This window comes from Pelophylax lessonae (assembly GCF_965119305.1).
Source record: "Pelophylax lessonae genome assembly, chromosome: 5".
NCBI classification, from domain to species: Eukaryota; Metazoa; Chordata; class Amphibia; order Anura; family Ranidae; genus Pelophylax; species Pelophylax lessonae.
The window spans coordinates 350,729,513-350,801,601 of NC_138772.1; positions in this window are offsets into that span (position 1 = coordinate 350,729,513).

The window sequence follows — 72,089 nt, forward strand, 5'->3', positions numbered from 1 at the left end:
TGGCAGCCCCTGCAGCATTAAAAAATGCTTGCTGGTGAGAAGCCACATGCCTGTGCCAAAGCAACACAGAGAAATGATCATTTCTCTATAGCGGTCACCCTGCTATGGAAGGGTTTTGTCACCCTGCCATAGCAGTCACTGTCAGTTAACCCTACACTACACTACGGTCCCCTGACACTTAACACTTTCCCTACAGAAACTAAATTTTTGAAGCTAACTTAAGTGTAAAGGAGCACTCTAACTACACTAGAAATCCCTTTCCTCACACTAAAAATAGCTAAATGACACTTTTAAAGTAAAATTAACAGAACTGCTTCCACTCTCTTCCATGTCCAGTATAACAATGCTGGGAATATGGCGGGGGCGATCTTATATACTGGGGGGCGTATTCACTAATGATTGGTCTAGGGACCCCCTAGTCACTCCAATCACATTCCTAGCATTCTCCTGCCCCCTCAATTGGCTTTTGCTAATGGTTCTGGTCCAATCACGGGCTTTTAAAGCCCATTTCCTGAAGCATTGCATTTTGGGCGGTTCTGGTTGCCGAATTCCGAACTTTTTGGGCAAAAAGTTCTAAATTCGGCCGAACCTCGAACACCCAATGTTCGGGCCGAACCGATGGTGGAGCCGAACCGTTCGATCATCCCTAGTCAAAACACGCTTGAGCTCACCCCTAGTATTCATATAACAGGATACAACTGTTCAGAACATTAGACTAAATCAAAGAGGCACAAAAGAGTGAAGTGCAAAGAAGTGAGCCATTAAAAATTCACTCATGAGCATGAGAAGGTGTATTAAAGAACATATCCACTGTACATAATTGGGTGTTTGTGTTCACTCAACTGCACTTCACATCATTCCACAAATTGCTAAATCCACTACAATGACTTTTATTTGGATACAATATATAAAATAAGTTTAAATCAAATGAAAAGTTTTACCAATTATTCTCACAATTAAAGTAAACTGTGGGCACTTTAAACATGCATTTTATTGATATACATTTTCTGTCCAGTATTGCCATTTATTGTTTCCTCATTTAAAACATCTACAGGGATAGTGAACCTCCTCTTCTCCTAGCAGCTGCCATGACTAAATGTTGAGGTCTTTAACCTCCCCTGTCTTACTGAGTATATTCGTCTAATGAGCTGTCTTCTACTTGCTCCAGAGTTCTCCAGGACAAATTTGACAATCCTGCAGTTCCAGAAAGAGCAACCAGGGAAATAAAAATAACTTATAGTTTATCTTTAAACCGCATGTTAGTATGAATGAGTATTATTCACCATTTGCTGTTCTCGACCAGTTGAGAAACACAAATGGGAAGAGTAAAAAGGAAAGCCTAAAATCTATAACTTTATATTTCATTATCAGTAACTTATTAGGAAAGCTTTTGTTTCTGGATAATTACTTATAGTAATAGTATGAGAACATGACTGTCTACAATGCACACTGAAAATAAATGTATTTTAGCTTAACAAAATCATATTTAATTTTGAGTCATCTATTAAGTATAATAATTAATTTTACAGAATGATTTTTCCTCAATAGATTGCAAAATATTTTTTGTTTTACATTTTTAACAAAAAGCAAAAAAAGGATACACATGGATTAGCATGAAGCAGAAATTAAATATTAAGTAATAGATTTTAGTACTCCTGAGTCCTGACATCTATTCTGTATTTTACATTAAATGTAAGAATTTTTTACTTGGGAATGTAAAAAAATATCTTTTTTTTTGCTGTTTATGTTTTAATTTCTTTTTTTGTTTTGTTTTGTTTTGTCTTCTTTCTCTATTAAGAATGTGTTAATTGCTCATCAGGGGAGATGGAAATAACATAGTAGATTGTCCCATTTACTCTTCCTTTAATATATTTTTGTCATGTTTTAACAAAGATTTATAGCATAGCTCTTGATTAAAGCCCGGGGGTTGAAAGAATACAAGGGTACCAGCATTGCCAATAGAAATGTAGCATTGCATTATGTTAATTGGAATTAAATGCATTAGAAATGCAAGGGGTTTATAAATTACATATCCAATTTAATTATTCCTGAGAACCTAGCATTATTAATGCACAAATAAGGTTTTTATTATGGGGAAATGTGAGACAGTTACAAATGTATTATACCTTATTTGTCTATTTAAACTGTCTCAATGTGATTAAATATAATATGTTCTAAATAATTTTATATTATTTTATTTAGTTACCAAATATTATTGGACTAGGGTGTGGCATAAGAGATATATTAAATTTGTTATGCCATACACTTTCATCTGTAATGCTTATTATTTATAGGTCTGTTTTATTTTTAATATATGGTTACTGGAACATGTTCTTTTGTGATAATGTTCATAAGTTTTTTATTCATAAATTTTGTATTGAGTCATGTCATGACTCATGAAGCTATGTTTTCATCATAGAGAAATAATCACAATTATTCTGAAAAATACGTTCATCCACTTTAAGGAATGATGGCTAATAAAGTAGATCTCTTGCATGTCTTGTCTTATGTTGTGATTTCAAAGTACCCGCTTTGCTCTCATTTACTGACTAAAAAACACTTGTTACAACAGGGCTTGTTATAACTGGGATCTGACCAAGATGGAAATAGAATGGTCACAATATAGAGATAAGGAAAAGTGATGTGGTATCCCAGGGGTATATCATGACCGGCTTTACCCATCACTGAAGGGGACACATTGACGCCATTCTCACCCAAGGCCCGGTCTCCTATGTGGCATCACCATTCAGAGCATGCCTAATTCGAGTAAGTTCCTCTTCAACAGCTGCTAGTATACAGGGCTTTCACAGGAAATAAATAGCCAAGTAATAATGATGAATTTAAAGGAGCTACCAAAGGAATAAAACTGCCAGGTAAATGCCTATAGAGACCAATAGTGCATCATGTTAAAGGAACAATAAATAATCATACTTAACTTGCACAACTAGATAAAAAGGCTCTCTAATGAAAGAGATAGATAGATAGATAGATAGATAGATAGATAGATAGATAGATAGATAGATAGATAGATAGATAGATAGATAGATAGATAGATAGATAGATAGATAGATAGATAGATAGATAGATAGATAGATAGATAGATAGATAGATAGATAGATAGATAGATAGATAGATAGATAGATAGATAGATAGATAGATAGATAGATAGATAGACCGATTTAAATTAATTGTGCAAAGATCAATGCTGCTTATTATAACAAGATTGAATACTCATCTATAAAATAAACTAATGAACATTAATCATGATAATAAATAAACTCTCAAAGGGTACCATAAGTATATGAAAACATGTGAATAGAAAATGATATATAGATGAAATATATGAGTTAAAGTAAAATAAAAATAAAATAAAAATAAAAAAATAGTTAGATTAGTAGACAGTGACAAATGTTATAGATACATTCTTAAAATCACCCACATGCATTTGAGCTAGCTACCACCTACCCATGCCAACACACCCCCATACACACATGTACACCCCCAAACCTAGCACAATCATTTAGCAAAGTCAATGTGAAGTTAGAAATACTGATATGCATACTTGTTGCAGGTTAGTGACTGAAAATACTGATCAGCACCACAGCTAGGCAACTAGCGTTTTCACATTAAAAATATAGTAATTAAAGTCCAGACATTATCTAGACCAGCCTTTTTCAACCAGGGTGCCTCAAGGTTTCTTCAGAAGAGCCTTGGCAAAATGCCTAAAATTTGTTTTTAGAAAAGTTTTTTTTTTATTGTACACCATTACAACCTTCTAGCTGCCAACCTCCTAACAACCAATGACATCATCAGTTGATAGAGGATGTCAGTTGCCTGCATATCATCCTTGTTTGACCATCCGTTGCCTCTCCATCACTTTTGGGGTTTCATTAGCTAAGTGATGGAGAAAAACTAAGGGAGAAGCTAAACGTTGGAATACTAGTCAGTATTAGTTTCCAAAAGTGTTTTTGCTTTGGAAGAATAAATTATCTTTAACGTTGGGTGTCCTACGTTTATTGATGTTGCTGCATTATGTAAAATTATCAGAATAGTTTTGGATGGGGCACCTCAAGTCCATAATTTTAGAGGCTGCCTTGAGATTGTCCAAAATTTTAAAGGGTGCCTTGACTGAAAAAAAGTTGAAAAACTCTGATTAAGACAATAAGGTCATCTAAAAAAAAATTATATACAGTGTATATACAGTATCTCACGAAAGTGAGTACACCCCTCACATTTATGTGAATATTGTATTATATCTTTTCATGTGACAACACGAGAAATTAAACTTTGCTACAATGTAAAGTAGTGAGTGTACAGCTTGTATAGACATTAATGGCTGTGTGTTGAGTTATTTTGAGGGGACAGAAAATTTACACTGTTATACAAGCGGTACACTCACTACTTTACATTGTAGCAAAGTGTCATTTCTTCAGTGTTGTCACATGAAAAGATAGAATAAAATATTTACAAAAATGTGAAGGGTGTACTCACTTTTGTGAGATACTGTGTATATATATATATATATATATATATATATATATATATATATATACTGTATATATATATATATATATATATATATATATATATTATCATCATTTGATTTTCTGTATTTTGAAATTATTATGTTGAGAAAAGATAAAAAGAAATAAAATAAATTGTGACCATGGAAATCTCAGATAATATTGTTTCTTGTTCAGGTTTACTACATGAATCCCCTGCCATGCTGGTGCAAAAACAACATTCTCATTGTTATTTAAATAACACGGCTAATACATGTCCTTCATTTCCTGAACAAGGGCATTGTCTTCAATGACAACTTTACTTTAATGTTTGACAGTTTAGAAGTAAGCAACATTATGAGCTTTTCAGATATGTTGTTACAGTCGCTTGATTTCTAGCCTCCATTTGACAAGAATTCCCATGGACCTTGTATAGCTTATAAAATAATGTGGGAATAAGTGATACATTTGCCCGTGCAAAAATAGTGTATTCACTCACTTAGATAATAGAAAGTAAATTTATGGCATGATCAGATGTAAAGAAATATAAAATTCAAGGACAAGCAATGACATGCCATGTATAAAATGGTTCAGTAATCATCCCTTTATAATATACAATGTACAATGCACAAACATGTGTAAGATAGATATTACACATCAAACAATAACATTGTTTTGCAACCATGAAAAACAGCATTTTAAAATTGCAAGAAAAATATTGAATTTCATTTTCATTTATGTTTGAGCAAACCTTTACAGGCTTGCATAGTTTCCGGAGCTTGTAGGTAATCAATTTTAGCACCTCATATTGCATCACTATGCGGAGATCACTCATTATACCCCCCCCCCCCCAAAAAATAAAAACATCAATGTATTTCTGGTTCTGAGTCAGCTTGTGATAGTGTCCAAATAATCTTATACGAGATAACTCTGCTTTCTAATATTTGAAAAAATATAGGGAAACTGACTGTGCCCGCTATGACGTATTGTACATTGCAAATTTGGCCCCGCTAAAAAGTATACAACTGAAATGAAGCTATGTAATAATAATATACATAAATGAAAAAAAGAAAATGAGGTTATGATGCAGCTAACTAACCTGTTGGATTTGTTGTTACATGTATCACTTTGTACTACCGATTGTTTCTCTTCAACTTGCACAGCAAAGTCACCTAAGACAAAGACTCTCAATGCAAAAGACTCATATTTGTATATAAAACTGCATCAAGTGACCACAGGAGTAAGGAAGGTACTAATTCATTGCAATGTTAAACTCATATAATAACAAAACATCCAGGAAAAGAATTGTTGTAAGGGCAGGTTAGTGACCTGGAGGCCATACTTGTCTCTGAATGTGGGCGTTTACTAAAGCTGGATACACACTATCCAACTTTTATGGTTAGATTTCCTTCAGATTTACCTTTTCTTTGTAGTGCAAGGGCCTGCCAGATTGCATACAAATTGAAAGTGTTTAGGTTTGACCTCATATTATATGGTTTTGGTAAGTCTAAAGGAAAAAGTCTTCAGAAAATCTTATAGTGTGTATGGCCCATTAGGCTATAGGTTTCTGCACTGAAAGGAGTTCTTAACTACCAAGATTGATGGGAAGATACACAGTAATTTACATTTAACTCAGTGCCTATTCTGTTTTCAAAATGAACACCCTCTATTTCTTCATTGAATCAATTCTACAGCCTTTTTTGAAGAACTGAATACTATTCACTATGAAATCTGGTAGTTTGACTTTAGAGCACAGTAATTCCATGAATCTAGTTTATGTTTAACGAAAGGTAATCTGATCCCTTGAAATTTTAACTGACTATCTTACAATAATATCTATAACACTAGATTTTACTAAAACAATCCACAACAAGGTCAAAAAAGGTTTCTCCAGGTTGACTTTCCTCTGAATATTATGATATTGTCTTTATGAGTTCATATTCATGCTTTTTACATTCTTTTATACTGCCAAAAGATGGTTTCCTATTGTTTAATAGACTTGTTTTCTTGCATCAACATTCTTTGAACAACATTCAAGGGATGTAAACAACTCAACATTAAAACAATTGTCAAGCTTCTCTAGATTCATTCAGGTAAGGCTCATGTTTTCTTTGACATGTAATTGAGTGAAATGCCCTGTGCAGCACATATCATTCTATGTTCACAATTTCATGTCTGTTTTGTTGAATTTTGTATATGTACGACTATGTGACATTATACCTTTTGCTGGTGTTAAGGTCAAGCATGAAAAACACGCAAGTGCTGGTCTATAGGAAAATGGAAACACAAATTAGCAAGGCAGGCCACGTACAAATGCAAGATCTTTTCTCCAGTGACCCTTAGTCAAGGAAACTCAGAAAGTCATAAAGGAAAATATACATTGTGCAAGTTGTGACTACAGTATATCAATGCATTTCGTATTACAAGAGTATATGTATACAACTCACCATGGAAAAAAATCCAAAGACATACCTTTACAGTATGCTGGACAATTGTTCAAAAGCCAATGAAATATAAAGCAATAGAGCAAGAATTTGACTATTTGTCCAACATGGGGGACAGATCAGATGAGCATCAATGACTGGGACCTCAGTGAGGCAGGTTAGAAACTTGAGGTTGATTCCCAGAGAAAAATGAAATACAGGGAAGTTAATAACACAGTATTTGACCATTCCTTGGTGTTTATTCTATTCCTCATGACAATGAAGGCTTCATTTACTTGTGGAGGATTCATGTTGATTTGAGTGAACACAAAGAAAAAAGTCAAATACTATGTATATGCAGGAGAGGAGTGTAGAGTGTATAGCGGTGGGTAATATGTGCAGAAGAGGCATGCACTCCACCTCCACATGCCTCTGCTCATCTTTGCACCCAGACCCCCCCCCCCATTTGATCATTTTGAACTCCAAACTGTAATCCCTTCTCTGCTACCTCTGGATCCCCCCCACCTCCCGCCTATTGACCTGCTCACTTTTGAAGTACAGGTGGGTGGCAGACTCGAGGCAGGCAGGGTGTCTACATCCCCACTGTTGGCAGCTATCAGCAGAGGTGATGTTGGACCGAGGTTCAGGGAAGTTTGATATACCTATGAATGCGCAAAAATTTACAAATCAATGCAACCAACATTGACATATTAATGTTGCATGCCACCCAACATTTACATATAAATTTCAGCCACAATTTATATATCAATGCTGCCTGCCTTCAGCAATTTACATATCAATGGTGCCTGCTGCTTCACGATTTATATAGCAATGCAGCCCATGATTTACATATCAATCATGCGTACACTCGCAGAGCAGGGCTGTGCAACATTAATAACTCATTGGGCTGGGCCTATCTTAAGGTAGGGGCCTGAGGCTACAGCTCCAATAGCCCCTATGTTAATCTGGCCATGGGTAGACACACTAATAAATACCAACTCTGCTCACTCTTTTCTCTCCTTCTGTCACTATGTTCGATAGCAGTATACTGTATATCCATGTAATTGAGCCTAATTTGTTCCTAGCAGTCTCCCTCTCCCAGAAAGAGTGCTGCAATGTAGATAATGACAGGCGGTTGACATTAAGCCACATAGTTGTACTTATCGCAATTGTATGTAAAATATGTATAGTAATGTTTAAAGGAACTCGTAAAATATGTTTTTATATACAGTAGTTAACAAAAGTGAGTACATTGCTGCAGAGGTTGAAGGGGTGGAGGGTCAGCTTGTCAATGCTCAGAACGTATGCCGCACACTGCATCAAAATGGTCTGCATGGTAGTCGTCCCAGAAGGAAGCCTCTTCTCAAGATGATGCACAAGAAAGCCTGCAAACAGTTTGCTGAAGACAAGCAGACTAAGGACATGGATTACTGGAACCATGCCCTGTGATCTGATGAGACCAAGATAAACTTATTTGGTTCAGATGGTGTTTCAGCGTGTGTGGCGGCAACCAGGTGAGGAGTACAAAGACAAGTGTGTCTTGCCTACAGTCAAGCATGGTGGTGGGAGTGTCATGGGGGTGTACTTACTTTTATGAGATACTGTATTTACTGAAATTCAGTCTCAAGTCTACCTAAAACTATATTTAAGTTTTGGATAAATGCAATAGGTTCTCCCCAACTTCTTATGTCTCTCAATGACACGAAAAACAAGACTTCTACACCTGCATTCTCAGATCTGATGTCCTATTTTGCTTAATAGGAGGAAATTACTCTACGAGGTGGATTTTTAATGTATTATACATTGCAACAGAGGGAAATGTGATTCCCTGATGTTGCAGGAGGACTGCAGGGCTAGGTAAGGAGACCTCATCAACGCAGCCCCAAACAGATAGAAGGACCTAATAGGTGATTCAACCCACTAATTCTACATGTTAAAAAGTCACCATCAAAAACACTTGTTCTTTTCCAATAAGTTATTTCAAAGCAGCTAAAACATTTTTATACATTTTAATCAGCATTTTATATGTTTTTATACTATTTTATTTCAGCTAATTATTTCTTACAACATATTATTATTAGTAGTATTATTATTATTATCACTAACTATACATGGTATTAAGTTTTTTGCTTCTTAAAAATATTTAACATTTTCTTTCATTTTCTTTCATTTCGTTTTTATTAAGGCACAAGTTTGAACAAAACATTGCATAGCATCCGAATACACATATTCAAGCTATCGTTAACAAACGTACTAAACAAAATTCAAATTTCTCACAGTCTGAATGCTGGAGTCAAATATAATATGCTGTAATCACACTATGAGCCTCATCTCCACTAAGGAGGTGTAATGAAATTAAGGTACAAAGTATAACTATCTAAAAAAGGACAGACAAACAAGCAAAAAAACTAAAAGAAAAAGAGAAAAGAAAAAAAAAAGGAATTTTGACACCACTATACAATAGCATTCCTGAAAACATAGAAACATCACATCATCATTACAAGGCCTAGAGACCTATAATCTCCAGTTAGGGAATATTTGAATCCAGCAGCTCCATTTATCCTTGAAACATTGTACCGAGTGTAGACTATAAGCAAAAAACCTTTCATGTTGAGCAGAATCATGTATCCTGTTGATAACATCCGTCACATTAGGAGCTGTGTTAATTTTCCAATAGGAGGTAATGGTCACGCAAGCTGGCGTGAAAATTTGGGAAATCAGTGTATGAAATTGTTTAGGGATCTTATATATAGGTTGGAGTAAGAGAGCTAATTCAGGTGATGGATATATAAAAAAATCCTGTGATGTTAGAGATTAGGGAAATTATTCCATTCCAGAAGCTCCTAAAGCTTTTACAATCCCAGAGCACAAATTCCCCACCTTACCACATTGTCACCAGCAACATGGTGAGGTATAAGGAAATATTTAGGATAATTTATAGGGAGTAAGGTAGCTTCTATGAAAAGTTTTTTAAATAATTGTCCCAATGATTTACGCATCTGGAAGTTTTAAAATTGAGGGATAATGCTCTGCTCCATTTTAAAACATCAAAGGTTTTAAGTAAATCTTTCTCCCATGCTAACATAGAAGAGGTTTTAGAAGAGCTATTATAGCTTTGTAGATGAGTGTAAAATTTAGAGATACCACCTTTTTTAAATGGGCATTCTTGAAGTGCTTGCCGTATTTTAGTGTCTACGTCAATTCAATACAATCTATGTTTGGAAAGTAAATGACGGATTTGTAGGTGAGAAAATGAGCAGCTACTCATAGTTCCCAAAGAGAGTTCCTTAATGAATTGTACACCCTGGTAAGTCCAAGGTTGCACTTTTACAGATGGAAGTAAATACTCTAACATATAATGGGGTAAGGATCAAGGATTTCATGTGTTTTTTCGTAGGACTCTGAAGAAGAGACTTTCATGCCTGTATCGATGCTTGAATTGAAGGAATAATGGACAAATCTATAGGCAAGCCCGTCAAGGAGGCCAGGAGTAAGGAAGGTAAATCCCTATTTGCAACTATAGCCCTTTCCAAAGATAACCAAAGGCATTTGGAAGGCATGTAAAACCATGCATGCAGCTGTTCCGGCAAAACAGCTTTTATGGTATTGTTTTAAAACTGGTAAGTTAACTCCTCCATGCTGTTTCTGTTTGATTAGTGTAGAGAATGGTATTTTAGCCATTTCCCCCTGCCAAATGAAATGTCTCAATAAAGAATTTACTGTATGAAAAAATCTATGTGGGAGAAAAATAGGAATGGTTCTAAAAACAATAAAGATTTTTAGAGAGTACTAACATTTTTAAAGTTAGCCTCATAAATGTTCTTAGTAGGAGCACACAAGGTTATACCCAAATATAATGGTGTGTGTTGTACCCACTTGTATGAAAATCTTGATTTTAAAGATATTAGAAGGGACCTGGAGATGTCCAGAGGTAAGAAATAAGACTTAGTCACGTTTAGTTTGTATTATGATGCATTACCAAAATCGAATCCCCTGGACAGCTGTCAGGGAAGACGCTGGATTCTTAAGAGTCAGAACTACGTCGTCAGCAAATAGTCTAATTTTATGCTGATTACTTGCTACAGTAATACCCAACACATTTGGTCTCATTCTGATTGCCTCTGCCCATGGTTCCAGGATTAACATAATAATCAAAGGGGAAAGGGGGCACCCCTACCTTGTACCATTCATAATTTGGAATGTGTCTGAAAGGATATTGGAAGTAAAGACAAATGCTGTGGGATTAGAATAGGGTGCTGAGATGGCTGATAGGACAAATTCCTTGAACCCAAATTTGCCCAAAGTAGCCTGCAGGTATCCCCAATGCACCCTGTCAAAGGCTTTCTTGGCATCTAGGGTAAGTAACACTGCAGGTACCCTACGCAATTCGATGAAGGTTGAGGATATGACAAGTGCCGTCTGGAGCTTGTCTGCCTTGCACAATTCCGACATGATCCACTTTGATGAGGGCTTTGATCAATTTGGCATCGATTTTTAAAGTTAGAATTTAAAAGTGATATCGGAAGGAAATTTTGTGGGCAATCCAGCATTTTGCCAGGTTTGGGTTAAGTTATTATGGTGGCTTGCAGCATTTCTTGGGGAAAGGACGCTAAAGAAGCAGCTTGATTAAATAATCTAGTCAGGTGTGGTGTAAGTACATCTTGGTATGTTTTATATTATTCGGCTGTAAAGCCGTCAGCCCCTGGAGACTTATTATTAGGCATATATTTTATAACAGCTTGAATCTCAGCATCTGTAATAGGAGAGTTAAGATCTCTCAAAGTTTCCTCCGAGACCGTCGGAAGAGGCACATCATTTAAAAAGGAGGTAATTAAGAGCACATGGTTCACCAACACCAGGTCTGTACCTAGCACCTTATTCAACTGAAAATTAGTTACTTTAATCAGGAGCATTTTACCACAGGGGCTCAACTCTGGGAGGTGAAGCTATGGCAGTAAATCCTCTTTTGTCCGCTGGTAGTACCATGTTTACCCAAAAATAAGACCGGGTCTTATATTAATTTTGGCTACAAAAACACACTAGGGTTTATTTTCAGGGGATGTCTTATTTGTTTACTGTATGTACAATGACAATCTTAAAGTGGTTGTAACCCTAAAAAACCAAACAAACAAAAAAAAAAAAACATCTTGATCCTTTAAAGCAGGGATGGGGAACCTACGGCCCGCGGGCTGTGTGCGGCCCCCTGTGCCACTGAGTCTGTGTCACTCACCTGAGCTGTCAGAATGGAGCCGATGTTTTCTGTATAGTTCTGGCTCCGTTCTGACAGTCTGAGTAGGTCACAGGCGGAGTGATATCAAATGCACTCCACCTGTGACCAATACAGGAAGCATCGCCTCTTCCTCCAGCGTTCCTAGCCAGTATTTCCCGCCAGCAAAACCTATAGCAGTAGCAGCCAGAGCCAACAGTACCAGCCAGAGCCAGCAGTACCCATAGCAGTACCAGCCAGAGCCAGAAGTACCCACAGCAGTACCAGCCAGAGCCAGCAGTACCCACAGCAGTACCAGCCAGAGCCAGCAGTACCAGCCAGAGCCAGCAGTACCCATAGCAGTACCAGCCAGAGCCAGCAGTACCCACAGCAGTATCAGCCAGCAGTACCCACAGCAGGACCAGCCTGCTGTACCAGCCTGAGCCAGCAGTACCAGCCAGCAGTACCTACAGCACAGTACCAGCCTGAGCCAGCAGTACCCACAGCAGTACTATCCAGGAGTACCAGCCAGAGCCAGCAGTACCAGCCAGCAGTACCCACAGCAGTACCAGCCAGCAGTACCCACAGCATAGCACACTACAAGCCAGCAGTACCAGCCTGAGCCAGCAGTACCCACAGCAGTACCAGACAGCAGTACCTACAGCACAGTACCAGCCAGAAGTACCAGCCTGAGCCAGCAGTACCCACAGCAGTACCAGACAGCAGTACCAGTCTTAGCCAGCAGTACAGACAGCAGTACAGACAGCAGTACCAGCCTGAGCCAGCAGTACCCACAGCAGTACCAACCAGCAGTACCCACAGCAGTACCAGCCACCAGTACCAGCCTGAGCCAGCAGTACCAGCCAGCAGTACCCACAGCAGTACCCACAGCACAGTACCAGCCAGCAGTACCAGCCTGAGCCAGCAGTACCCACAGCAGTACCAGCCAGCATGAGCAGCCAGCAGTAACCACCATCAGTACCAGCCAGCTGTACCCGCCAGCAGCACCCACCAGAAGTACCCACCAGCAGTACCAGCCAGCAGTACCCACCAGCAGTACCAGCCAGCTGTACCCACCAGCAGTACCAGCCAGCAGTGCCCTCCAGCAGTACCAGTCAGCAGTAACCACCAGCAGTTCCAGCTGAAAAAAAGCCCTGCTGGACAATATACTCTTTATTTAATTTTGAGTGTCCTCGATACCTAGTCCTGGAAAAGGGGCTCCTTTCAGTTATTTACCTCTGTTGTGATATATTTTCTACAGATTTTTCTCACTTATTGGGGTTAACTTGCATTCAATGGTAGTGTTTCTACTCTATTTAAATTATTGTGTGATGAATGAACAGGGTAGGCTGAAAGCATGACATCTAGTGGTAAGATCGAATATGACAACGGTGCGAAAATATTTAAATGATGAACTGCAAATCCCTCCCAGCTTTGAGGAAGTTAGCGCATCAGCTAAAGTTTGTGACTACAACCCGGAAGCAGCCACCCTGCACATGAACACCTGACTGGGTGTACAGGGAACAACCGCATCCACAACCTACTGGAATCTCACCGGAAGCTTGGAAGTTGACACTTGATAGAGATGACATGGCAACTGGGTCAGGATTGCATTGGGAGATGGTAATGGAAGGTGGTGAGCAACGCTCAGTTTCCCCTTTAGCATACTTGGCATGAACTGCATAATTTGCATTTTCCACATACTCTGCATACCTCTTCACAGACACCCATGCATAGCCCAGCTTTAAGCTCTGTTTCTTTTACGTCCTCTGACAGCCGCCACCTACTCATACAGTCTCCCACTACTGGGTATTGGTCTTATCTACAGAGTAAGCTAGGCAGAAGATTTTGTTAGAAAACTTTCACAAGACCTTGTATAGACACACCTACAGGGGGCTGTCCCTCTGGTCCAATACCCCCCTGCTAGCAGCATTCCCAATTCAGTTTGTCTTTTGCCTAGGCTTCCCTTGGCTGGGGCTGCAGCCTCAGCCTTCCTTCTTCTTATTATTTTTTATTTCTTCATCAATCTTTCCTTCCAAAGGATATTGTCTTGCCTTCGCTGTGTGCAAAACCTAAGCATCCTAAGGAGTTTGCCTTGCATTCCTTGGATGTAGTCCGGGCGATCAGGGTTTACCTGTCGTCTACTGATTCCTTCAGAAAGTCGGATTCTCTTTTTGTCCTTCCTGAGGGACCTCGGAAGGGTTTGGCTGCGTCTGTGGCAACCATTTCTAAATGGATCAGACAGACGATTGTACAGGCTTATTAGTTTAGGGAATGGGTTCCGCCCTTCCCTGTCACGGCGCACTCTACCAGAGTGGTGAGTGCGTCTTGGGCCTCGATGTCCCAGGTGTGCAAAGCGGCGACCTGGTCGTCCGTGCACACCTTTACAAAATTTTACAAACTTGATGTATTGGCATCGGCAGATGCCTCCTTTGGCTGCAAGGTTCTGAGTGCGGCAGTGCCTTAGGGGAGACATGGCATTTTTTAGCCTGTCCCCTCCTGTTGGGGTTTTTTTCCCCCTTGGTTATTTTGCTTTCCTGGGTTTGTTCGCTCCTGTTGAGCTTTCCTGTTACCCAGTGTTTTACCTTTCTGGTTCAGATAAGGTTCTTTTCTCTGAACTGGGTGTTGCGTTGCCTTTTAGACGGTTACGTTTCCCACCCCTCACATCTACACTGCTTTGGGACATCCCAGTAGTGAAGACTGTATGAGTGGGCAGCGACTGTCAGAGGACGTAAGAGAAAATAGAATTTTTGTAAGAACTTACCGTAAAAAATTTTTCTCTGAGTCCTCTGACAGTTGCCGCCCCCCACCCCTCTTTTGGGGTTCATGGACCTATATACTGCTTGCTACCAAACTGAATTGGGAATGCTGCTAGCAGGGGGTTATTGGACCACAGGGACAGCCCCCTCTATACAAGGTTTTGTGAAACTTTTCTAACAAAATCTTCTGCCTAGCTTACTCCTGTGGATAAGACCAATATCCAGTAATGAAGACTATATGAGTGGGCGGCGACTGTCAGAGGACTCGGAGAAAAGAATTTTACGGTAAGTTCTTACAAAAATTCTATTTTCATCTCATCATTTCCTGGTCATTCTCGATTGGCTATTTCACCCTTACCTACAAACAAAGTTTTGCAGGAGCAATCTACTTGAGCTGCTGCCTATGCTTTGGCTATTATTGTGACTTTCAGCCTCTCATGAGAGCCAGTTATAACCCCAGTCAGTTGCTGTCTGACATCCAGATTTACTGCAGCATTTTGCTCTTTGTGAGTTTTACTCAGTTCCACTGTGCCTTTGCTGAGTTTTTACTCTTACTGTGTTTCAGTGTATGCTGGTGTGTATGGACGTATGCTTGTGCAGTGGCTGCTTCCAGGTTAGACAACGTAGTCTTTATAATGATAATACAGGTGTGGTTAAGGTATTTGTACTGCAATATACACTATTTTTTTTTATCTAAAAGTGTGTCAATAAATTGGTTATTTTTTTTTTTCATATCCCTTGTGACCTCCTTGGTAGATTTTTCTTTCTTATATGCTTGATGTTTGGTCATGGACTGCACTGTACTACTTGATTTATACAAGAAGGTGACTGGCTGATATAGATTTGAATTAATTTATTGGTGGTTGATCCTAGATTATCCCCTATTTGATGCTAATTTCAATTTAATACCCTGAAGCTCATCATCAGCTTCATTATGGGCATCTACCCGTTCATTACGCGTCATGGATGATACCGGCAGGAACTTTACAAGACTATAGTGGGGAGTGCAGAGAGGGGCGGCATATTCACCGCTATTCAGTGTAGCGACACCGCTGATGTGGAGGAAGCAAAGGGAACGGTGTAGTTTCACATAGCTGGAAGTTCCCGGTGATAAACTTACTCTTTAGACATACTGCAATTGCTTTCTTGGATGGCTGAATTACCCTTGGAATATACTTCTGGCAATACTTGACCTGAAAGGCAGCAGTACAGTTAAGTACATGGGACCCCTATGTGACAAATACTATCTCCGCATTGAGGTGTGGTAAGACTGATCAGTACTCCATTAGGAGACATGCTGTTTATATGATATTGATGCTGTCCCTGCTTTACCTCTGCAGCCGACTTGCACACTTCATTCCCCTGCCCCCTCCATTCCATCCCTTTACTGTCTGATCAAGGCTGGAACACCTGTGGTGGACTTTGAATGTTTTTGCTTCTCTACAGACTGACAATGATAGTCACTCTTTGAAACAACCACAAGCTACCCAGGATTTACACCATCAGGCTATCTGCCAGCTTTTATTTTCCCGTGCACTGGACAATTTCTTGGGCATACTGCAATACAACTCTGGCAGTTACTTCCAATATCAACACGGGTATCCATATCTCTGGGGATGCCGGTTTCTTGTTCCCTGCTATGTCCGGACGCTGCATATTGACTTATGATTTTTGTTTGTTGGTCTCTCCCCACCGATGTATGGTTAGTGTATGTTTTTATGTCTGTCGTTTTATGTGGTTTATTGTGTTGGGTCATAGGTCCCTATTCCTCCACATACTGTGACTTGTACCATTGACAATTTTCGAAATACTTTGAATTTTTGGCATGTTTATTTTATTACTTATATTTTTTTCAATAAATTAGGCACCGGTAATCCATAACCTGTCTGTTTTGTCGAATCATGACCAAATTATTGCCCGAGAGTCCTTCTCTCGGGCCATTTTTGTTTTTTGTCAGAAATAGGCAGACCCACAGCAGGGTAGTCAATACATTCAATGAACTCTCTGGTAGTGTCTCCTGGGGAATCACCTACATGGCGCCCACCTGCATAAAAATGAGAGACTCTTGAGCTGGATTTTACAGGGGTTACGAGCAGCTGCTGCCTCTGGAGTTTGGCTCATGTGGTGAGCCGCAGGAGGATGAAGCCAGTGCCTTGTTGGATCCCGCGCCACCTTGAGATCCATGTGCTCCAGTGGACCTGAAGAAATCTGTCAGCTTGCGGGGAACCACTGGTGGCTTTCGCTTCCTTATGACACCTAGGGGGTGCACACCAACCTGTAGAAGGTGGAGAGGTGCTGGATCCCAGCCCCACATCACTGGATGTAGCTGTGAACCTCTATGAAGTTTGACAGCTCTCTCCTCAAGCTGCCATACTCTTTGGCACCCGGCTCTGCCCCCCCTATTTAACACTTTCACTTTTTAGCACTGGCCTATTGTAATGATCTGCACTGAAAGAATTCTAGATAAATATGTAATTAGCAAACCTAGGATCCTTATAAACATTTGAAAATTCCCCACTAAGCAAAAGTAAAATTCTCCTACAGGATAATAAAGAAGGAATGATATAGAAGCGGTACAGAGTGACCTAAAAACAAGATCAGCAAAAGATACTTTTGGTACTTCGAAATTTTTTTACGTTTGTTCATTATCAGGGGGATTAATTAAACATAAATCTGCTTATACTGATTGTATATTTATAGAATTGTTTAAATAAACGGAATCATCTCATTTGTTTCCCTAACAGATGTTTGAAAATGTTGAGTCACAAAGATTCATATTCAAATGTGCTGATATTTATAATATGTTCTGAGCACTGATTAAATAATAAAAAAATGTACTGGTGCTAATTAATTTAGAAGCGACAATTAGCACTGCAAGATACAAATGAAGATATGTAGTAGTTATAGCCGCAACTTTTTGCAACCAAATCAGCGACCACAGATTCCATACAGATGCCAGACATCAAGTGTGAAAAAAAAGAATTGAGTTTGTTCCGAAATAGGCCAATTAGAGTTTCCTCTTTGTATTCCTGGTGGTTTAAAGGAAGAATCTGATATAATCAAGCTTATACCTTTTAAACATTTTCTTGTTGGATATCCACTACAGGGAAGCTAATAAAGACAGTCCAGAATGATTGAAAATGCAATTAGTCACCAACTCTTAAAGTAACTCCAACCAAAACAATTTTTTTCAGTTTTGGATAGACTGGGAAGAGGTTATAGATCATGTCATCTTATTTCTGTTTGTATTCTCCTGGCAAAATAAGGTATAGGGTTGAATCACCATATGAGAAAAAAATGGAATTCGAAATGTTATATTTGTAACCTGAACAGGAGTAGAGGTGATAACTTCCAGTGATGAAACCTGTTTAGGTCAAAGGGGACATTTTATGTTGTGTGTCTGGAGATAAGATTTGCAGGCATGTCAGCCCGAAAAGGATATAGGCAACAATACCACCATCTCACTAGCAAAAACAAAACAGGTTTTGCCGATTTGACAAGATTTAGTAAATTTCATTGAAAATGCAATAAACTAAATTCAGTTGCAGGATGTTTAGAGCATTAAAAAAAAAAAAAAAAATTTCCTTTCTTGAGAAATGAATTGGATGATTTCTTCATTTAATACATCAGCCCATACTCTAGAAAATCTACCCTCTCAGTATTAGTAATGAAGTTTGGGGTGGGGGGGGGAGCATAAAACTATTCGCTACAATGCCAATTATAGAAAAATATGCTATCCTGAAGATGTGGCTACTAGATGCCACAAAATGCACTGTTTAGAGTTTAAACCCTAAAGTAGAACTATGAGCAAAACTTTTTTTTTTTTTTCATTTTAGATAGAGTAAGGGAGGGTTATAACCCCTATCGGCAATTTTTTTTTCCTGCCATCTCTGTCCCATTGTGGAGATTTTCCCTCATTTCCTGTCCTGTAGCCAAACAGTAAGTGAGAGGATATCCCTGCAAATTAAGGGAATTTCTTAGGGACCCTCAGGTTACCAGAACTAGTGTCCCCATTGGAAGATTTCTCCTCCATTACTTTTCTGGGGATAACCCAAAATCTGGGATTTTCTTTTACTTTCAATGATAATGGTAAACAGGACAAATGGTGAGGGTGCATCTACTTGATAGGGGCACAGGCAAAAATAAAAACCTGACAGGGCTCTAATCTCTCTCCACCCCAACCAAACCCAAAAAAAAAGTTTTGTCGTTAGTAATACTTTAATAAAAAATTATATTCAGAGAAATCAGAGCTTCATCCTTATTGTGGAACCTACAAAAACTCTAAGCATCTCTATTGCAAGCCTAGCTCCATACTGAATAAACTATATTAACCGGTTCTGGACCGCCCACCGCATATATACTGCGGCAGGCTGACCCTCCTGCGCAAACCGATGTAGGGCTACGTCGGTCTTGCGTCTGCAGCTACCGTCCCTCCACTCGGCAGAGTGGACTCTGATGCACGGGGCAGGCGGCTCCGATTGCCGTCTGGGACCCGCGATCGCTCCTTGCTGAGAAAGAAGAACGGTCAGCTGTTGTAAACACAGCTGACCGTTCTTCTCTCTTGAATGATCCCAGAGCTCCTGTGATCCTTCTATATAGGATCACAGGTCTCTATAGACATTTCACAAGCCCCTCCCCTCTACAGTTAGAATCACTCCCCTAGGCTCACATTTAACCCCTTGATAACCCACAGTGTTAACCCCTTCCCTGCCAGTGTCATTATTACAGTAACAGTGCATATTTTTAGCACTAATTACTGTAGTAATGTCACTGGTTCCCCCAAAAGTGTCAAAAATGTCAGTTAGGGCTCCGATCTGCCTGCCTCAATGTCGCAGTCCCACTAAAAATCGCAGATCGCCGCCATTACTAGTAAAAAAAAAACAAAAACAATAAAAACTAAATAAATCTTTCCCGTAGGTAGTAGACCCGATAACTTTTGTGCAAACCAATTCAAATACACTTATTGCGATTTGTTTTTTTGCCAAAAATATGTAGCAAAAAAAAAAATTGGTCTAAATTGTTAAAAAATTTTGATGTTTACATTTTTTTTATTTGGGACAGTTATATAGCAGAAAAAAAGTGAAAAATATTGTTTTTTTGTTTTTTTTTCAGAATTGTTGCTTTTTTTGTTTATAGTGCAAAAAATTAAAATTGCACAGGTGATCAAATACCACCAAAAGAAAGCTCTATTTGTGGGGAAAAAAAGAATATCAATTTTATTTTGGTACAGCGTTGCACGATTGCGCAATTGTCCATTAAAGTAACGCAGTGCCGAATCGCAAAATATGGCCTGGTCATTAAGGGGGAAAATAATGCTTTAATTAATCTGTTTGTAGCCCTCTCTGTTTGACAGAAGCCAATCACTATATTGGCTTCTGTTGAACCATACAGTACTGCTGGAAAACCTGCATTCGATGAGCTGCTACAGCCCTGGTCAGTATATTCTGACAGAAAAGGAATCTCTGCTGTCAGAATACAATAGCACAGTGAGGAGGATTCCTGCATCTACTTCGCTTGTGTAAATGAAGGAATCTGTGAGGTTTTTTTTTTATTCGTACAGCCCACTGGTTGAATCTACTGAGCATGAGCATCAGGGCCTGTAAACATGTTTGCCATCTTCACCCTTTTTTTTTTTTAAATCTAATCTTATATGATCTCCTATTTATTGGCAGGTTTGAACATGGTGCAGACTGCAGAGCATCTCTTTTTTTTTTCCTTGTTTAAAATATTTGTTTTTAGCTTTCTTCTGTTCATCTGTTTTGTTCTCTTTTGCATCTATTTGATTTACCTGTCTCACGTACTTCCATTAAAAGTGTACTTAACCAAAACAATTTCTTCAGTTTCAAAAAGAGTTGAGATTTTTTTAGAACATCTTTAAGATTTTTATTGTTTGTTGGGTCCCAGTTGCGAAGATTTCCTTTCCCTGTATCTAGAAGAGGAAGAGAAGGACATCTTCCCTGCTGCTGGGAGCAATAAACCCTTTACAATCTTCAGGTTGTGACTTGGAGCTTATAAAGGACTGAAGACACCACACCCAACCCATATAATAGCACTGGGCCAATTAGCAAATACCAGCACTTTCCAATACGAAAGTGGAGTGAGTCAAATGCTCCCCCATATTTTTAAGTAGACTGTGAGGGAGAGAAGATGTTTTTGTTTTATGTAGGTGTTCTTCATTCTTTGAAAGACAACACACCTATAAAGTCTATTAATACTTGTTTGGTTACCCTGAATGGGGAAGCCATTTCTCATATTGTTTTCACGATGTGGTGCTGATTGGCCTCCTATGCAACCCATGGCTCATTATTATTTTGTGGGAGAGAGAAGGGAAGTTAAGCATGTGCAGCTGAGGAGGAAGCTATTGCATTGCCCTGCATGGTAAAGATATGATGCCTTCAGGTACCATCTCGGAGAACCCTAGTGGGCCGCATTAGGCTTTGGTGTGGTTAACAATGGGGGACACAGATCCTCCCCACAAGCACCCTGCTATTTACTGTCAGATGGACCCCTTTAAGGCTTATTTGCTGTCTTTTTTGGTTCCTCTGTTTTCTTGAGTTGGCCCCCTAAAGCAGACATGGGAGCATCACACCAAAACTGTCTTTTATTAACCACTTGCCGACTGCCTAACGTAGATCTACGTCGACAGTCAGCCCCTCACAGGCAAAGCGACGTAGGTCTATGTCGCTAGCCTGTGAGGCTCTGGGGAGCGAGCGACCGCCGCCGGAGGCGCGCTCCCGCTCGCTCAAGGACCCCCCGCGCGTGTGCCCGGTGGACCCGATGTCCGCCGGGCACTCACGATCGTCAGTTAGAGCGGGAGAAAGGCAGGCGGCTAATGTAAACACAGCCACCTGTCATTCTCCCCTGTGTAAGAATGAAGATCATACGGTTCTACTATGTACAGTCACAGTTAGAAACACGCCCCTAGGGACACACTTAACCCCTCCCTCTCAAATAAAGTTAACCCCTTCCCTCCCAGTGTCATTTTTACAGTAGCAGTGCATATGTATAGCACTGATTACTGTAGTAATGTCACTGGTAACCCCAAAAGTGTCAAAAATGTCAGTCAAGGGTCCGATCTGTCCGACCGCAATGTCACAGTCCCGCAAAAAAAAAAAAATCGCAGATCGCCGCCATTACTCGTTAAAATAAAAAACAACAAAAATGACAAAAATCTTTCCCTTAGTTAGTAAAGGCAATAACTTTTGCGCAAACCAATCAAAATACGCTTACACTATGCCTTAGTGAATCCATCAGGGCCAGAACTTTTCCCACTAGGCAGGGACTTCACAACTGACTTAATCTCAGCAGGAGTGATGGGGACTCCAGGGTAGAGCATTGTTCGTTTGTCGGGGGGGAGGCCAGCTGTAGCCAAGTATTTGCGGATACCTGTCAGTTTGGCAGCCTGGGCGTCAGAGCACAGATTTAAACCTAAATTGTAAAGTTCAGCATAATAATTGCGAAACCCAGAGGCAATTTTTTGACGACTGGACAACAAAGAAGAAGAATAAAGCTTATGTACATACGTTTCTTTCAAAGAGCTCTTGCAAGCATATGACCACATTTATTTCCGTGCTCATAAAAGTTATGAGATATGTAACATAACTGCTTACAAACCTAGCGATCCAGTAGGCATGCAAATAGCTCTCTGAGATCAGTAAACCTTGTCAATAACTCAGGATCTCCGCTATGCTTATGCCTAAGTTCTGCTTGATGAAGGGCATGGAGTATTCTTTGAAAGTCTGCTTGGAGCGCTTTCTTGAGCTTAGTGCCTAAGGAAATCAGCTCCCCCCTCACCACTGCTTTATGGCCCTCCCAGACTTTCCCTTCGCTAAGGCTCTCTGTAGTGTTTTCTCTGAAATAATGGGTGAAACATCCGTGACCTTTGAGTCCACTGCAGAGATTTTAATCTAGTCGCCGTGACCAGGTCCTATGGGTGGCAGGTCACAAGGCGAGGGTCACCGTAACCGGAGTGTGGTCTGAGATAGTAATGTGCCCCTGACTTTTTCAGTTCCCACCACAGCTTGCTACATTTGCATGGAGAACAGACATCCTGAACATTGTAAGAAATTATCTTAAGAGTTGCCATAAGACATCAGGAGGACAGACAGGCCACCAAAAATGCCAACAAGCTTGGTGTGGGTGACGAAGCGAGAGGTACATCTCGGGAGGAGAGAAAGAGATAAAAGGGGGAAGAAGAATTAACATGTAAAATTATCAAGAATAAGATGGAAGTAAAAACTGATTGGTAGTAACCAAACCAACATTTTAAATGCCTGTAGGCTTGGCGCAGGGTGCCGCTCCACTAAGGGGGAAATACCTGAGTTTCAACCTATGGTCCCAATAATGACCTATACCCATATAGGTATGGCCTACGTGGTGAACATGAGCCAACATGAAAGGGACAGACAGGGCTCATCCCTTATCCACCACATCTTACTGGATGTCTTGTAAGGGGGGGGGGGGTCATTGTGGAATGTCTGGAGGCTCCAGTCTAAGGCCAAAGCAGCAGGTCCGAAGCACATTAAACAAAAACTCAATCAGTGCCAACACGGTGCTTAGTCAAACTTGGGCCCAACTTGCCGTACCCAGCCGTGAGTACCACCAGGCTCAATCTCAGCAGTTCTCAATAGGTGTGGGTCTGGACATGCTCTCGAGGAAGGAGATTAGCATCGGGATTCAAAATAAGCTCCCAAAGTTGGAGGTAGCTGCCTAACCATGACCGGTCAGTCCCTTGGAGTGGATGGGCCAGGAGACGAACCAGAATCGGGACGTTGACGACCCCTTTTGCTGCTTTTGCACTTACCAGGCAGCCAAGGTAGGGGAAGCTGGATAGTGGGCAAGCGTGATGATCCTCTCCAATCCAGGAAGTCAACTGGATCTAACCCGAGAGTGGACAAGAAGTGTAGGAGATTATCTTTGGTGCATAGCGTGACCGGTCTGCCATCTTTGGACACCTGCAGGTAAAAGGGAAAACCCCAACATTAAGTGAGGGCTGCCTTCTGAACAACAGCCAGTAGGGACTGGAGTGCCCTATGTTGCATGAGAGTACACCTGGATATGTCTTGATAGAAGAAAAGATGTGCCTCAAACTGAAAAAATATGGTTTCCCACGCATTTTCTACATAATGCGATCTTTAAACGTACATTTGTGCAGTTCACGAATTACATCTCTGGGATTGTCCATATCTTGAGAGGGAGGCCTAAGTGCTCTGTGGGCCCAATCGATCTCAAAGGGAGCAGTGTCAAGTAGCTCAAGTATTTCTCTGAATATGCCCACCAAGGTAGGGATGATGTCTCTGGGAGCCACGAATATTTGCCTGTTGGCTGTGATTCTCAAAAAACATCTAACTGACACAGCAAGGTCTCAATTTTCTAATCCTGTGTGATTCATCTGGTCTAAAGCATAGACATGGTGGATAATGCTTCATCAAATCTTTGTTCAAGTGTCTCTAATCTCATCCCCAGTTGTATTGTATCCGACTTGAGCTGTGCTATGTACTCTTTAAAGGCCTTTTCTACCCAGTTTGTGAACCAACCGCTCCAGGTCTTCTCGGGTAGGGAAAGACCAAATATGGCACTTAATGCCCCCATCTTCCAGGAGGTCTGCCATGTCATAGCCTCTGCCATGTGGGGCCGTGTAACCAGGTTGGGCTGGAGGGGCAGAGTCACTCACTGATCTTGGGGAGGTCCACAAGAGCTGGGCTGCGTGGTGCTGTGAGGTCTTTGGCGCTGGTACCATCTTGGAAGTCTCTAGCTCTCCCTGCTTGGCTTTATCGGTCCTCGGCGGCTGGGAGGAGGTCCGTCTCCACTGGGACATGGTAAGGGCTTCCTGGGGGTAAAATCTCCCCTGTGTACTGAAGACGAAGCAGCGGTGAACACGGAGCTGAGGAGGCACATTCAAAAAAACGCCTTTAATATCACTTTATATACAGTATCTCACAAAAGTGAGTACACCCCTCAAATGTTGTTATATTTTATTTTATCTTTTCATGTGACAACATTGAAGAAATGACACTTTGCTACAATGTAAAGTAGTGAGTGTACAGCTTGTATAACAGTATAAATTTGCTGTTCCCTTAAAATAACTCAAAACACAACCATTAATGTCTAAACCGCTGGCAACAAAAGTGAGTACACCCCTAAGTCAAAATGTCAAAATTGGGCCCAAAGTGTCAATATTTTGTGTGGCCACCATTTTTTTCCAGCACTGTCTTAACCCTCTTGGGCATGGAGTTCACCAGAGCTTCACAGGTTGCCACTGGAGTCCTCTTCCACTCCTCCATGATGACATCACAGAGCTGGTGGATGTTAGAGACCTTGCACTTCTCAACCCTCCTGTTTGAGGATACCCCACAGATGTTCAATAGGTTTTAGGTCTGGAGACATGCTTGGCCAGTCCATCACCTTTACCCTCAGCTTATTTAGCAAAGGCAGTGGTCATCTTGGAGGTGTGTTTGGGGTCATTATCATGTTGAAATACTGCCCTGCTGCCCAGTCTCTGAAGGGAGGAGATCATGCTCTGCTTCAGTATGTCACAGTACATGTTGGCTTTTATGATTCCCTCCATGAATTGTGGGTCTCCAGTGACCATGACACTCCCACCAGCATGCTTAACTGTAGGCAAGACTCACTTGTCTTTGTACTCTTCACCTGGTTGCCCCCACACACGCTTGACCCCATCTGAGCCAAATAAGTTAATCTTGGTCTCATCAGACCATAGAACATGGTTCCAGTAACCCACGTCCTTAGTCTGCTTGTCTTCAGCAAACTGTTTGCCGGCTTTCTTGTGCATCATCTTTAGAAGAGGCTTCCTTCTAAGACAACAGCCATGCAGACCAATTTTTTTTTTGTACATAGTTAGGAGGTTATTCAACCTAACCTTGCCCAGGTCTTTCTGAATCACAACTGGTCCCAGCTGGGACTCTGTGGGCTATAAGGGGCCCCTCCTCCCTCTGGTTTGAGACCTTTTGGTTTTATGTATTATTTTCCCCTAGTATTTTTTTATTTTTCTTTTGGCCTTTTACACATGCGGCATCCCCTTTGAGACGTCACAACTAAACCTCAGTAGGTATGTGACATATTGGACTCTTGTGTCCATACACACAATTTTGGCTTTTTTCTTTTTGTTTTGTTTTTTACATATTCATTTTTTCTCTTTCTTTTTTATTTTGCTGCATTTTTTTGTTTTTTTTTCTGCTTTTCTATGTGCTCCCTTCCTCCCCCCCTCCTCATATCGCCACCAGGTTTTGCTTCCCGCCCATCAATACTCCTGCCCTTTGTGGCTTCTGGGTTAGGACTGGCGACTCATGGGTTGCTCTCGAACAGCTGGGTTGACATTATCCAGATGTATAAATATGAACAACCTAATATGCAATGTTAAAACAATCTCTGTGTTTTCCATACTATGTACACAGATATAGGCTAAAGGAACCGTGGACCACTGCTCCCCCTTAGGAAGACTGTTTCAAGTCAAAACGCATAGGAGTTTTTGGAGTTCTTTGACTGGTTCCCTCTTCATATATGCATGTATATGATTATGTACCCTATCTGTTCTTGGTCTTCCAAGAAAGCATATTGTGAATCCTTGTTTATTACTTATTGCAACTCTTTCAGGTTTTAATGTCTGTATGTTTTTTGCACTGTTTATGTGAATTTATCTAATAAAGATTTTTTACTATATCTCTTGCTTCACTACTAGTATACCTATATTAACATAGTTTGTTATATGATTTTCACTTAAGGCATCTTAAACATCCCATTCCCCCGTCTTCTCTTGGGGGCAACCCTTAGCCGGGTGTAGCCCTCCATGTGTTTTTGTAACAATTTAGGGATGGATGCCACTTTAATACATTTTTATTAATTATTTAACTGAGCTTTTTTGAATGCTGAAAGCACTCTTACATCTATTTCCCAAAGACAACCTTTGGATATTACACTGAGCACGAGCAATCAATGGTCGACCATGGTGAGGCCTGTTCTGAGTGGAACCTGTCCTATTAAACCACTGTATGGTCTTGGCCACTGCACTGCAGCTCAGTTTCTGGATCTTGGGAATCTTCTTATAGACTAGGCCATCTTTATGTAGAGCACCAATTCTTTTTTCAGATCCTCAGAGAGTTCTTTGCCATGGGGTTCCATGTTGAACTTCCAGTGACCAGTATGAGAGAATGAGAGCGATAACACCAAATTTAACACACCTGTTCCCAATTCACACCTGAGACCTTGTAACACTAACGGGTCACATGACACCGATCAGGGAAAAAGGCTAAATGGGCCCAATTTGGACATTTTGACTTAGGGGTGTACTCACTTTTGTTGCCAGCAGTTTAGACATTAATGGCGTGTTGAGTTATTTTGAGGGGACAGCAAATTTACACTGTTATACAAGCTGTACACTCACTATTTTACATTGTAGCAAAAGTGTAATTTCTTCAGTGTTGTCACATGAAAAGATATAATAAAATATTTACAAAAATGTGAGGGGTGTACTCACTTTTGTGAGATACTGTATGTGGTGGTATTAAAATTCTGGAAATGCAGTTTATTTATTACATAATGTCACAATATACCAATATACGGTATACCTATATACTCAATTTCTTAAGGGAGAACTAATCCCTCCTATCATTTACAGCCAACAAAGCTGCCATCTTAGCCTTTGTTGGATTGGCAGTTACCATGGTGCTGCACATGTGATCAGTTATGACGCCAGCCATTTTATGGCTTGACAGTTTGGCTGGGAGCTCACATAAGCACACTAACAGGAATCTTTCAAGGTATGCTTTGAATGTCAGTTTTTTTGGGAAACATTTGAAGTGCTGGGGTTAGCTCCGTTTTAGTAGTCTCTTTTGAGACAGGTTTTATAACGTCTTATTGTTTAACCACTTTCAACCGCCCACCGCAGTTATACTATGGCAGGCAGCCGCTCCTGCACGAACAGCCGTAGATATACGTCAGTCTCGCAAAGGCAGCTAGGAGGCTAGCATGCGCCGCAACCGGCGCGCTCCTGCCCCATTTGTCAGTGGGGAAGCTGATGCAGCAGCCAGGTGGCTCCAATTGCTGCCTGACTCCCGCGAGCGCTCCCTGCTGAGAGAGAAGGATGGTCAGCTGTTGGAAACACAGATGACCGTTCTTCTCCCTGGAATGATCATAGAGCCTCTGTGATCCTGCTATATAGGAACACAGGTCTCTGTGATCATTTCACAAGCCATGCCCCCCCCCCCCCCCACAGTTAGAAACACGCTCCTAGGTACACATTTAGCCCCTTGATCACCCATAGTGTTAACCCCTTCCCTGCCAGTGTCATTATTACAGTAACAGTGCATATTTTTTAGCACTGATTACTGTAGTAATATCACTGGTCCCACCAAAAGTGTCAAAAATGTCAGTCAGGGGGTCCGATCTGTCCTCCGCAATTTTGCAGTCCCGCAAAAAATCGCAGATCGCCGCCATTACTAGTAAAAAAAAAATAAATAAAAATGGCATAAATCTTTCCCATATTTAGATTTTTTTGATTTTTACATATTTTTTGGGCAATTTTATATAGCAGAATGTGAAAAATATTGTTTTTTTTTTCAGAAAGTTCGCTTTTTTTTGTTTATAGCACAAAAAATAAAAATCGCACAGGTGATCAAATACCACCAAAGGAAAGCTCTATTTGTGGGAAAATAAGGATATCAAATTTTATTTAGGTACAGCGTCGCACGACCACGCAATTGTCAATTAAAGTAACGCAGTGCCGAATCACAAAATATGGCCTGGTCATTAAGGGGGGCAAATCCTTCCAGTCCAGAAGTGGTTAAATACAATCTTGAAACTTGTATATGTAAATTAAATATGTCAAGTCGAAATGCTGCATACAAAGTTCCATGCCCTTATCAATCTTTGATAAAATTAGATGTTTGGGGATTGCAGTACTTTGAGGTACCTGCCAATAAATAATCTGTTTTCACCTATTTTGATATACTGTACAGTATAATTCTGTAAAACCATGAAATGTAATGACCTCTGATACACTGCAAAGCCAGCAAGATCACTCTATTTAGATTATCTTCTTATTAGTTATACAGAGGCGATGATGCTGATTCATTGTCCAATGACCAGCCTTGAATTTAAAAGATAACACGGGAAGGCTGTGCATTTTGCCAAATGTGAGTAAATCACAATACTGGCTGTACAACATACTATTTGTTTATCAGGTAAAAAATAAAAAACAGTGAAAAAAAAATATTATTAATATTAGGATTTCTTTCTCTCAAGAATTTGATGATTTACCACCATTACTTATTACAAATTAGAACCTAATATTACATTTAAATCTTTGGTATGTGTAGCCATCTGGCCCTTAATAGCACTGCCCTTAAACCTTAAAATGGGGGGGGGGGGAGACATTCCTCACATGCTTTTTTATACCCCACCATCAACACAAACACTATTAAAAAAATATTCAGTAATTGTAACATTAATATTTTTTACTATGACTTACCAAACATATATTGTTGGCTTTGTAAGAATAATTTAACAGTAAAAAAATGGTTCACAATTTAACATTGTAATCATTGTACATGTTTGCATTTGTTTTGTTTTTCTGTGTTTTCTGATACAGAACTAATAAAGGTTGACGTTACCATAATGTCCTACATTGCTACAAGTAGTTCAGCACAAGTGGATCTTTCCATAGTTACGGCCAGATGTTACATTTACAGTAGTGTTGCTATTTCTATATTAGCTTTGTGTGACATATTTCTTCTACATTATTTTTTAATTAGAACTGAATGTACAACACTGTGTTACTCTGTAATAATACATTTATTAACCACTTAAGCCCTGGAAGATTTTACCCCCTTCCTGACCAGGCCCTATTTTGCGATTCGGCACTGCGTGACTTTAACGGACAATTGCGCGGTCGTGCGATGCTGTACCTAAACTAATTTGACGTTCTTCTTTTCCCACAAATAGAGCTTTCTTTTGGTGGTATTTGATCATCTGTGCAATTTTTTGATCATGCGCTATAAGCAAAAAAAGAGCGACAATTTTGCAAAAATAACAATATTTTTCACATTTTTTTATATGAAATTCCCCCCCAAAAAAATTAAAAATCAACATTTTTTAACATTTTTGGCCAATTTGTTTTATGCTACATATGTTTGGTAAAAAAAATTACAATAAGCATATTTTGATTGGTTTGTGCAAAATTTATTGCGTTTACTAACGAAGGGAAAGATTTTTGTCATTTTTGTTGTTTTTTTTTTTTAATGAGTAATGGCGGCGATCTGCGATTTTCTTTGCGGGACTGCAACATTGTGGCAGACAGATCGGACCCTTGAGTGACATTTTTGACACTTTTGGGGTTACCAGTGACATTACTACAGTAATCAGTGCTATACATATGCACTGTTACTGTAAAAATGACACTGGCAAGGAAGGGGTTAACTTTATTGGAGAAGGAGGGGTTAGGTGTGTCCCTAGGGGCGTGTTTCTAACTGTGCAGGGATGTGGCTTTTCATGTAACAGCAGAGATCTACGGTCCTGCATAGATCTCTGCTGTTACACAGGGAAGAATGACAGGTGGCTTTGTTTACATTAGCCACCTGCCTTTCTCCATTCACATCGGACGATCGCGAGTTACCGGCGGACATCGGGTCCGCCGGTCACACGCGCGGACTTGTTAGGGAATGAGCGGGGGCGTGAGCGCGCCTCCGTCTGCGCACGCTCGCCCCCTATTGGCTCACAGGCTAGTGACGTACCAGTACGTCACTTTGCCTGGCCGGGGCTGACCGCCGCAGTATATGTACTTGCGGCGGTCGGCAAGCGGTTAATTTATAGCCACAGCATATGCAACTTTATGGAGCAGGTAACATTGTTAAAAACTAACATTTACCTTCCTGTCATATTAAATGCATCTTATGTGTATGAGTGTGCTTTACATTGATTGTAGTGGTTTTCATAATCTGAAAGAGAGATTAGAAATTAACCTATAGGGAAATGCTTCAGATAACAGTAAATGTAACAGTGGACTGGCAAAAGCAAAGTAAATAGGAAATATGGGTTACACATACAATTAGGCCACAGAACAATATGAAAAGTGTGGTGATGCAAACGCAGCCAATCTGATTATTATCTATTACTAGTCTACTACCAAGTTGTTGTTAGTTCTTATGGCTCATTGCAAACTAGAAGCTACACTATATTGCCAAAAGTATTCGGACTCCTGCCTTTACATGTGTGTGAAATTTAATGGCATCCCAGTCTTAGTCCGTAAGGTTCAATATTGAGTTGGCCCACCCTTTGCAGCTATAACAGTTTCAACTCTTCTAGGAAGGCTGTCTACAAGGTTTAGGAGTGTGTCTATGGGAATGTTTGACCATTCTTCCAGAAGCTTATTTGTGAGGTCAGGCACTGATGTTGGAGGACAAGGCCTGGCATGCAGTCTCCTCTCTAATTTATCCTAAATGTGTTCTATTGAGGTCAGGACTCTGTGCAGGCCAATCAAGTTCCTCCACCCCAAACTAGCTAATCCATGTCTTTATGGACATTGCTTTGTGCATTGGTCCAAATCATTTGGTGGAGGATTATGGTGTGGGGTTGTATTTCAGAGGTTGGACTTGGCCCCTTAGTTCCAGTGAAGGGAACTCTTAAGGCGTCAGCATGCCGAGACATTTTGGACAATTTAATACTCCCAACGTTGTGGGAACAGTTTGAAGATGGGTCGTTCCTTTTCTAGCATTAACTCTCACAGCGTGCGTCTGCCCACACACCAGGAAACCAAGAGACGATGCCTAAGAATGTTTAGGACTTTATTAAAGTAGATTTGTTTGATGTGTGTTTTTTACTTATAGGAAGGGGTGAATTGAGAGATACCTCTCTACCTCCAATTTGTCATTAAACTCTATCTCCTCTTAGTGGCTCTGTCTATACTGCAGTAAACAACTAAAGGAAGTACAAAAAGGAAGCAAAGGGGTTCTAATCAACTGATAGAAATCATCCTACACTATGCTCCTAAATTCAATCTATTACTTCCATTCTTCCTAGACTTAAAAAGCGTCCTGACTGCAATAAAACACTGACTCCTGGCCACTGATAACTAAAAGATATGAGAACACCTTGGAAAAAAAAAACCTCCCCACCAACCAAAATACCATATCTAAACAAGTTAGTGCATCAAAACTCACTAAGAAAAATACCCTACATGTTTCACTCTAAAAAAAGAACTTCATCTGGGGTGTATAAAATAAAATAAGTGCTCAAAATGAAAAGTGCTGTAATCACCACATGGCAAATGGTCTGCCTGTTCCAGCATGACTGCGCACCAGTGCACAAAGCAAGGTCCATGAAAACATTGATGAGTGAGTTTGGGGTGGAGGAACTTGACTAGTTCTGACCTCAACCTGATAGAATACTTTTGGGCAGTGTTGGTTATGTAACCCAAAAAAGTAATTAGTTACTGTTACTTCTCCCAAAAAGTAACTGAGTTAGTGACTAAGTTACATCAGTAAAAAAGTAACGAATTACCATTGGAAGTAACTAATAATCAAATATGTAAAATAACTTATATGCCCCTTGTATGCGTGGTATTTGGTTAGTGGTACTTGCGTGGTATTTGCTGAGTGGTACCTGAGTGGCATTTGCTGAGATTGGGACTGTGGTACCTGCGTGGTACACTGCCGGTGTATAGGGTGGGTGGGTAGGTGTATTTGGGGGTCAGTGGGTGTATATGGTGGGTGGGTAGGTGTATATAGGGGTCAGTGGGTGTATAGGGTAGGTGGGTAGGTGTATATAGGGGTCAGTGGGTGTATAGGGTGGGTAGGTGGTGGTGGCTGGTTGTGGTGTGGCGCACTGTGGGGGTCTGAGTCCTCCTGTCTTGACTGTCTGTGACTGAGTTTTTTTTTTTTTTGTTTTTTGGTACCTGTTGTGCTGCTGCTGCTGCAGTGCTGCCTGGCTGCTGGTGGTGGTGGTGGCTGGCTGCTGGTGGTGGCTGGCTGCTGGTGGTGGTGGTGGCTGGCTGCTGGTGGTGGTGGTAGTGGCTGGCTGCTGGTGGTGGTAGTGGCTGGCTGCCTGCTGGTGGTGGTGGTGTATGGCCTACCCAGGCACACTGGGGTCCGTCTGGCTCCGTCCTCCTCCTCCAGGCCTGTGCTGCTGCCTCTCTCTCTCATTGACTGATGCCAGTGCTGCAGACAGCGCCGGCCTTGGTCATAGAGGAGAGGAGGAATTCCACTACTGCCACCTAGTGGCGGTAGATGTAATTGCGGTAACGCGGCCAAAGTAATTTCAACGGCATTACCATGAGGGGACGAGTAATCAGTTAGATTACTCGTTACCCTCTAAAGTAACTGCGTTAAGTAACGCCGTTTACTTAAACGCAGTTACTTTCATTACTGCTTTTGGGATGAATTAGAGTGGAGACTGTGGGCCAGGCCTTCTCGTCAACATCAGTGCCTGACCTCACATATGCACTTCTGGAAGAATGATCAAACATTCCCATATACAGGTGAGTTGAAGCTGTTATAGTTGCAAAGGGGATGCCAACTCATTATTGAACCCTAAGACTAAGACTGGGATGCCATTAAAGTTCATGTGTGTGTAAAGGCAGGTGTCCCAATACTTTTGGTAATAAAGTGTATTTGTGAAGAAGGCTGCCAAGTATGCAAACATATTCTTTTTCTATTTACGCAATGATTTATGAAGTAGTGGTGTACAGCCTAGCAAGCTAGAGAAATTGTGAAATTACTTTTGAAAACCGACCACTAAAGTGCCATTTATTTTAAAGAAAGTTGACAAAAATAAAGGAAGATTGAGAAGACAAATTACAAATAATCATGACCAACATTCCAATTATGCTGAGCAAAGTGAGCTAAAAAATACAAATGAACCTCTATAAAGAAAACCCATGTGTACCATATGTCATGTATTAAATAACAGAATTAAATTGAGCATCAGTTTGTTTTCAGCAGATTGTAAAATATTTTTTTCATCTCATCCTGGGAGAGTGGGCATACAAAATAAAAATAATCCTGAAGACAATTTACAAAGTTCAGCATTATTGTTTTTTTTTTATATGTTATGAGTAACAGTACTATTTGTCTTCTAATTTTAATGCCATATTGCATAAGTTAAACACAAAAGGGTATATTTATAAAAATATTGCATAGCAATTCACCCAGTGGAAGTGCATATACATTCTATTTGTGAGAATGGGGGCAAAAAAAGAAATGTTTTAGGCTTCTTTGACACGGTCCGCCTCCGTAGGCAGATCCGTGCTGCTCAGCGGGGGATCAATACAAAGATCCCCGCTGAGCAGGCAGGTGACCGCTCCCTCTCCGCTCTGTGTGCGAAGAGGGAGGTGTCAGAGCCCCATGCATCTCTATGGGGGAATCAGATAAGAGTGGACCGCCTGTCCGCTCTCATCCGATCTCATCCAATCCGATCCCCTGGATGGATGGAAAATAGGGTTTCCATCCGTCCAGATTTCACGGACAGGATCGGATGCGGATGATGCGGGTGTCAGCGGACATGTGTCTGCTGACATCCGCTGCCCCATAGAGATGCATGGGGGATCCGATCAGATCCGCCTAAAAAACTGACAGGCAGGTCTGATCGGATCGCTCATGTGAAAGGACCCTTAGGCTACCTCCTATGTTAGTCAACTGTTTTTCAAATGAAAAATACCACATTTGACCGCTTAGTATTGTGTCTGCATTGACATTGACACTGTATTGTATCTGAGTTGTATTTTCCATTTTAAATCAATCAAAAACATTCAACCAGTGCAATAAATTGCTTATTAACATTTGTTTTTTGCCCCATTCACACAGAACACATGTACATGCATTTTTAATGGGTAAATTGCTATGCAAATATTTTATAAACGCACTTAAAAGTGAAACCTGCAAAGTTGACCTGTAATTAAAATACACACTACAGGGGGGTTGAGCTAGCCGCGGAGCGAGATGGCAGCTTAGGAGAGAAGCTCCTTCTCACAGTAGGCATCAGCGGCACACAGAAGCACTCCATGGGGGAATATCATCACCCACCATTGGCGTTCTGACTTGCCATCACCCAGGCACTATGTCCAGGAAGAGGAAGGAGAAACAGAAGCCTCAGAAGCTGACAGCCTTCTTCAGTCAGCAGCAGCCACAGCATGGAGGTAGGCAAGATGGTGCCGGGTCATCCTCAATCCCAGCAGCCAGAAAACAAGAACATACTAAATTAAATCCATCTAAAAAAATAAAAAAAGGCCTCCCCTAATAGCTCACACCCCTATACTCCTAAATCACTATCTGATAGTCTAGCAAAGGCCAAATTTAGAAAGGATGGTGCCAGATGCAGCCCTGTGGGTAGCCCTATATCAGACTCAGGAGAAGACACAAGGGAACTTCCGTCTTCATTGAGGAGTTCCCCACTAAGAATCAACAGGTTCTAGATATAGTATTGAAGGACATGCTTTTGTCTCTGAGGAGCACATTACAACCTGATATGATGTCCTGCATGCATACATTAAATTCCCAAATTTATGCTGTGGAATCCAGAGTAGAACACATAAAATCCAAATGGGGGAATTTGCTAACACTATCAATGATCTTGTCGATGTTCATGATGAGAAAGAAGGAGAGATGGAATGGATCAGGGCCATGCTGGGCGATATGGAGGTCAGATCACAGAGGAATAATCTAAAAACAAGAGAGATCCCCGAGACGGTTTTACAGGCAGATCTAAGCCTATATGTTACTACCATTTTTAAAGCAGTCCTGCCTACCCTCTAAGTTCTGGACCTTACCATAGACAGGATACACCACCTGCCTAGCCCTCACATCTGTCTGAGCATATCCCTAGAGACGTTATACTTCGTCTCCATTTCTATCATCCTAAAGAGCAACTCATGTCTTTTGTTATGGATTCCTTAGCAAAAGGTCTTTCCCTACTAAAGGAATGGAAGATCATACCCGAATCTACTAAAGACCTGCCGTATCCTAACATCCACCCAGTGGAACCAGTGTAGCAAGTGGTAACCGCAGAAAATTCCAGAAAGCACAATTAATTTTGTGGAGTTCCATCTTTCAAATTATACTCTCCCCAGGGAAACGCTTAAACCCATCACTTCTGAGGCCTTTACAACAAAATGATCTTTTTGACTCATGGCGATGTCTTCACACAGGAGAGAAGGACTTTACTTTCCACTCTGTTTCTCATAACTCCTATACTCACATCAATCTTTTCATGGTTGACCAATGGACTCTGAAAAAGGTTACTTCCACAGACATAAATACCCTTACATGGTCTGATCATGCCTTCATTACCCTAACCATTGCAGATTCCTCATCCTCTAATTTTACTCCTGTGTGGAGAGTAAATCCCTACCTGTTACAACAAGAGAATACCAAACGAACACTAAATAAGCACTTGAGTTTTTCCCAGATAAGAATTCCTCAGTAGAGAACCAATTTGTTCTGTGGAACACCCACAAAGCATTCATTGGGGACATTTTTATCAAACTGGGGGCAAGAGGCAGCGGCAAAAATGCATTTGTGATCTCACAAAATAAATTTACGTGCTTGACACCCAAAACAAACACCAGCCTTCGCCTAGGATCTCCCGAAAAATTATGAGCGCCGCCAAGATCTCCAATTGCTTCTTTTGGATAAGTTTGAAAAAGCTTCCAAAAGATTAAAGATGACATGCTATGCCAATGGCAATAGAGCAGGTAAATTATTAGCCTCACGTATTCAAAGCCATAGATACAAATCCAAAATACGATTTCTAATCCACTTGACTACCAAACACAAACTATACAACCCCCAAGATATCGCAGATGCTTTTAGTCATCATTATAGTTCCCTCAATACAGTGATAGAATCTCTGCCAATCAATAAATCACAGGACCAGACAGCTTTATAGGAAAATATTATAAAACATTTAAGCATATCCTAGCACCATACTTGTGCGTATCTTTAAGGCTGCTGCTGCCTCTACCTCCTTCTCACCTGAGATGCTCAATGCTATGATTGTTACTTTACCCAAGCCAGGGAAAGACCCCACTTCACCTCAGAACTTCAGGCCTATATCGCTTTTAAACAATGATTTAAAGATATATGCTAAGATTTTTGTACTACGTCTTCTAGACATTCTACAGATACTTATACACCCAGACCAAACAGGTTTCACTAAGGGACGTCAGATGCAGCCAGCCGCCAAATTAACATAATTCATATTGACACACAGACGCAGAGAAGGCCTTTGACCACATACATTGGGATTATCTAGTCCAAGTTCTGACTTGGTTTGGATTTGCTAGTCCAATATTCTGAGCCATAATGGCATTATATACAAACCCCTCAGGAACTCTATCCACCCCTTTCCCTATATCTAGCCATATTCGCCAAACGTACCCTCTTTCTCCACCTATGAACCATTAGCAATTTATATTCACTCCCATCCACACATCACAGGTTTCCCAATACTGAACACAAAACATACCATAAGCCTCTTTGCTGATGATATCATACTGATGTGGAAAACCCCCTGGCTTCGGTACATTCAGCATTAATGTTATTTATTATTCAATCGTATTTCTTATTATAAAAGGTAATACTACCAAATTGTATATATTGGGATTGGAGATTGACCCTAACTTGAAACAAAAACTCAGTTTAGCTTACCCGTACGTTTGGAAACAGGAGGGAATCAAATATCTGGGACCTACTTTAACCCCAACAGTGGAGGCTAATTACACCCCATTCCTGGACGCACTAAGCTCCAAATTACGGGATATAGCTAAAGCCAAATTGTCATGGTTAGGACAATTTGCGGCCTTTAAGATGATTCTATTACCTCAATTTATATATACTGTATGTTTAGGACATTACCTATCCCAGTACCCAATACTTTTTTCATGAAAGCCCAGTCACTGGTGACCTGCTTCCTATGGCAAGGTAAAAGGGCTAGATGCGCGTTTAGCAAATTAATAGTCACATGGAAAGCAGGAGGGGTTGGCCACATTCTAATCAAAGACTACTACTTAGCCCCCATCCTTGCACAACTAAAAACTTGGTCACCTGCGGCCCAGAGCACTAGATGAGGTGAACTGGAACAAAATCAAATCCAAGATGACAACATATACAATTTTTTAATGGCAAACCGATTCATACAACACCAATCCCCACAACTGTACCCAACTATTAAGATCTCACTTCAAGCATGGCAAACATTGCTGACTATGCCACTTAAAGACCCTGTAACAACCATGCTCTCCCTCCCAATTTCTAGCTTACCTGTTATCATTCCAGACCTTAACCACTTCCAGACTGCTCAGATTCCTCCCTCTCTCAGCGGTGCGTGTTTAGACACAGCGGGAGTCAGGCCAGGGGAGGAGATATGGTGATCACATAGATTCAGCATAGCTGAACCTGCAATCTCTGTCTGTGTCACACAACCCCCCTCCCCCACACACGTCAGTAAGCATGAGGCACACATTTAACCCCTTGATCACCAATAGTGTTAACCCCTTCCCTTCCAGTGTCATTATTACAGTAACAGTGCATATTTTTAGCACTGATTACTGTAGTAATGTCACTGGTGCACCCAAAAGTGTAAAAAATGTCAGTTAGGGGTCCGATCTGTCCGTCGCAATGTCGCAGTCCCACAAAAAATTGCAGAGCACAAAGAAGAACTATCACAAAAATACTGCTTAGATGGTACATGACTCCCTATAGATTGGCCAAATTTTCAGCCCAGACGCCCTTTCTATGCCGGAGGAAATGCGCAAATATAGACACTCTACTACACACTCTAGGAGGAGGGAAGCCAGCAGCACTGCAGGTGGGGGGGTTGATGCAACACGAAGGATGCCCAGGCAGTAAGGGGAATTAGCACCGCACGTAGTGATTATGGTGTGACCGGGCACACCTGGCGCACTCCCTGTGCACACCTATGGTAGGGCAGATATTACCATTACCATAAAAGAGAACTTAATTTCTGTTGTGAAAAAATAAAATATGGCTACCAGGAGCATCAAGGGCATAATATGTCCTTAGAGATTTTAGTAATCCAATTGCTTTTATTTAGAAAATTAGAAAGAAGATATCTGACAGACTTTCAGTGCAAAAAGGGAATAAGAAGGTACAAACACTAATAAGCAAATATGGTCACACGGCGTACATAATTATTTAAAAACAATCATAGGAACAATCTTTTTAGTACATCTTTATGCACTGAGAGGAGTATTAGCTTAAAATGATCTCTAATACAAGTATATCTAAAAAAACAAAACAAAAAAAAAAAAAAACATAATTCATCTTTAAGACAGTTTAAAAGTATGTCATTCTTGTTTTATTTTACAGCTAAAAGCTAACGATCTGTCACAACCTCTGCCAAGTTGTCAGGTGTCAAGGACATATCATGCTCTTCACTTGGTGAATGTCTATCTTACAGTATCGCAGAGGGATGTAGCTGCATTTTAAACACAAATGTCAGTTTGCCACAAACTTTAAGCACTCACTATCAAATAGTATGCTTTTAAACTAAAAAGTTTTTTTCTGTGTATGGCATCATATCCTTTGCGTGTGCTCACTTTTTCAAGTGTAATGCACCCTGAAACGCTTAATATGCATATCTTTGAGAGTCTTTGCTTGTTAATTTTCTGTTATTATAGATTAAGAGACAAGCAATGAAATTAACCATGTTTAGACTTAAAGTGTTACTATACTCTAAACTAGGGATCAACCGATTATCAGCAAAGCCGATATATTGAGGGCTGATGGACTTTCCCCGATATATCGGAATTGGCTTTTGATTTACCAATATTGGTGTCCATAGCCGACGGTCGGCTGTTTTGTAGTGACAACTGATGCAGCTGAGAAGCCGCTCAGCTGTCATTCCAAGGAGCGGGAGGAGACTTCACCCCCCTCTCCAGCCGCCTTCCGCGGCTCGCCCAGGTCTCCTGTCCCACCAGGAGACCCGGGCATCCTACCTTCACCGTCGCCGTCTGACCAGGTCTCCATCTGCACCACCGCCGTCTGACCGAGTCTCCATTTCTTTGAATTCGGCGCCGCCGAGTACCCGGAAGTGATGTCATGTCATAACCAAATTAAAAATCTTACAGCATTCAAAAGAAAACAGCCAAACTTGGCGTTTTGAATGCTTTAAGTGCAGAGGAGGGGTTTGGGGTCTTTTAGACCACCAAATCCCTCCACCATAGTACCTGTAGACATTAAAAAAAAAAAAATGTAATGTCCGAAAATATCGGCAGATATCGGCCGATACCGATATCTGATGACCAAAATATCAGTATCGGCGGTAAAAAAAAACTATATCGGTTGATCACTACTCTCAACAGGAAAATTAGTCTGTATATGCAGTAAAGCATGCTTGTTATACACACTATAAAACCTGTGCATTGTGTAAAAAGGCTGTTTGATTCTGTCTTCTCTAAACATCCCCTTCTCCCACAGTCCCCAATTCATCTCCAGATAGTACAGAGCCTTTGGAGCACTCTGCATATGCTCAGTTTGGTGTGTATTGCTAGAGAGTTTTTTGTTTTTTTATTTGGAGGGTGCATGTGCTCAGCACAGGGCCAATCAGCACTGTCCAGAGGGTCAGAGGTCCAGCAGCCTCAAATGACAGTCAAAGAATAGTGAAAACTCCTCCTATAAGCTTTAACCAGATAAAAAAGTTCATAAGTAGGGATGATCGAACTTTTGAAAAGTCCGGTTCGACCAGAACACCCGATCTTCCCAAAAGTTCGGCTCGGATTTCAGAACCCCATTGAAATCAATGGGACCCGAACTTCGGTAATCAAAAAACACAATTTTGAAGCCCTAAAACCCAATAAATGGCTCTAAAAAGTGCCTAGGGTTCTGGGTCATGCCCCAGGGACTATTAACCACACAAAAAAAGTTCTTAAAAATTGTCATTTTTGATAGAGAGCCAATTATTGAAAAAATAAAAAATAAAAAAAATGAGATTTGTTGATTTTGGATTTAGTGTCTGGGGGGTCTAAAAAGTGTACCTGTGAAGTTTCAGCTCTGTAGCATGTCCAGAACCAGAAAAAAAAAGATTGTTTGTATTATGTCACTTATAGAACAGGGATATGGCTCTGCTATTTTCACACCTTGCCGTATCAAGCGTTTTTTTGGGGGTTATTGGAGGCAGGCATAACATCAGAACTTCTGTGTAGGGGTATATATACACACATACTTATATGTATATATACCCATACACATATATAGGTGTGAAAGTAGCAGAATACTATACTTGCGCTAATGAAATAATTAACACCAATATGGCTCCGCTCCTATCACACCTATATATGTGTATGTGTAAAATACATATAAGTGTGTGTGTATATATACCCCTATACAGAAGTTCAGATGTTTTGCCTGCCTCCAAAGACCCCCAAAAAAATGCCCAAAAAAAACGCCTGCTGCAAAAACACACCTGGGCGTTTTTTTTGGCGCAAGCATTTTTTTGGGCATTTTTTTGGGTTCTTTGGAGGCAGGCAAAACATCTGAACTTCTGTATAGGGGTATATATATACACATACACTTATATGTATTTTACACTTACACATATATAGGTGTGATAGGAGACATATTGGTGTTAATTATTTAATTAGCGCAAGTATAGTGTTCTGCTCCTTTCACACCTATATATGTGCAGGTGTATATATACAGACATGTGTGTGTATATATACCCCTATACACAAGTTCAGATGTCATGCCTGACTCCAAACTTGTCCTCAAAAAATCCCTATAAACGCCTGCAGCCAAAAAGCAGGCTGACCGGTGAGAAGCCATATCGCTGCTCTGAAAGTGACCTAAGAGAAACAATCTTTGGTCACCCTGCCATAGCAGTCAGAGTCAGTTCACCCTACACTACATTACGGTCACCCTGGCACTTAACCCTTTCCCTACAGAAACTAAAATTTTGCATCTAACTAAAGTAGAAAATAGAACCCTAACTACACTAGATATCCCTTTCCTCGCACTAATAAATGCTAAATGACACTTTTGAAGCAAAATGAACAGAACTGCTTCCACTCTCTTCCATGTCCCTGTATTACAATGCTAGGAATTTGGCGGGGGCTATCTTATATACTGGGGGGCGTATTCACTAATGATTGGCCTAGGGACCCCCTAGTCACTCCAATCACATTCCTAGCATTCTCCTGCCCCCTCAATTGGCTTTTACTAATGGTTCTGGTCCAATCACGGGCTTTTAAAGCCCATTTCCTGTACCATTGCATTTTGGTCGGTTGTGGTTGCCGAATTCCGAACTTTTTCAGTAAAAAGTTCTAAATTCGGCCGAACCTCAAACAGTCAATGTTCGGGTCGAACTGATGGTCGACCCGAACCGTTCGATCATCCCTATTCATAAGCAGCGCTTGATAGGAAGATTCCTCCACCACCTTCAAGGCACAAGATAGCACACACCACCACATGTGATCTCACAATCCTCTTACCAGATAGAAGGTAATATGAGGCATGTATCAAGTGCAGCCAGAGGATCCTCCAGTTTAAAAGCAATCCCAAATGTAGCATTCACGATCATCAGGAATAGCTTTAACCAGACACTGATAGAAGCCACAAAACTGCTACATACTGCTGATGAGAAAAGGTGTTTATCAGTTTATATTTACTAAAATAATTGAATTTCCATGTTCTATGTGCTGTGGGAGACCAGATATAGTGAATGCAGGGTCCTGGGTTTAGTAACACTTTAACTAAGGAACTCTTCCAATTTATAATAACATAATAGAAAATGAACCAAGCAGGGCTACAAGCTAAACTAATCTATTCTAAAATGACTTGATTCAATGCTTAATGTGCTTTCATTAAGAAATCTGACCAGAGGCTTGGACTGAAATTAAAATCCAAATTAAAGGCAGGAATTCTAACCTTCACTTTACTTTTGTCTCTGCAGTTTCCTCATTCAGACAAACTTACGCATCCACAGTTGCTCATACAACAGCCCTTAATTTAGCCATGAAAAATTACCACTTAATTAGACAAGACTAGAAAAGCAGCCAATGTGATCTTCTTTTTCCCAGGTAACTGAATATGAAGTCTGGTATTATCAATCAGCTCTGGTTTAGACCACACTTGCTGATGTAATTTAGAAACACTGCCTGCACTGTTTAGAACGTCCTTCCAGCTTGACCATTTGTAGCACTTGCTTCATCCTTTTGGTAATCGAGCCACCAGCCTGGATTATTACTGTTTGGGTGCATCTTTGAAAACAGGTGCTGATATGTTTTCTCCCTTTACCACAGCTGTTGTGGCAGGAATATCAGATTCTATTCTTTAATTTCATGCAAATAAAATTCTGTTAATTTAATTAAATAAAATTCAGTTCATTACCTTAATACAGAGTGAGTGTTAACTAGGCAGGCATAACCTCTTATACAAACCAACTAACTATATCATAATTTTACTAGTGATTAAATTTTTCTCTGATTTACCACTTAAAGTAGAACTATAGGCAATCCTTTTTTGCCATCTGTGTCCCATTGCGGAGATTTCACTTCACTTCTTGTCTCTAGGTCAAACAGGAAGTGAGAGAAAATCCCTGCAAATTAAGGAAATTCCTTGGGGACCCCAGGTCACCAGAACTAGTATCCCCATGGGAAGTGTTCCCCACTATTATTTTTCTGGGAACAACCCAAAATATGAGATTTTCATTTACTTTCAATTTCAATTATAATAATTATAATGGTAAACAGGATAAATAGAGATGGGGAATCTTCTAAAGAGGACACAGACAGCAATAAAAATTGACACGTGTTCTAATACCTCTCCATTCTATCCAAAAGTTAAAAAAAATGTTTTGCCTTTAGTTATACTTAAAATCAGTTTTAATGTAAATGTTTTAAAAACGAATTTAAGTATTTGAATGTAACATAGCACAATTAAATAATACTTTAGAAAAAGTCCAAACCACTTACCTTGACTTTCTACACCTGCAACCTTCAGCTTCCTCTGCATTGTTTCCCAAACTTTCTGTTGCAGAGAGCACACCCATATCATCATCAGAAGTCCTGTTTTTTCTCCCCTTCTGGACTACATGCCCCATTGTTCTTAGCACAAGCAGGCATGCTTGCCCCCAGTCATTCACAACATTTGGAGCTGCTTTCAGTCTGGGACTGCCTGTATGTGTCAGTGAAGGCAAGGTCCTCACTTCAGTATGTAGTCCTACCCTGGAGCACGCACAACAGGACTTCATAGGACCCTTCGAGACATGGAGCTATCCTCACCAAAAATCAAGACGAAAAAAAAAAAAAATGACTGGTATTTTCATCTGAGTCCAATGAGATTTGCAAATTGCACTCATATGGCCAAACAAGAGAGATTAGTCCTTGTGTAACAGATTTGTGATTTGAGCCTATAGAATGCAAAATATGTTGTAAATACCATTGCATGTGAGTGTGTCAGTTTTATTTCATGCTATAAAAAAAAATTATATAAAAATGTAAAAGAAACATATAATTATGGCAACATGCCTCCAGGCTTGAATACACAACTTGTCTACGTTCATATCTGTTCTTTGCCAGGGCATAAATTAGTTATTTTCACTGCTAATGCAACCAATCAGAGTATTGCTGGTGCAAAAGCAATATAGGGGTTCAAATGTATCTAAAACCAAAACATACATTTTTTTTTTATAGAAGGTGAGAGGTTAGAACTCATTATATTTTTTATGCTATCTATGTCATCACAGGGAGTTTTAACTTCTCTGTTTTTCCTGGTACCCGCTAGCGCCAGGGACAAAAGTGAAAGAAGTTTAAGATTTTTGTTTGTCACCGGTTGAATAGAGGGGTAATCTTCCAGTGGGGTTACGTGAATAATGAGGGATATTCCCTCACTTTGGAGAAATTTCCTCTCACTTCCTGTGGGGTCTACAAGACAGGAAGTGAAGGGAAATATCTCTAGTGAGACACAGGTGGCAAAGACAAACCTGACAAGGATTTTACAGCTCACCAACTCTTAAATAGTAAAAGGGTAACTTTAAATATATCTCCAAAGGTAATTTGCAAACACCATATCATAAAATATTACTTTTTGTTCAAACTACATTTTTAAAAAAATTGGACCTTAATGGGTGTAAAAACAGCAGTTTACATTTTTTTTTGAATTATAGGATGTATCCATTGGACCACAGAGAACAATACAGAATAAATGTGAAGTTGAGAAACAAGGTCTATGCATTTCACACTTAAATATCTGCTTCTTTGGGACTTCTATGGTCTCACACATGTATTGCTAAAACCTAAGACAAAAAAGGTTATACCATGGTTACAGCCCCCACCCCCCCCCCCCCCCAATTGCTGCTAAACAAGAAATTTGAAACATTAGAAACAGATTCCATTTGTAACTCTGTACCAAAATGTTTTAATTGATATGTGAAGTGTAAAGAGAGTCATACAGGTTTTGGACATTCCAGTAGGTCTTTGGTAATATCAACAGAACTGAAAAAATGTAGCCAATGCATTCTGCATTTCCAGCTGTTAACCTAGCAAAAAAAAATGCAAGCCTTCCATGTGAGTCGGCTACTTTTTGAGACCTCTCCTAAAATGCATAAAGACCTGTTAGCCCTATTTGAAACCTGTGCAGTTGTGGATGATATGTTCATTGGTAGTATAATCACATTTATACCAACATCCCACCTCTATTATTGGTATTGACATGGATAATACAATTCCCTACTCCAAAATGAAAAAAAGTTTTTACTTTAGATATAATTTATTTGAACAAAAATTAAAGGTGTGCTTGTCTACTAATGTCTACTAACAGTTAGAGATTTCATGCTATCTTACATTCATAGAAAAGGGAACAACTTGTCAATACATTTATTGCACTACAAAATCTTGTGGGAAATGCATAATGCCCCAGGACGACGTCACTTGTGATGAAACACGTCGGGTTAGTGACGTGCTGACGTCACTGCGCCTCAGAGATCCCGGAAGGACGGGCGACATTGCGGTAGCTGGCCAGCTATGATTTTTTATCTGCTTTGTTGTAATTGCATATATTTTATAAATTTAATAAATATATTGCGTTTTTACACTATAACAAATTTTATTGTTATTCCATGGGGAGTGACATCCATTATAAGGCTGTAAAGTTGGATGAATGGCCGGATGCATATAGGAGAGTCCACTAGTCCTCTCATTCCTCTGGTGACACGAGGCCCTGACAGGGTTAAACACAAAGCGCTGCTGACCTACTGAGGTCTTTTTTCTGGTAAGCAGGCCATCCTGTTTGGTGGAAGATATCATTATTGGTGATGGAAGGGTATATTGTCTCGGGGACACATACTATATTGTGTTGGACTATATTTTTTATTTCATAGGTGTCACACACTAATGTGAATGGACTATTTTTTATTTTATAATTGATTTTATGTTTATGAACTTATGTCAATATTGCACATCATTTTTGAATTGAATAATTTGTAACAGCGCAACTTCACCTGTATACAAATGTATAATGGTTTAATAGAACTTGATAAATTCCCAGATTCAGAACCACTACTTCCTGGTACACATTGACAGGACAGGACACCATATACAGACCACCGCTGCAGGTTTTATTTATTTATTATTGGTTATACTGTATGTGATGCAGTGATACTTGAGCTTTAGTTTAGTGGCTTATCCTAGAAGTAAGTGTGTGAAAATTTACTACAGGTAGAGCCATACCTTATCTCTTAGCATTGAAGCCTGAAGATGGTAGAGATCACAGTGGAGGAAGCACTTTGTTTGTCCTAACAGATATACTTCCTTCGCTGTAACATCTGGGGATATCCTTGGCCCTCGTATCTGGGACCTTTGTGTGATGTATGGATGGGTCCTGGTCTTCTTGTCCCTTCCTAATCAGTAGTCACAACAGTGCAGTCCATCAACAGGGTTGATTCCCCTTGCCCCTTCAATTCCTTCTATCTTGGTTTTAGATTTTACATGGCTTTTCTTTACAATATGAACTTCTAAGCAAGGTGTATGAAACCACATAGCTCCACAATCAACACCCCTGATGAAAGATGCATCTGAAACGCTTCGGGTTCCAAGTGGCTTTGTTTGCTATGAAGTTCTAGTACCTGCGAAGTATTTTGTATCAGCCGTGTTAATTTTATATGTGTTATATATTTGTTTTTCATTTTCTTGTTGAGACACGTATGTCCTTTTAACAATAATGAACTATTAATAAATATATTTTTGAAGTGCCGCTTTATGAACTTTAGAGCCATACCTTTGTTTGTTTGAATGTAAGACATTTATTTTACAAATATACAGACAAATTAACAGAATATGTCATTCACAAGAAAACATTCTAGTTAAAAAATCTTTACTCTAGATAAGGAAACTTGAATGACCCATGTTTATTGTTTGAAGATATAGATGATTTTGTAGCTCTGCAATCTGAGTTTTGAAGGCTTGCTTCCTATGTTGGCTTAGTCACGTAAAGACACAATTCATAATTCGTTTCATGCTGCAGAGTGAAAGTGATTGTTACAGACAAATTTCAGACATATGGTTTTCCAGCAGCATGAATTATTGGACTCTTGAGTAGCTCATGTAAAACAAGGTGCTCACAATAAACTGACAGAGATAGACCGTATTTTATTTTTGGAAAGAAGCCTTAAGCTATAATGAGTCTGGCTGTTTGACATATTTGTATTGCTATTTCAGTTGAGAATTTTAACTGAAAAATTTAACTAACCCGAGGCTTGAAAATCACAGTTAAAATTTTAATAAGTTGTCAATGTAAGGCTTCAGTGTATTCATTTCAATTTTTATTCATGGTTTTCTATCAGTATATAACATGTATTTATTGTTCATTTTTTAAAACCCCCATAGCTATTTTTTTTAGCTGAAAATATATCCTGCTTTTTCATCCTGATCCTATAGCACCACACTTTGTTAAATGTGATAAAAATGAATAATAAATGTTATTATCTTTCTGATAATATTCACGGGACTACTCCCCTTATCCTGTTTTTTTTTTTGCTTGCCAGCTCTAATAGTGTGCATGTAAATCCCTCAGAGCAACCATTAAAACTCAGCTTCTAACTGTGGTGCAGATCACTAGGTGTCATGTATCTGTGTTACCTGTATATTGTTATCAATTAGCACATATTGTAGGTTACCCCTGGTCAAGCTGGGTCTTGAATCAGTGCCCATGAAAGACTGAGCAGAAATTTGTAACTCCCAGTGTGCAGACTTGATTAGCTGGCAAACCTATAAAAAGATTTTCTACATACATTGTTAGACTTTTTATAGCAAAAGAAATGGTTGAATACACGTTTTTTTGTGATTTCATCTAACTATGAATATCTGTATAATACCAGGAGCGAAAATGAAATATACAGCATGTATAGTCCCTAAAGATTTAGCAGAATATTTTTCCCATTTCTGGCTTTTCTATATAGCATAAAACCACATTCTGCTGTATGTGCTCTGAACAATATATACTGTATGAATGAGCAGTCTGCATAATTTCAAACTAGGGAAGAAAAGAGTAAAAACAATATTAAACTGAATATTCTTGATATACAGCCATGCCCTGCAGTAGCTCAGATATGCTTGGTTACTTGTTAAACATTCATATTACATCTCTCTCATTTGCACACAGTACCGCAATCCAAAGGAGCTTTTCAATACTTTAATTTACTACATTGCCCTTTGCCTCTAACCTCTACCTCCTACATGTTATTGGAACATTTTTCCCCTTTGCTGTTAAACCAGAAATTTTTCAACTATAGAAATTGATTCAACTTGTAACTCTGTACCAAAATGTTTCAAATGATATGTGAAGTGTAAAGAGAGTCATACAGGTTTCAGTAATTCCCGTAGGTCCTTGGTAATCAAGAGAGCTAACAAAATGTAGCCAATGCATTTTGCATTTCGAGCTATTAACCACTTGCCGACTGCCTAACGACGATTTACGTCGGCAGTCATTTACGTCGCTAGCCTGTGAGGGTCTAGGGAGCGAGCGCGCGCCGCAGGAGGCGCGCTCCCGCTCGCTCACAGACCCCCCCGCGCGCGATCGTCGGTTACAGAAGGAGAAAGGCAGGCGGCTAATGTAAACAAAGCCGCCTGTCATTCTCCCTTGTGTAACAGCACAGATCATACGGTCCTGCTATGTAGGACTGTTGATCTGTGCTGTTACACCACTAGCCACATCCAATCACAGTAAGAAACACGCCCCTAGGGACACACATAACCCCTCCCTCTCAAATAAAGTTAACCCCTTCACTGCCAGTGTCATTTTTACAGTAACAGTGCATATGTATAGCACTGATTACTGTAGTAATGTCACTGGTACAAGGGACTGATCTGTCCGCCGCAATGTCGCAGTCCCACAAAAAAAATCTCAGATCGCCGCCATTACTCGTTAAAAAAAAAATCAATAAAAATGACAAAAATCTTTCCCTTAGTTAGTAAACGCAATAACTTTTGCGCAAACCAATAAAAATACGCTTTTGCGATTTTTTTTTTTTTACCAAACATATGTAGCAGAAAACAAATTGGCCTAAAATGTTAAAAAATTTTGAATTTTTACATTTTTTGGGGGGAATTTCGTATAAAAAAATTTGAAAAATAATGTTATTTTTGCAAAATTGTCGCTCTTTTTTTGTTTATAGCGCATGATCAAAAAATCGCACAGGTGATCAAATACCACCAAAAGAAAGCTCTGTTTGTGGGAAAAAAAGGAGGTCAATTTCATTTGGGTACTGCATCGCACGACTGCACAATTGTCCGTTAAAGTCACGCAGTGCCGAATCGCAAAATAGGCCCTGGTCAGGAAGGGGGTAAAATCTTCCGGGGCTTAAGTGGTTAAACCAGCTAAAAAAGCAAACCTTCCATGTGAGTTGACTACTTATTGTGACCTCTGCTGATAATAATAAAGATCTGTTAGCCCTGTTTTGAAACCTGTGTAGTGCTCTCATCCTTTTAAAGTTATATATTACTTGAATTCCACAGTCCAGTTTGGGCCTTGTGGCATCTAGAGCTGCCTTTTTCTATAACTTTGAAGACTTTTCCACTCAATCAGTGTATCCTTCAACCAGAGTCTATTGTTCCGCCCTTTTTTCCTAAAACCCCTCCAATGTAAAACTTGGTAAGTTATCTCATTCCTTTAACTCAGTGATCCCTAAAGTTGTCAATATTAACCATCAACAGTGGATGGGACTAATGAAGAGGGTCAAAAAATGTTTGGGGGTCAATAGGTGGTCAATGAATTAGGGGAGGTCAATAATTGTTTAGGGTTCTTCATGCTAGGCCTTAGTTCTATAGGTGAGGTGGCTGCAAGTCAGCTAGTTTTACCCAGGGCTGAATGGTCAGCCATAAGGGGAAATGGTATGGACATGTCTCTGTCAGCTGTGTGTTATTGGCCTTCTTTACCAGTGTGCTTTGCATTGTATGACCTGTCACCCTCTCCCTTTCAAGAAGGCTATACAGTACAAACATGTTCACGTCCCTTAATGAGTACACTTACCTCAAATTCTATCGGGGACAGCCAGTGACTACACCAATAGGAATGATACCAAAGAACTGATTGCTGTGCATTTACTAAAAATTCTGCGTTGTAACAACCATAATGGAGGCTGCTGATACCATGATAAACTTTCAACTGTATTCACAAGAATAGTATTATTATTAATCATTTCCATAGTGCTATTATTTAAAATGTAATCTATTAACCACTTGCCAACTGCCGCACGACTATTTACTGCGGCGGTCAGCCCCTCACAGGCAAAGTGTAGTCCTACGTCGCTTGCCTGTGAGGCTCTAGGGAGCGAGCATGCGGCGCTGAAGGCTCGCTCCCGCTCGCTCTCGGACCCCCCGCCACGCGTGTGACCGGCGGACCCAATGTCCACCGGTCACTCTCGATCGTCGGTTACACCGGGAGAAAGCCAGGCGGCTAATGTAAACACAGCCGCCTGTTTTTCCCCCCTGTGTAACAGCACATATCATACAGTCCTGCTATGTAGGACCGTAGATCTCTGCCCTTTACACACACAGCCACATCCAATCACAGTTAGAATCATGCCCCTAGGGACACACTTAACCCCTCCCTCTCCAATAAAGTTAACTCCTTCCCTGCCAGTGTAATTTTTACAGTAGCAGTGCATATGTATAGCACTGATTACTGTAGTAATGACACTGGTACCCCCAAAAGTGTCAAAAATGTCAGTCAAGTGTCCGATCTGTCCGCCGCAATGTCGCAGTACCCCAAAAAAAGATTGCCACCATTACTCTTTAAAAAAAAACTATAAAAATGACAAAAATCTTTCCGTTAGTTAGTAAACGCAATAACTTTTGTGCAAACCAATCAAAATACGCGTTTGCGATTTTTTTTTTTACTATTTTACCAAACATATGTAGCAGAAAACAAATTGGCCTAAAATGTTAAAACATTTTGATTTTTACATTTTTTTGGGGGGGAATTTCATATAAAAAAATGTGAAACATATTGTTATTTTTGCAAAATGATTAAATAAATCGCACAGGTGATCAAATACCACCAAAAGAAAGCTCTGTTTGTGGGAAAAAAGGATGTCAAATTTGTTTAGATACAGCTTTGCAAGACTGCGCAATTGTCCGTTAAAGTCACGCAGTGCCGAATCGCAAAATGGGCCCTGGTCTGGAAGGGGGTAAAATCTTCCGGGGCTTAAGTGGTTAAATTGTATTATTTTATAAGAAATGTTCGGACTGAATAACAACATCAAACATTGAATTTTGGACTTGTGAGCTTGGATTGTTTAAAGTTTAAATGAAAGAGTTTTATTGCCTAATTTCCAACTTCAGCCTTACAAAGTGTTCTTTTGATCCAAATCTTTCCTATCCCATCCCTCCTCATCTTTTATTCCCACCTTCAAAATTCTGTTTAACCTATCTATTTTCAAAGTGGGTTTCTTTCTTCAATGAAGCATGCTGATTCGTAACACAGCAATATATAAAAAAAAAAATCCAAATTGTTTGAAGTGGGGTTGGTTTACTAAGGGAGCAAAGTACATTTTTACTTTTCAAGGGAATTTTGACTTAACTTAGTGAATGGTGAAAAATTACTTTGCAAAGAATGCCCATTCATATGCAATTAAAAAAAAAAATATTATGTTTGCACATAGTTGGATGCTGGAATTTAGCAGAGCTTCACCCTATTCAGTAAGCTAGGGGAAAAAAAAAATCACTTTGCTAAGTGAACAGTGTGATGGACATGGGTATCAGATCCCTGCCCTAATCACTACCTTCTGACAAAGGACCGGCCAATCTCACGCCACGCTGTCACTAATGTAGCTATGCCACTCTTAGCTGCACCCTGCACAAAACTTTTCCAGCTCGCGGGACCACAATCTAGGTGTCAGCAGCCTGAGAGCAATTGTCACCAGGCTAATTAGGCAATTTACTCTTTAAATGCCACAACCCCCGTTTTGGTCCGAGCAGGAGGAAGCTCGTAATTTTAGAAATATCAATTATGATTTTAGAATAATCGCCTGAAACACACACTGTCACCACAGACAGGGTTGTTCAGAGGGTTTATTCTATACAGTAGCACTCTTTAAGAGACAGGTTCTTTGTTAGCTTGCATTAAGCGCTTAGGGACAAGGTTAACACTTTTCAAAATAGGTAAAACTTTAGGCAAAACTTATTTTTTTTCATTTTGGAAAATGTAAGGGAGGGTTATAACCCCTCTCAGATTTTTTTCACCATCTGTGTCCCATTGCAGAGATTTCACTTCCTGTCCAATAGCCAAACAGGAAGTGAGTGGATATCCCTGCAAATTAGGGAATTTCTTGGGGACACCCAGGTTACCAGAACTAGTGTCCCCTTTGGAAGATTCCCCTTCTATTAATTTTTTGGGGACAATTCAAAATGTGGGATTTTCTTTACTTTCACTTTTGTGATAATGGTAAAAAGGACAAATAGAGAGGATGAATCTCCTTAACAGGGGCACAGACAGCAATGAAAACTGACATGTGTTCTAATCTATCTCCACTCTATCCAAAACTAAAAAAAAAAAAAAAAAAATGTTGCCTTTAGTTATAATTTAAGACAATAGAAAAAAGGTTGGGACTTTGAATGAGAGACATGACTGAGTAAAAAATAATTATATCATATTTATTGATGCATAAAAAGGGGGTAATCATGATGTATTGCACGTATAGGCTGACATGGTATAGTCACAATAAAGTAGTAAAGTACATGGTGTACACCCCAACAATTACAATCTCAAAAGAACCAACATGGCAATGAAACAATAGTACAGAGTATTAACCTCCCCCCCTTGTCTTACCCGAATTAGGGATGGAGAGACATGACAGGCTGATACATTTTTGTTTCACTGTGCATTGACTGCACATATTGGCTTAACATTTTTTAGCCTAAACGTGCTGTGTCAATATAGATTCCCTCTGGCTTGCTGGGGGTCTCTTTGCACTTTAGTCACAGGTATCAGCCCCTGTTATATTCATATATTTATATATTCCATATACTCCATACTGGATACATAATTATTTTTCAAGGGCTTATATGTGATCATACAAGGGCTTTCCAGTTTGCTCCAGCGGTGCTAGCTGGCGGTGATGGCTCTCTCCCCTCTGCAATCCTCGGGAGCTGCGATGTATGACGGGTGCCCTCCCCTTCCCCCTATGCTCCTTCGAGCGCGGCGGATCGGGTGGGCGTTCCCGACACACATCGGCGTCACGCCCTGCGCCGACGTGTGACGTCATTTGGCGCCGCATGCCGACGGCTGTTGTTCCATCCGGTGCATAAGAGGAAGCCGGCTGGGCGGAATGGCGTCTGCCTCCGCTCTGCGGCTCCATATCTTTGCACCTCGTGACGCTGGGCGCTTGATGGTCGGCGGGCTCGGGCGTCACTGCGTGTCACACTCTCCTTTCTGGCTGGATTTACTCCTTTTACAGGTTATTTCACATCATCCTTCTACCTTTACTACTCTCACACAAATTCCCCTCCCTTATTACTCCGCTTTTCATTCAGTCACCATTACACGCTTCCTTATCAGGCACAGCTGGTAGTCGGGTTGCTTCCGACTTTATTTAAATCTATCACCTCATTCACAATTTTTACCACTATCACATTACCCCCCCTTTTTCCTGCCTTTATTAGTTCATCCTACCACATATCACCCCCCCACACCCATTCACCCAACATAATTTCCAGGTTCTATATGTTTTGGCATTTCCCTTACTATATATACCATTTACTAGTATTTTGTTCTCCACATAGTACATGGTCATGTCGGTATTTTATTACCATACATACTAACTAAGTAGCCTTATATCCCTTATATAGTACATACTTATCTATTACAGTTAATATTTATACTCATTTCATACAGATATACTTTGGCTACTGCTATATATTTATCATAATCATGACCCTTTTATAACCTTTCATTATCTCAGTCTCTCATCACATCCCCCCATCTCACCTCACTTTATTTTCCATTCTCACACCAATCTTTATTTTCCCTCACCACACACATCAGTTCAGCAACATTAAGTTGTGTACTTAATACAATTAATTACCACTAATTATTGCCATTTACTCTATTCAGTTATACTCCGCTTACCCAGCAACATTTCTACAAAGTTACTCTGTTGTGACACCTTCGCCTTGCCAGCGGACCTCTCGTGCCCTCAGCTCCCGGGGGAGACATCAGGGGTTGTTGCCCCCACCCCCAGAACCAGTCACTGTTGGAGCTACTGTGTAAGTGTTGGGGTTATGGGGATCTTGCTTCCTATTCCCCCCCCCTTTTTCTCCCCTTCTTCCCCAATTTCCAAATTACCATCTAATGCAATGCACCTATACGCTTATACTCATTTACTTTTAGATATGATCATACACCGACTCTGAAGAAGTGGCGTTAGTCCACGAAACGCGTCAGTCAATGGATGTTATGTTGTCATGTTAATACTCTGTACTATTGTTTCATTGCCATGTTGGTTCTTTTGAGATTGTAATTGTTGGGGTGTACACCATGTACTTTACTACTTTATTGTGACTATACCATGTCAGCCTATACGTGCAATACATCATGATTACCCCCTTTTTATGCATCAATAAATATGATATAATTATTTTTTACTCAGTCATGTCTCTCATTCAAAGTCCCAACCTTTTTTCTATTGTCTCAATTGATATTAGGGATGGAGGCGCACGGCTAATCCCACCGTGCGTTTCACTTAAAGTCCCGCTTTCTCCCCCCCTTGTCTTACCCGAATTAGGGATGGAGAGACATGACAGGTTGATACATTTTTGTTTCACTGTGCATTGACTGCACATATTGGCTTAACATTTTTTAGCCTAAACGTGCTGTGTCAATATAGATTCCCTCTGGCTTGCTGGGGGTCTCTTTGCACTTTAGTCACAGGTATCAGCCCCTGTTATATTCATATATTTATATATTCCATATACTCCATACTGGATACATAATTATTTTTCAAGGGCTTATATGTGATCATACAAGGGCTTTCCAGTTTGCTCCAGCGGCGCTAGCTGGCGGTGATGGCTCTCTCCCCTCTGCAATCCTCGGGAGCTGCGATGTATGACGGGTGCCCTCCCCTTCCCCCTATGCTCCTTCGAGCGCGGCGGATCGGGTGGGCGTTCCCGACACACATCGGCGTCACGCCCTGCGCCGACGTGTGACGTCATTTGGCGCCGCACGCCGACGGCTGTTGTTCCATCCGGTGCATAAGAGGAAGCCGGCTGGGCGGAATGGCGTCTGCCTCCGCTCTGCGGCTCCATATCTTTGCACCTCGTGACGCTGGGCGCTTGATGGTCGGCGGGCTCGGGCGTCACTGGGTGTCACACTCTCCTTTCTGGCTGGATTTACTCCTTTTACAGGTTATTTCACATCATCCTTCTACCTTTACTACTCTCACACAAATTCCCCTCCCTTATTACTCCGCTTTTCATTCAGTCACCATTACACGCTTCCTTATCAGGCACAGCTGGTAGTCGGGTTGCTTCCGACTTTATTTAAATCTATCACCTCATTCACAATTTTTACCACTATCACATTACCCCCCCTTTTTCCTGCCTTTATTAGTTCATCCTACCACATATCACCCCCCCACACCCATTCACCCAACATAATTTCCAGGTTCTATATGTTTTGGCATTTCCCTTACTATATATACCATTTACTAGTATTTTGTTCTCCACATAGTACATGGTCATGTCGGTATTTTATTACCATACATACTAACTAAGTAGCCTTATATCCCTTATATAGTACATACTTATCTATTACAGTTAATATTTATACTCATTTCATACAGATATACTTTGGCTACTGCTATATATTTATCATAATCATGACCCTTTTATAACCTTTCATTATCTCAGTCTCTCATCACATCCCCCCATCTCACCTCACTTTATTTTCCATTCTCACACCAATCTTTATTTTCCCTCACCACACACATCAGTTCAGCAACATTAAGTTGTGTACTTAATACAATTAATTACCACTAATTATTGCCATTTACTCTATTCAGTTATACTCCGCTTACCCAGCAACATTTCTATAAAGTTACTCTGTTGTGACACCTTCGCCTTGCCAGCGGACCTCTCGTGCCCTCAGCTCCCGGGGGAGACATCAGGGGTTGTTGCCCCCACCCCCAGAACCAGTCACTGTTGGAGCTACTGTGTAAGTGTTGGGGTTATGGGGATCTTGCTTCCTATTCCCCCCCCCTTTTTCTCCCCTTCTTCCCCAATTTCCAAATTACCATCTAATGCAATGCACCTATACGCTTATACTCATTTACTTTTAGATATGATCATACACCGACTCTGAAGAAGTGGCGTTAGTCCACGAAACGCGTCAGTCAATGGATGTTATGTTGTCATGTTAATACTCTGTACTATTGTTTCATTGCCATGTTGGTTCTTTTGAGATTGTAATTGTTGGGGTGTACACCATGTACTTTACTACTTTATTGTGACTATACCATGTCAGCCTATATGTGCAATACATCATGATTACCCCCTTTTTATGCATCAATAAATATGATATAATTATTTTTTACTCAGTCATGTCTCTCATTCAAAGTCCCAACCTTTTTTCTATTGTCTCAATTGATATTAGGGATGGAGGCGCACGGCTAATCCCACCGTGCGTTTCACTTAAAGTCCCGCTTTCTCCCCCCCTTGTCTTAGTTATAATTTAATGACAGAAGTAAGTATCAGACCTAAATGTATAACAAACCTTCTTGGAAATAAAAAAGGATGGCGAATTAAGTTACTATGGAAGAGCTCTGAGCTGATTTTACAAATCTCTGGGAGATGAATGTGCATTGCATGCCTGTCACACAGCCTGTCTAAGGTGTACTGCCACATGAGGGTGCTCTTCAGCACTTTAAAGTATAACTAAATGCAAAACTGTTTTCTTCAAATTCCCTTGATGGCCTGTTCACACTTGGAAGCACCACACCATAAGTATTTTAGTACATTGCACTGCATTGCACTCAAAATAAATGACTTGCACCTTAATGCATGAAAAATAAGGGCCTGCTGGAAATTTTCATTGCATCGTAACACTTTGTGATGCTTTATTCTGTATTGCTATGCAAGCTTTCAGGTTGTTTTGTCAAGGCTTAATTGAACAATCTGACCTTAGAAGCTGATTGGCTTCAATGCACAGCAGGTTTTGCAGGTTTCCCAGTTTTAGTAAATCAACCCTTAAAACACTTTTTTTCTCTTTCAATATCTCTTTTATTGTAATTTAAAAAAAAAAAAAACTAATAATACACATACACAAAAAAAAAAAAAAAACAGCAAAATATCAACATAAAATGTTGCAATAAAATTATTGATCATAACATTTTTACCTCAAAAAAAAAAAAAAAAAAAGGGGGGAGGAGAGGAAAGGAGGAAAGGACAGGGAGAGAAATAGGAAAGGGGAACCTTCCATCCAACTTAGTTTAACCGTCATACAATGGGGTTTCCATATATATATATATATATATATATATATATATATATATATATATATATATACATATATATGTATATATATATATATATATATATATATATATATATACATATATATATATATACATATAATATACATACACACACACATATATATATATGCTCATCATTTTCGATCTATCGTCACTAGACGTCGATCTTATAATAAAAGAGAGACCTATTCCCCATAGCCCATTCACTATTTACCTCATGATCGATGAATTCATTCCTACTAAGCAATCCTTACATTAACACACATACCGTATCTAATCCATTGTCACCATACATCTTAGATTGTTTAGCCATGGATTCCATCTAACCGCAAATATTTTCTTCGCCAAACTTATAGTAGCCATAATTTTTTCCGTCTCACATTGCTGATTAAGTAATGTAACAATATCAGATGGAGATGGTATCTCCTGAGATTTCCATCTTCTTGTGATTAAAAGTTTTGCCTCTAATAAAAGATGTAAAACCACTACTCGGTACTTTATAGGTATCTCATGGATATTTAGGTGCAAGATCGCCATCTCAGGACTTGGAATTATGTTTTTTTCCACAACTTCTGAGATCATAGAGAATATTTTGTTCCAAAATGCTCTAATCGATTTACACTCCCAAACTATATGGAATAGCGTCCCTTGTTCACCACACTCTCTCCAACATAATGCTGGAGCTAAGGGGTAAAATTTGGAAAGTTTAATGGGGGTCAAATACCAAAAATTTAAAACCCTTTTTTTATATACCTTTTTTACCATTGCTTGTCTCCCCTGTCCACTGTTGCCATAACTTACTGCAATCTAAAGCCCAACAATAAATTCCCACAGCCCCTATAGCAAAACATGAAAAAATTAGAATGTGAGATAATAAAGTAACTTTCATGAATTAAGATGACAGTCAGTAATGGATAAGCTTTTCTTCACCTGTCTGGTGACTTGAAAATAGGAAATACAAAAAAAAAAAAAGGAAGTAGGCAGAAATAGCACACAAAATGTTTGATATATGTATATATATATATATATATATATATATATATATATATATATATATATATATATATATTATAAAATATATATATTTTTTAACTAGTCTATACCATTACTTGGCATTAGAACTATAAAGTACACTATGAAAATATAGAATTGTAAGGTCAATTGCTGTTTAGCATTCAAGAGGCAGGTCACTGACTTGAAAGTTTAAAGTAGTAGAATCAGGTCACCATGCTCTTATGAAATCCTCAGAAGCCATGGCATTACCTGCTGGTAGAGATAACTGATGCAATTTTTCCTAGCTTGGCATGACTGGAGCTCAGATGAAATCCTATTAAAGTTAAAATGCATTGTGGACTTTTAGAATTCCATTGAAGTAACAATTTATCATAAGTAACTGTAAATGTAACATACAGTTTATTGTACTTAAAAAATATGAAATAGAGTAAAATTTCAGCACATATTTATCTATTTATCTATAAAGATGTACATCAGTCTCTGTGCTCTCCTCTATGCTTCTGCAAGGACCCATTCATATACATTTTAGTTTTTGTGGATGATAACTCCTCAGAAGATCACAGCTTAGTAGGTATGAAACATTAAAGGTGTTTATCAGTGTTTAATTCAAAGTGGTTGTAAACCCCTACATATATCCAGTGAAGGGACCTGTCTTAGATGATACACAGAAATGAAAAAAAATTATCCTTCTAAGTTATATCTGTCTATCTGCAGTCTTCTCTTCTCTACACCTGTACAAAGTGCTGAATTTATAAGCTTATCTGAGCGTTTAGAAAAAAAAAAGGGGACGGAGATCTAAAGTTACACTCTGTAGAGCTCAGTGAGGAGAGCTCTGAGAGATGATTGGAGGGAAGAGACACACCCCCTCACACATCCTACAAGAACAGAGCAGAGGCTGTCAATCTGCTGGAGGTCCCTCACCTGTTACTGTTTTTCTCCTGGTGTCAGGAAAAATTGTCAGAAGTGATTCAGCCTGATAGCAGAGGAACAAAGTAGCAGACAGAAATGACACTTAGTGCTTTTAGTTGAGACAAGTAGAGGGATACGCTTTGTTCATATTTCATGTCTGAGGTGTCTGAGGTCTACAAGCAATGGTTATACTGTACTATAAATTAGTAAAATAGAACTGCTCTCCTTGGATTTTTAGAGGTAAAAACAGGTGCTCCAATATTCCTACTAGCCACAAAGGTAAATATCAATATAAAGAGGTGTACATAGATTTATATATTAAATCAATAAAAAAGGTGCTCCAGTGTTAAGGTGACTGACTATAAAAAGTGCATTTTGTGCTAGACAGATCCTATCTACCAAATTTTTTTTAAAACTTAAAAAAAGTGCAAAAATACAATCATAAATTTAAATTTTATAATCGAAAGAAATCAATAAATATTCAACAAATATACATAAGGTGCAAACAATTGTGCTAATTGTCCATACACTTTAAAAATTAGAGTGACCCTTCAAACTGTGTTTCCTTTAGTAGTGAAGTCCTTTATATCATATAATAAGATCCTCAAGTCATCAGGGGTTCTCTTCAGTGATAACACCTATATGTGCACTAACTGCTCACCTCCAACTAAAATCAGCAAAGCCTGTAGGTATTGGGAGTTAGATGGCTTGTAATCCTGTGTGTGCTCCGTTTTTCTTTCCACAGAGTTTAGTAGAGAAATGGGACTCTCTCTCCTGACTCCCAACGTCCAGACTGAGATTGCTACACCTCAGATAGGAATACAAATGCACCAGATATATTTGCTGTCTATGAAATAGAACAGCAAAATGTGCTCATTAATGGAATATATTGCCTCTTTCAGAGAATAGATACAGTATAACTATCCATCAAACATCCAATAAATTCAGCCAAAATACTTCTCTTGTCTTTATAAATATGCTGGGTCCCAAGGAATCCAACACTCTTAAGCAAAGCAAATTACCAAAAACAAAGGAAAAGATATAGTGTAGTATTTATTGGTGATAGCATAAATAATTAAAAACAGTAACAAAAATTCATAAAAAAGACTCTAAAAAACATGCCGCTGTATTCACTTACATCTAATGCCACCAATCTGAACCAGAATGGTGGCAGGGCCTTTGGCATCCAACAAGCACACCCTACAGCTGTTTCGTGCTATGAGCGTCTTCAGTATTATTTCTCAACTTCATTCTTACACAAATCTTCTCTCAGTTCAGTTTCCATAAACAGATAGACCACTGGCCTTGCCTCCTGCTGCATACTGTATACCACCTCAGATGCAAGGGAAGGCAAATCACAGCACCCCTAAAACCCCTAAAACACCAAACAGTACCTTTTAGGCATCTGCTTACAAATTAGAAACATATCTAAGTGCAAATCACACTGCCTCTTACTCTGCAAAGTCTTTTTGACAGGATTTACAGTGTATTTGCGACCCATGTTTTTGAATTCCTTGGCAGCTAAACTGCAACATATTCGCAAGGTTTGCAACAGATTTATAATTGAAGATGAGACAGATTTGCACTTTAAACAGACACATAATTAAGAAGTGGTCAAGGTCAGGTTTCACGTCAGAGCAGCCAAAAAAGGAGAAAAGCTCTGCGGATTTCCATCATCCAATCATATGCAAGCAAAAACGCTTTTTTGTTATTTTCCTTGCACGTGATTGGGTATTCTTTACAAAGTTAAGCTTTACCACATTACGTTTACTAAGAAAAAACACCTACCTACACTTGCAAAGTACACAGTCTATTTGTCATTAGTAAACCAACCCATACATGTCTCACTGCTCCTATTTAGCATTGCTTTGCTGTGCAAGACCGAATGGGTAGAGGGCCTGTCATGTAAGAAAAAGGTTAGTTTAAAAAAAAAAACATAAAACACCTGTAGGAAGAACTCAAGGACAGGATGGGGCCACCAGGTGAAGAACAAAGTCTACCTGCACCAGTACAGTTGGATTGGACCTGATGCCAAAGCTGACAGGGTTCATTACCACTAGGGATGATCGAACTTTTGAAAAGTTCGGTTCGGCCAGAACATCCGAACTTCCCGAAAGTTCGGCCCGGATTTCAGAACCCCATTGAAATCAATGGGACCCGAACTTTGGTAATCAAAAAACACAATTTTGAAGCCCTAAAACCCAATAAATGCCCCTAAAAAGTCCATAGGGTTCTAGGTCATGCCCCATTAACTATTAATCACACAAAAAAAAGTTCTTAAAAATTGTCATTTTTGATAAAAAAGCCAATTATTAAAAAAAAAAAAAAGAGAGATTTTTTTATTTTGACTTTGGATTTAGTATCTGGGGGGTCTAAAAAGTGTACATGTGAAGTTTCAGCTCTGTAGCATGTCCAGAACCATGAAAAAAAAAAGATAATTTTTCAGTAGAACAGGGATGTGGGACCCTCCTTTTACAGCTATATGATCTTTTTTTTCTGGTTCTGGACATGCTACAGAGCTGAAACTTCACAGGTACACCTTTTAGACCCCCCAGACACAAAATCACACAAAAAAAGTTCTTAAAAATTTTAATTTTTGATAAAAAAAAGCCAATTATTGAAAAATTTAAAAAAAAAAGACAGATTTTTTGATTTTTACTTTGGATTTCGTATCTGGGGGGTCTAAAAAGTGTACATGTGAAGTTTCAGCTCTGTAGCATGTCCAGAACCATAAAAAAAAAGATTGTTTGTATTAGAACACTTTCAGCTCAGGGGGTTGGCTTCTCTTTTCGGTTTTCACACCTTGCCGGTTTAATAGCAGGCATTTTTTGGGTTCTTTGCAGTCAGGAAAAACATCTGAACTTGTGTATAGTGGTACTGTGCACAAGTTCTGATGTTTTGCCTGCCTCCAAAAACCCCCAAAAAATGCCAGCAAAAACACACCTGGGCATTCTTTTTTTGACGCTAGCGTTTTTTTTGCCATTTTTTGGGGTTCTTTTGAGGCAGGCAAAACATCTGAACTTGTGTATAGTGGTGTATATACACACATACATATATTTATATACACACCTAGACATATATAGGTGTGATAGTAGCAGAAATATATGCTTGCGCTAATGAAATCATTTACAGTAATATATTTCTGCTACTATCACACCTATATATGGCTAAGTGTCTATATACATATAATTATGTGTGTATATATACCACTATACACAAGTTCAGATGTTTTGCCTGCCTCAAAAGAACCCCAAAAAATGCCAAAAAAAACGCTAGCGTCAAAAAAAAAAATGCCCAGGTGTGTTTTTGCTGGCATTTTTTGGGAGTTTTTGGAGGCAGGCAAAACATCAGAACTTGTGCACAGTACCACTATACACAAGTTCAGATGTTATTCCTGACTGCAAAGAACCCAAAAAAATGCCTGCTATTAAACCGGCAAGGTGTGAAAACCGAGAAGAGAAGCCAACCCCCTGAGCTGAAAGTGTTCTAATACAAACAATCTTTTTTTTTAATGGTTCTGGACATGCTACAGAACTGAAACTTCACATGTACACCTTTTAGACCCCCCAGATCTGAAACCCAAAGTAAAAATCAAAAAATCTCTTTTTTTTTTTCAATAATTGGCTTTTTTATCAAAAATGAAAATTTTTAAGAACTTTTTTTGTGTGATTTCGTATCTGGGGGGTATACAAGGTATACCTGTGAAGTCTCAGCTCTGTAGCATGTCCAGAACCATAAAAAAAAGGATTGTTTGTATTAGAACACTTTCAGCTCAGGGGGTTGGCTTCTCTTCTCGGTTTTCACACCTCGCCGGTTTAATAGCAGGCATTTTTTTGGGTTCTTTGCAGTCAGGAAAAACATCTGAACTTGTGTATAGTGGTACTGTGCACAAGTTCAGATGTTTTGCCTGCCTCCAAAAACCCCCAAAAAATGCCAGCAAAAACACACCTGGGCATTTTTTTTTTACGCTAGCGTTTTTTTGGCATTTTTTGGGGTTCTTTTGAGGCAGGCAAACATCTGAACTTGTGTATAGTGGTATATATACACACATAATTATATGTATATAGACACCTAGCCATATATAGGTGTGATAGTAGCAGAAATATATTACTGTAAATGATTTCATTAGCGCAAGCATATATTTCTGCTACTATCACACCTATATATGTCTAGGTGTGTATATAAATATATGTATGTGTGTATATACACCACTATACACAAGTTCAGATGTTTTGCCTGCCTCCAAAACCCCCCAAAAAATGCCAGCAAAACACACCTGGGCATTTTTTTTTGACGCTAGCGTTTTTTTGGGCATTTTTTGGGTTCTTTTGAGGCAGGCAAAACATCTGAACTTGTGTATAGTGGTATATATACACACATAATTATCTGTATATAGACACCTAGCCATATATAGGTGTGATAGTAGCAGAAATATATTACTGTAAATTATTTCATTAGCGCAAGCATATATTTCTGCTACTATCACACCTATATATGTCTAGGGGTATATATACAGACATATATGTGTATATATACCCACTATACACATGTTCAGATGTCATGTCTGACATCAAACATGTCCTCAAAAAAGCACTGGCAATGGCAACCACTGCAGCATGAAAAATGCTTGCTGGTGAGAAGCCATATTCCTGTCCCGAAGCAACTCAGAGAAATGATCATTTCTCTATAGCGGTCACCCTGCTATGGAAGGGTTTTGTCACCCTTCCATAGCAGTCACTGTCAGTTAACCCTACACTACACTACGGTCCCCTTACACTTAACACTTTCCCTACAGAAACTAAATTTTTGAATCTAACTTAAGTGTAAAGGAGCACTCTAACTACACTAGATATCCCTTTCCTCACACTAATAAATGCTAAATGACACTTTTAAAGTAAAATTAACAGAACTGCTTCCACTCTCTTCCATGTCCAGTATAACAATGCTAGGAATATGGCGGGGGCTATCTTATATACTGGGGGGCGTATTCACTAATGATTGGTCTAGGGACCCCCTAGTCACTCCAATCACATTCCTAGCATTCTCCTGCCCCCTCAATTGGCTTTTGCTAATGGTTCTCGTCCAATCACAGGCTTTTAAAGCCCATTTCCTGAAGCATTGCATTTTGGTCGGTTCTGGTTGCCGAATTCCGAACTTTTTGGGCAAAAAGTTCTAAATTCGGCCGAACCTCGAACACCCAATGTTCGGGCCGAACCGATGGTGGACCCGAACCGTTCGATCATCCCTAATTACCACTTGCCCTCTGGAAGATTTACCCCCTTCATGACTAAGCCATTTTTTGTGATACAGGACTGTGTTATTTTAACTGACAATTGCGACAATGTACCCAAAAAAAATGTATATCCTTATTTTGCCACTTAAAGAACTTTCTTTTGGTAGCATTTTATCACCTCTGCAGTTTTTATTTTTTGAGCTCAAAACAAAAAAAGACAGAGAATTTTGAACAATATTTTTTTTTCTACAATAACATATAGACCAAAAAATTTTTAAAAAATCTAATTTCTTCATTAATTTAGGCCAATATGTATTGTGCTACATATTTTTGGTAAAACAAATCCCAAAAAGTTGTATACTGATTGGCTTGCGCAAAAGTTAGCTTCTATTAACTATAGGATATTTTTTTTTTAAATTAATAATGGTGCCAATCAGCGACTTATAGTGGGACTGCGATATTGCGGCAGGGCCAAATTGGACACCAGTTGACACTTTTTGGGGACCAGTGACACTAATACAGTGTTCAGTGATAAAAATATGCACAGTCACTGTACTAATGACATTGGCTGGGAAGGGGTTAACATCAAGGGCGATAAAAGCATTAACTGTGTGCCTAGCTGGGGTTTTCATACTGTGAGGGAGGTGCTTGTACTAGGGGAAGGCACAGATTGTGCCCCTGCTTTGCAGAGACACAGGATCTATGCCTTCTGTACTGACAGAACGATGATCTGCCTTGTTTATATAGGAAGATTGCCCTTCTCCTTCTGTAACGAAGGATTGGTGGGTGCCGGCGGACATATAGTTGGCCGTACCTGCCAATCAGCCCTAAACCTGGAAGTGTCGGATCACGATCTAGGTACATGGACCGGCACAACCTTGCCACTTTGCCGCCGTATGTCTAAGTTATATGGTCAGCAAATGGTTAAAGTCTACAAGCAGTGATTCATTGCATACTCATTTTTTTTTTTTGTTTTTTTCAAGTGCAATACCAGTCATCTAAATAGCATGTGTTTTAATTTGATGTTTTGAACTGCATACTGTAGAACAGTAGAGGACAGGTCAAAGCAGATGGGACTCATATAGCTGTCAATGTAGTCATCGACATCACCGTAAGACTTCTTGACAGTAATTACAAGCTTGGAAAAAAGGTATATCAGAATTTGAGGTTACTCAATACCATAGGAGATTTCACAGGATGGCTGGGTGTACAACATACAAAAGAAATGTCAGGAAAAATATGAAGCCATGTCTACATGCTACATTTTTATGTACGACTGGATTGTTCCATTAGAGGAAATCTATCATGAAATATAATAGTTGTCATGTTTTCTTTGCTTTAGAAAATGCTAGTTGTCCGGCTGTCATGCTGATTCTCTGACTACACTACCTTTTTGTCACTTAAGCCAGACTAAGTATGCAGCAAACAAAGGCAGAATTAAGTTAACACTTCTGGCCTGCATACTTCTTAATGGTCGGAGACTCAGAACACACTAAAGGCATAGGATAAGTATGACAATCAGGCAACTAACATTCTTAGAGGGAACTCAACAATGCCGGCCTCTGCATTTCTCTCACGACAGCTCTTTTTTGATGTTTTAGATATGTTGATTTATTACACTATGCATGTGGAAAAGTGGGTTATATTTCTTTATTTTAATACAGAATTTACTAAAGGGGATCATCATAAAACCCGCTAGATTAATAATTAAGAGTTATATAGTTATTTAACCACTTGCCGACCGCCGCACGACTATCTACGTCGGCGGTCAGCCCCTCACAGGCAAACTAACGTAGGGCTACGTTGCTTGCTTGTGAGGGTCTAGGGAGCGAGCGCGCGCCCCCGGGGGCGCGCTCCCGCTCCCGCGTGGTCACGGACCCCCTCGCGCGTGTGACCAGCGGACCCGATGTCCGCCGGTCACTCGGCGATCGGCGGGGGAGAGGGAGAATGTCAGGCAGCTTGTGTAAACAAACTGCCTGTCATTCTCCTCGCTGCAAAGACACTGATAAAACGGATCTGGTATGTAGATCCGTTGATCAGTGTCCTTACAGCTAGAGCCACAGCCAATCACAGTAGAAACCACGCCCCTAGGGACACACACAGCCCCTCCCTTCCAAATAAAGTTAACCCCTTCACTACCAGTGTATTTTTACAGTAACAGTGCATATGTATAGCACTGATTACTGTAGAAATGTCACTGGTAACCCCAAAAGTGTCAAAAATGTCAGTCAAGGGTCCGATCTGTCCGCCGCAATGTCGCAGTACCGCAAAAAAAATCGCAGATCGCCGCCATTACGCGTTAAAAAAAAAAACAACAAAAATGACAAAAATCTTTCCCTTTGTTAGTAAACGCGATAACTTTTGCGCAAACCAATCAAAATACGCTTTTTGCGATTTTTTTTACCAAACATAGGTAGCATAAAACAAATTGGCCGAAAATTTTTAAAAATTTTGATTTTTACATTTTTTTTTGGGGGAATTTCATATAAAAAAATGTGAAAAATATTGCTATTTTTGCAAAATTGACGCTCTTTTTTTGTTTATAGCGCGTGATCAAAAAATCGCACAGGTGATCAAATACCACCAAAAGAAAGCTCTGTTTGTGGGAAAAAAAGGACGTCAAATTCGTTTAGGTACAGCGTCGCACGACCGCGCAATTGTGCGTTAGATTCACGCAGTGCCGAATCGCAAAATACCCCCTGGTCGGAATGGGGGTAAAATCTTCCGGGGCTTAAGTGGTTAAATAACAGGATCCAATTACACTTATCTCAACACAAAATAAAAATAAAAATGCAACTTGATGGATGGCCTCTGGTATACAGTATGTTACCAACTGGGATTTTTCTTCTTAATATAAGAAGGATTTGATACCTATATCTATTCCCATACTTTCTTATGAACAGAAGCAATATACAGTTAAGTTCATAAACTTGAAAATGTTTAATTAAACCCAATAATCTTTCACCAGCTGCTTGTCTTATGAATATTGCCAACGTTTTTTTTTTTTTTCTTTTCATTAAGTCAATTTCATAGGCTAATTGCATTTTTTTTAATATTGTCTTTCATATCAGAAAGAAAGGAATATTAATAGTCAACAACGTTTTTACACCTATTACGCTTAAATAAGAACGTACATCTATGATATTACATTGAAGGAGTGCTTTGTTAATAGTTCATTTTCTTTTAATTAGGTTTAATGTAGTTATACACGGAATGATTATAAAATGGGAATAACCTAATTTGCACACTGAGAATTACATTATTCTGTTCCTAAAAACATTTTTCCCTGGTCACTTTTTTAATTTGTTCCTCAGTGTAACAGTGCGTTCTCATTACTAAGTGCCCAGGATTGGCCTTGCTTTGCAATTGCTACTAATTTCAGTGCCTCCATGTATGCTTCTTACATGGTGTTAGAGATTTAGAGTTTAACATTATTTTAAATGATAAAAGTCTCTGAAATACATATGAATGTTATAATGTAATATGTTAGTTTTAAAGATTACTTCAATATGTCTTTGTTAAGGACAGATAATCCGTTTTGCTATGTATGTATTTCTATTCTGAGTTCCTATATTAGTATGTTTGGTGGAGTTATGTGTCTTAACTATAGACTCAAACCATATATGGAAGAATGGGCGTTACTTTTATATTTAGAATTACTACCTTCTTGGGACACACTTTTTGCTGACATCATCTTTACATACAGTATAAGAATATGTTATGTATAAGAATATGTTAGACGTTCTTGAGAGAGAGATGAGAAAAGAACACCCTACACTATGAAAACATGTAACATCGGTCATATCTCTCTCTCTCTCCTTCTATCCATTTCTGTTTTGTTCTGTTTCATATGTTTTGCTTTACTTTAAGAAAATAACCAACTTTCCTGAAGTATCATGACAGCTGAGAAGTCTATTTTCGAACACATGGCAAATCTTTAGCACCATATTATTAAATATTCCTGTTCAAACATAATGCAATGTTTTATATTACAACCTCTGGAAGCCTAGATATCCCAGAAAGATGTCAATCCAACTGTGATACAGGGGAATCCTATAATTTTCAGTGATCAATTGTCCTAGAAAATAATAGCAATTCTCCTAGATCAGGGGTCTCCAAACTTTCTTTTTTTAATCCAAAACAGTTTTATTTTATGAAAATAATATAACAGTACAAAGGAAAAAGGGAGGGTCTTGAGGTACAGCATTCCATAGATAGCTTCTCGTCAGGGCAAAAGTAAGCCTGTACATATATCAAAGACATGCGGAGTACATTCGTACATGACCAAAGTAGTCAGATAAACCTAAGTATATAACAATAACAGATATCAAAACGAACAAAAAAAAAAAGGGATCCCATTATTTTATAGCCTTTTTGCAAGGTATAAGGTAGCTTTCCTTCTCGCTATTATATTTTGTTTTCTCTTTATTTTTTTTTTTTTTCCATAAACATTTTTTATTAAAGATAAAAGGCAGTACAACAAAAAAAAACTGAGAGTAAACATTTCCACAGTGTATCAGGACAAAATATGGCATGGAAAAACATGAATTCTCACACAGTCGGACTAAGTGAATTATACTGCAATATGCACTGTACAAAAACTATGCAGGAAAAGAAGCAGTAATCTCCAAACTTTCTTAACAAAGGGCCAGTTCACTATCTATCAGATTTAAAAGACGGGAGGGGAGGGGGGGGGGGTAGACTGTGGTCACTAGAAGTAGAAAAGGTCCCAATGTCAGTGGGATATAGAAAATGCCCCATTGTTTATTTTAGTGGGGAGTAATTATGCCACATTAGTAGTGTCAGTGGGAGGAATTGTGCTTCTCTTTTGGGTCACTGGGCCCCATTGTTGTTGCCACTGGGAGGAATTATGCCCCATCATTGGTGTCGTTGGGCCCCATTGTTGGTGTAATTTTGGAGATATTGTGCCCCATAGTTGGTGTTATTGGGAGGAATTGATTGCCTTTATTGGTGTCAATGGATGGAATAATGCCCTATTGTTGGTATCAGTGGATGAAACAGTGCCCAAAGGCCCAGATAAAAGCAAGCAAAGGGTCGCACCTGGCCCCCAGGCAACAGTTTGGAGACCACTGTCTTAGATTAAGGAAATTATCATACATTCACCATATATTCTGCCACTGGGGACACCTGTTTTCTTGTAGCTATCTAAAAGGGCATTTCTCCCCACGCTGGAGAGATTTACTCCTGTGGCTTTATGGAAGGAAGTGAAGAGAAATCTCCTCAATGGAGGGTTATTAACAATTCTTCACTCTATCCAAAACAAAAAAACGATTTATATTTATTTTAAGAGGACCTTAACTGTGTGCCGAAAAATGCAAGCAAAGGACCAGTGACTAGGGAGGAGATGACTGTAACTGGGTTTGGCTTGCGGGAAGTCAGGGACATAGACCATTACAAAAAAAGGACATTTGATTTTTTCCTTCTTTTTTTTTTAATAATGATTAAAGAGCACCATTAAAAATGTTAAACTCTGCAAAATTACATTTGCATATTGGATTGCTTTTATTGCAAAAAAAAAAAAAACGGTGTAGGAATTCCTCAAATCAAACACAGAGCTTGGGCATGTGCAAACTAATTTTTTTTTTTAATTCTAATCAGTTCTTTTAACCACTTGACCCGTAGCCTATTCTAACATTTTTCACATAAGTGTGAAAATAAGCTTTTCTTTTTTTCTAGAAAAATTGCTTAGAACCCCAAAACATTATATATATTTTTTAAGCAGAAGCCCTAAAGAATACAATTTTCTTCTCACATTCAAAGGTTCCAAGCACTAGACAGGTTGTCCCCTTTCCCCCCAATTTATCCTCACATTGAAACCCATGTCATTGCTCTTCGGGTCCTAGCTTAGTTTTCAGTATATATCAATAGGCAATAAAACCATCAAATCCTTGGCCTTTGCAGACGGCCTTCTTTTATATATCTCCCATACAGAACATTCCCTGTATGATCATTCTTTGATACATTTGGCCATATCCCTGGTTATTTGGTCAACCTAGGCAAATCAAACATGCTCTATCTAACCAAATATGTAAAACCAACATGGAGTAAACATTATTTTTTTTATATGATGCAAGGAGAAAATCACCTATTCAAGTGTCTCTACTACAGACTTTTTTAAGGTGAATCTTCTAGGCGGTTTTATGACACAAATGAAGTGGTCTTGCTGCTCCCCTCAGGACCAAGGGTATCCAAAAGGCACTACAAGAAAACAACAAGAGAAGGGCGCACCGACCTTGTGCATTACCACTTAAAAGTTTATTAAAAGCAAAGAAGGGTAGCGTACAATATACTCACAAACGTAGCATATGAACAAGCATATAGGAAATGGGCATCGCTCGCTTCCAGGACACTTCTCTACTGCTGGATAGTGTGATGGCGTCCTCAAAACCTGATGTGGCTTACGCGTTTCGAGGGAGGACTGCTGTGGCGATTTTGGCTCTGAGGAAGAGGGTCCTCCCTCGAAACGCGTAAGCCACATTAGGTTTTTAGGACGCCATCACACTATCCAGCAGTAGAGAAGTGTCCTAGGAAGCGAGCGGTGCCCATTTCCTATATGCTTGTTCATATGCTACGTTTGTGAGTTTATTGTACGCTACCCTTCTTTGCTTTAAATAAACGTTTAAGTGGTAATGCACAAGGTCGGTGCACCCTTCTCTTGTTGTTTTCTCATATTACAGAAATGTATTAATAATTGAGGACATCATTTATGTCAGATTAAATTGCACAAACAGGCTTCTCTAACAAAACACATGAGACTGGATTTATGGTACATCGGCACATACTTATTCCAGTCTGGACAAGAACAAGTTTACTCATACAAATTTATCATATGTTCTCCATATTCAAAAGGAGATCCTAACTCTTGAGAAAACCCCAAACCCTTTCTTCTTTGCTGCTTGACTTGCTTGTCATAAAATTATTGCACAATATCTTTTGAATAGCCATACTTCCCATTTTTTCTCAGTCTAAAAAAAATCCCAATTTTCCAGAATAGTTGTTAATACGACTGAACATGAAGGTCTGCTCAAAGGGCAAAAAAAA